Raw genomic sequence first — 72089 nt, 5'->3', positions numbered from 1 at the left:
ATTGTCTCCTCTGGCTGCCGTCATCAGTCTCTCACATATTTTTTTTCCTTTTTCTGAACATTTTCATAACATCATTGTGGATTTTTTTTTTGAGCAAATAAGATTGAGAATTATTTAAGCAAATAAGACTGTAAAAAAAAAAAATTTGTTGTACTCTCCCATTCACCAATATGAGGTCTATCAGACGTTAGATTGCCATACTTGACGAATGTCAGTCTTTGACGTCAATATGACGTTGGATTTTAATCACTTTCCAAAACAACCTAAAATAAAACAAAAAAGATTGTTGTATCAACCATCATTATTGAACGTCAAAATAACGTTGTTAGACACAGACTAGACAATGAATTTTGGTCAACTGATGTCACGACCTAAATCTCACCTAACATTAATGTCTTATGGCGTTGTGTTTAGGCACGGGCCGGTATAAGATTCTGACAGTATGATAACCTTGGATAAAAATATCACGGTTTCACAATATTGATTACTGCTCTGAAATATGTTATTTTAAATGTCTGTGTGAAAAACAAAAAACTTTTTTCACCTTTGAACATAATATATTTTATTTTGAGAAACATTTAAATATTTTGAAACGTTAAACACCCCAGCAGGCACAGGATGTCAACATGACATCAGATTGATGTTGTACCCCAACGTCAAGGGGACGCTGCATTCTGTTTGGAAATGAAAATCAGGTTGACGTCAGAACCCAACATCAGCCTGACATCAATGTCCAGCGTCCAACCTAAAATCAACCTAAAATCAACCAAATATCAATGTCTAATGATGTTACAGCTTAATGTTGTGTAGATGTAACTACCATGACATCTATCAGACTTTGGATTTTGGTTGCCATACCTGACAAACAAATGTCAGTATTTGACGTCAAAATGACGTTGATTTAATATGTTGGCTTGACGTTGGATTTTGGTCACTTTCCAACACAATCTAAAATTAACCAAAAAGATTATTGTAGCAAGCATCATTATTGGTTGTCAAATTAACGTCGTTAGATGCTGACTACACAATAAATTTTGGTCAACTGATGTCACAACCTAAATCTCACCTAACATTAATGTCTTATGGCGTTGTGTTTAGGCACGGGCCGGTATAAGATTCTGACAATATGATAACCTTGGATAAAAATATCACGGTTTCACAATATTGATTACTGCTCTGAAATATGTTCTTTTTAAATGTCTGTGTAAAAAACAAAAAACTTCTTTCCCCTTTGAACAATTTATTTTATTTTGAGAAACATTTAAATATTTTGGAACGTTAAACACCCCAGCAGGCACAGGATGTCAACATGACATCAGATTGATGTTGTACCCCAACGTCAAGGGGACGCTGCATTCTGTTTGGAAATGAAAATCAGGTTGACGTCAGAACCCAACATCAGGCCAACGTCAATGTCCAACTTTCAACCTAAAATTAACCTAAAATCAACCGAACATCAATGTCTAATGATGTTACAGCTTAATGTTGTTTAGATGTTACTACTATGACATCTATCAGACGTTGGATTTTGGTTGCCATACCTGACAAACAAATGTCAGTATTTGACATCAATATGACGTTGATTTAATATGTTGGCTCGACGTTGGATTTTAATCACTTTCCAACACAATCTAAAATCAACCAAAAAGATTTTTGTATCAAGCATCGTTATTGGATGTCAAAATAACGTTGTTAGACGCTGACTAGACAATAAATTTTGGTCACCTGATGTCACCTAACATTAATGTGTTATGGCGTTGTGTTTAGGCACGGGCCGGTATAAGATTCTGACGGTATGATAACCTTGGATAAAAATATCACGGTTTCACAATATTGATTACTGCTCTGAAATATGTTCTTTTAAATGTCTGTGTGAAAAACCAAAAACTTTTTTCACCTTTGAACATAATTTGTTATTTTGAGAAGCATTTAAATATTTTGGATCGGTAAACACCCCAGCAGGCACAGGATGTCAACATGACATCAGATTGATGTTGTACCCCAACGTCAAGGGGACGTTGTATTCTGTTTGGAAATGAAAATCAGGTTGACGTCAGAACCCAACATCAGGCCAACGTCAATGTCCAACTTTCAACCTAAAATTAACCTAAAATCAACCGAACATCAATGTCTAATGATGTTACAGCTTAATGTTGTTTAGATGTTACTACTATGACATCTATCAGACGTTGGATTTTGGTTGCCATATCTGACAAACAAATGTCAGTATTTGACGTCAAAATGACGTTGATTTAATATGTTGGCTAGACGTTGGATTTTGGTCATTTTGCAACACAATCTAAAATCAACCAAAAAGATTTTTGTATCAAGCATCGTTATTGGATGTCAAAATAACGTTGTTAGACGCAGACTAGACAATGAATTTTGGTCACCTGATGTCACGACCTAAATCTCACCTAACATTAATGTCTTATGGCGTTGTGTTTAGGCACGGGCCGGTATAAGATTCTGACGGTATGATAACCTTGGATAAAAATATCACGGTTTCACAATATTGATTACTGCTCTGAAATATGTTCTTTTAAATGTCTGTGTGAAAAACAAAAAACTTTTTTCACCTTTGAACATAATGTTATTTTGAGAAGCATTTAAATATTTTGGATCGGTAAACACCCCAGCAGGCACAGGATGTCAACATGACATCAGATTGATGTTGTACCCCAACGTCAAGGGGACGTTGTATTCTGTTTGGAAATGAAAATCAGGTTGACGTCAGAACCCAACATCAGGCCAACGTCAATGTCCAACTTTCAACCTAAAATTAACCTAAAATCAACCGAACATCAATGTCTAATGATGTTACAGCTTAATGTTGTGTAGATGTTACTACTATGACATCTATCAGACGTTGGATTTTGGTTGCCATACCTGACAAACAAATGTCAGTATTTGACATCAATATGACGTTGATTTAATATGTTGGCTCGACGTTGGATTTTAATCACTTTCCAACACAACCTAAAATCAACCAAAAAGATTTTTGTATCAAGCATCGTTATTGGATGTCAAAATAACGTTGTTAGACGCAGACTAGACAATGAATTTTGGTCACCTGATGTCACGACCTAAATCTCACCTAACATTAATGTCTTATGGCGTTGTGTTTAGGCACGGGCCGGTATAAGATTCTGACGGTATGATAACCTTGGATAAAAATATCACGGTTTCACAATATTGATTACTGCTCTGAAATATGTTCTTTTAAATGTCTGTGTGAAAAACAAAAAACTTTTTTCACCTTTGAACATAATGTTATTTTGAGAAGCATTTAAATATTTTGGATCGGTAAACACCCCAGCAGGCACAGGATGTCAACATGACATCAGATTGATGTTGTACCCCAATGTCAAGGGGACTGTAACGAGGAGACTGACACGGAGGGATCCATTATTCAGTATTTATTGCTCAAGCTCTTATTCACACACACAATATGCACTAATGTGCAAACACACAACAACAACAGTCTATGATGAATAAAGACTGGCGATGAACAGACATAGGGAGTATTACCAGGCATAGATTGAGAGCAGGCTGCAAGTATCAGAGTCCGTGAACCAGGCGTGGGTCGTGGGCAGGTAGCGAACATCAGAGTCCGTATAACAGGCGTGGTTCGTGGGCAGGCAGCGAGAATCAGAGTCCGTATACAATGCGTGGGTCGTGGGCTGGCAGAAGGCGAAGCAGAGTCAAGAAACAGGCTGGAGTAATACACGAGGAATCAGGCAGGAATAACACTCAGAAATGCTGGCCGGGGCTAAACAAGACTTTGCACTGAATGAGCGTTTGGTGCTGGCTTATAAAGGGTACGTGGGTCATTAGCGGGATTCAGTACAGGTGTGCATGATCAGAGTAAATGGATGATGTAATGCTTAGAAGTTCGGAGATGGTGGCCTCTGCTGGCCAGCGAGGGGAATGACTGGGACCAAGTCGGTGACAGGGACGTTGCATTTTGTTTGGAAAATGAAAATCAGGTTGACGTCAGAACCCAACATCAGGCCGATGTCAATGTCCAACATCCAACCTAAAATTTTGGCTGCCATACCGGAAAAATAAATGTCAGTGTTTGGCATCAATATGACGTTGGCTTAAGATGTTGGCTCGACATTGGATTTTGTTTTCTTTCCAACACAACCTAAAATCAACCAAATATCAACGTCATTTCAAGAGTTCACACTTAGCTGATGATTGGTAATAAAGCTAGTTTGGCATGCTGTCCCGGGAAAGAGCCCCGAGCTCAAAAGATCCTCCAGCCTGGAGCTCTCTCCCGTTGCAGGGCGAGAGGGGAGTTTGAACTTGGGTAGATCTCGAGATTTGGTTTGGTCAATTTATGCCGAGTTCAGACTGCATGATTTTCAAAGTAGTCGTGTCACAGATGTTTTCACACTGCATGACTATCTGGGCTAGCGTTTCGTCGCTGCTTTGTTTACACTGCAAGATGGATCGGGGACAGGGGCTTTCAGATTGCATGACTTTACTATAGGAAGAATCACCGACAACTTCATCCAAACTACGTCTCACAGCCAAAAACACGTAGCATATCTTTGTTATTAACGACATAATGAGAAAGAAGCCTTTAATGGGGTAGAACATGTACATGTTTGCTTACCTGGGTTTAAAGGGAATTAGCCATTTCTCCTCAACGTTGATGATAAACAAATTTTTTTCTGTATGAACCGTCAAACAGACACGGTTGCTCCTGAGTCCTGTCAAACCTCCACTAGTTTTTCCTCCATTTCGTGGGTCCAAATAAACCGAAAAAGAGCGCTTTTAACTTCTCTCTCAGCCTCCCGCTGGCCTGCAGCAGGTATATACACACACACACAAGTGAAAGCTGCTCTCTCATTGGCTGTAGGCGATCGCCGATGTTATTTTCAGTCAAAACTCAATTCACACGGCATGATTTGAATAGCCGACAGCTCCAGATATTTAGCACGCCAAATATCTCGCAGGCATCGGCGACTCATCGGCGATTCTCTCAGATCGCGTCTTTGATAGTTCATACTGTGTGATTGTCACTCACGTGCACGAGCAGCGATTTGCCTGTGATTTCAGGCATTTGTCGGCGATTTCTCAAAACCTGTCGGCGAGCCAAAATCGGGGCTAAAATCACGCAGTCTGAACTAGGCATTACTTAAGTCTCATGTTTTTGGGAGTGTGGGAGGAAACCGGAGCACCCGGGGAAAACCCACGAAAGCACGGGGAGAACATGAACTCCGCACGAAAATGCTGTCCGGTTGGGTTGATTCCCGAGTCGGAGGCATTTTTTGCTGTTAGGCCGCAGTGCTAGCCACTGGGCCGCCGTGCTGCCCTGTAGAAAAGAGGAGGAGAAGGGGTGGAAGGGGGGATTCTTCAAGACAAAGATGACTAAAGGTAAGATGTTTGGTTATTTATACTGGGTTAGGAATAGTCTGATTGGTGGTTTGTAAATTAGCTTGACTCAGGGCCAGCCGTGTCAATCATAAGCACGTGATCCTCTCGAAATTAGTTTACGAATAAACTTCACTTGACGTCATTATTGAATGTCAAATTAACGTTGTACTTAGATGCTGGCTAGACATTGAATTGTGGTCACCTGACATCATGACCTACATCTAACCTAACATTAGCGTCTTATGATGTTGTGTGCCCTCTGGGATGTCAGGCTAAATAATTCAAATAAATCATTGAATCAATCATTCTGCGGTCTTCACTTGCTTCAAAAACTGATATCTCTACAATTTAAAATGAAATCTTTGGAGATCTTTTCTGCTGGTGATACTGTTGTCTAAAAAAGTAAACAAAAAAAATAAAAAAAAAACACACACACCACAGGAGCGGTATAGCAGAAAAATTTGCTAACTTTAAAGCCTTGACTTTTCCAAACCACGGTATACCTTGAACACGGTTATCGTCCCATGTCTAGTTGAGTGCTTTCTGGGTAGTAACACTGTACGTAACACTGATGGTAGCTCAAAAAAAAAGATCCTAAATGCTTTGAGATGTGCTGTCTGCGGTTTTCAGATGTCACTGTGTTACAGTAACCCCGGCCGCTGCTGTGCTCTGGCTGAGAACCAGGAAGAGCCCTAGTCTCCAGGCAACAGCTGAGGTTTTTTGATGTCCAAATGTTTGTGGACTAAATGTCTCTTTAATTCAATTCTGTAATGCAGTGTTTGAAGATACGGATCAATGGCTACTGCCTTTGATGGTCCTCCTGGTACTCAGAGGCATGTCATTGTGACAATCCCACACTGCGGGGACGCAACAAATACAGCTATGATCATATTCGGCTGCTGATGTTTCTCAAAGAGAGGAAAAAGAGGGGGGTTTAATAGCCAATCCTTGCCAGAAAAGGATTAGCTACACATGCTATACCACAGACCAGCACGCTGAAAGGGGACCATCATATTGTTCTTTTGTGTTGTCCCTGTTTCTGAAAGCATGCTATTAGGTTAATGTAAGACGAGCAAAGTGAAGCATGGACGAGTGAGATTTCCACCTAATCAAGGGCCATTCATCACAGACTCACTTTAAATGTATTTAAACATTGAAAGTGTATTAACCCCTCCACGGTCACCCCACATTTGGATCCCATGCTTGCAAATTATAGGAGATATATACATATTACACTTCTTTTTTTTTTTTTTTTTTGATGTACTGAAAAATGTATTGATAACAGAATGGTGACAGAAATACAGGTAAAGTCTGAATTATTATCCCTTCCTGATTTATTCCCCCCCCCCTCCATATTTTTCCTCCTATATATATATATATATATATATATATATATATATATATATATATATATATATATACACACACACACACCCAGTTGAAGTCAGAATTATTAGCCCTTTCTTTTTTAAATATTAAAACAGAGCAAGGAAATTTTCACAGTATGTCTGATAATAATTTTTCTTCAGGAGAAAGACTTATTTGTTTTATTTTGGCTAGAATAAAAGCCAAAGCTTTAAGCTATTTTTTTCGATAGTCTACAAAACAAACCATTGTTATACAATAACTTGCCTAATTACCCTAACCTGCTTAGTTAACCCAATTAACCAAGTTAAGCCTTTAAATGTCACTTTATGCTGTTTAGAAGTATTTGAAAAATATCAAGTCAAATATTGTTTACTTTCATCATGACAAAGATAAAATAAATCAGTTATCAGAAATGAGTTATTAAACTATTATGATTATAAATGTGTTGAAAAAAAAACTTCTCTCTGTTAAACAGAAATTGGGGAAAAAATAAACAGGGGGGCTAATAATTCTGACCTCAACTGTGTGTGTGTGTGTGTGTGTGTGTGTATGCATGCATACAGGTTGAACAGTGGTGGTGATAGAATGCAGTCTTATCTTGTTCCTTTCCAGGCACCTGCACACATAGGGCTCAACCTGTGCAGTGCACATGCCCGTTTTAGACTTGGATAGAAAGTGCCCTTCCAAAATGATCAAAAGTGCCCCCGCGACCCCCACGCCCTTCAGTAGGCGCGCAACAACACCGCTCGTTAGTACGCGCGCCCCCCAACACCCACCCCTCCTTACAGTACGCGTGCGACAACACCGCTGATCAGAACGCGCGCGACAACACGGCTCTTCAGTACGCGCGTGGCGGCGGCAACGACGACAACAACAACCAACCCCCAAGCCCCTCTCCCCCCCCCCAAATTTTATTGAACACATAAATTAAATGAGATTTTTAGTGTTGATACATGATGAAAATTCTAAAAATTTTCGTTTTTTTTGTTATAAAAATGTCCTTAAGACAGTGAAAAAGTCTTCTAGGATCATTAAAAGCAGGACAGTCCAGTGAAATGTGTTTTACTGTGAGAGGAGTGCAGTACAAACATTGAGTGGGGTCTTCATCTTTAAGCAAAAAGGCATGGGTTAATCTTGTATGTTCAATACGAAATAAAAATCACTTGATCAAATATAGTCTTAAATGTCTTATCAGGTTGATTTCAGGTTGTATTTCATACAGTTTATTATTTTCCAATGCATCCCATTCCTCTTGAGTGGCTTATTCTAGCTGAAGTAAAACAAATAAGACTTTATTCACAAGAAAAGATATTATCAGACATACTGTGAAAAATCCCTTGCTCTGTTAAGCTTCATTTGGAAAATAATTTAAAAAAAAAAAGAAAATACTGGAGCAGGGCAAATAATTTTGACATCAACTGTAAATGTGGCAAGAAATGATTTAATTAAGCAACTTGTTTCTGTTTTGTTCAGGCCCTGAAAGGAGGGTTTTCACAAACAAACAGGATCCATCAAAGCTATCTTAAACTGAAAATAGCTTCTGGCAGAACTTATCCATTAAATATGATTATAACCAGATGTGAGCGCTGATTAGATAAGTGACACAGGGCTACAAAAAGGGGGTTTTAGTGACTATATTAACCAAAGCAATGACAAAAAAGATAACAAAAATGGATTCAGTATTGTGTGTTAATTACAAATATCTCCTTTTTTTTTTTTTAAAGGAACATATTTAGCATTTTAAGATATAACGAGGCTTTTACAATAACAAATAAAGGTGTTTTATTGGTTTCACAAAGAACCTCTAAAATCCTTTTCCTTTTTAAAAGGTTTTTGATATTCTATTTGATATACTTCACATAACTGAGAACAGATTTTTTAAGAACTGCTCACTAATGGGGACTTCGGGTTCTATATGGCCTTGCAGTAAAAATATATTTTCGAACCTTTTGTTTTTAAGACTGTATAAAGTAAATATATTTATCATTTTAGAGCTTACTTAATGATAAAACACAGTCACAAAATAATATTTTATCAAAGCAGTCATTCAGTTATGATGCCAAAAATCAAACTATTAGCAGTCAAACTAAAGGTTTTCAAATCTGACATCACAAATTCAAAAAAGCCAGCTTGATCTCATGAGGAAACGCAAGTATTTTACGTTTTGTCAGTTTACTGGTTCAGTTCAGTACGAGTTCATTTATTTTCATACGAGTTCAGTCTTATGAAAATAAAAAGGAGGCGTGGCACCCAACCCCACCCTTAACCCCAACCGTAATTGGGTGATGAGGAAATTGCACTAAATTGTACAAATTAGATTGTACGAATTCATACGAATTAGCCACTAAATCAAAAGGTTACAAATTGCTGTAAGATTGCATTGAAATAGCTGTCGCATAAAACATGGTAAAAAGAGATAGCAAAATTTGATAGTACTGAAGCTTTTTATGACAGAATAAAATGTGAAAAAATCTTGATCTTGTGTTTCAGGTCTGGCTTAAACAAAGAAACATTAAAGGTAGTACTTAGAAATTAGGGCTGCTCGATATTGAAAAAATTATACTCTAATATTTTTTCTGCAAATATTGTGATATTAATACAATTTCACAAGCAAGTGTGCCGCAAGCCTGCGTTTGAGTGAGGGTCTCGGCCGTTAGATCGCCCCCTGGGGGCTGGCTGCAGTACAAGTCATAAAGCCCGCCTCCTCCGTGTTAATGAAGGAGACTTGAGCCCAAATAAAAAAAATTATTACACCTGCAATAAAATGTCCCGAAAGATGGTTCTGGTCGATTAAGGCACTGGTTATTGTGCTGAAATAGGTGCAGATCTTCATTTTTGTAAACAGTTTGTTTTTAGCAGTAATTTAATGCTGGGCGTGTCATCGTGATTGACAGCTGTGATTGACAGTTTCTCAAAGGAGACCGTCTGAGCTTCGGCAGGAGACTGAAGTGTTATTATTCGATTTCTGTGTTATTTTACCATGACAAAATGAGTTCAGCAGTAAACTACAGTTTCTGACATACATGATCCTGGTGGAACACTGTTTATTCGCTAAGGTTAGGGCTTTTTTCGGGCTTATTAGTTTGCTGATACACACCTAGCCACCCAGATGGCAAAATACACTCGGACCAGTTCGGCTAGATTCTCGCCTGCCGGAGACTTACCCCTCAGAGCTCAGACTGACCTCAGACTGACTACCTCAGCTGGACCTTCTCCGGATGCCTGGACTCACTGCCCAATTCCAGCCCGAGTCAATCGAGCCAGATGCGGCGGCCGAGCGAGCCGGCGCTGCCGCATGCGAGCCGGAATCAGCCCGCGACGCCTCGAGTAAGTTATGCGCTGCAGCCCGGAGCTGGCGCGATTGAATATAAAAAACCCTCATATTTGCTAACGTTATTACATCCATTTGTGTTGATATGACAGCAAACGCATGCTGAGAAGTTCGGGGGGCGTGGTTGATTTTACATAAAGCGTTTGGTTGGAAGCTCGACTCCGCTCATTTTCGCGGCTCCTCTTCTGGCTCCATCAGACAGTCCTTCTGCGCATGTCAAGGCTCCAATTTCAGCAGTCTTTTGCGACAGTTTGTGCCCGTCAAGCAGGCGTTTTGCCCTCAAGGCGTTCAATAGGAAAGGGGGCTGTCGCGTCGTCCATATTTTTTACAGTCATTGTTCACAAGATGGTTTGAATAGCACTATTTGACGGTTTTCTGGGTGGCATGTGGCCCCATTTACACTGCCATTCAAATGTGACCCAATTCTGATTTTTTGCTCATATGTGATACAGATCGGATCTGTTTTCTGACCGTGTAAACCAGAAAAAAAAAGTATGCTCTCGAATATTCAGAGATCGGTTTCAGGCCTCCCTCATATGTGGCAATAAATCAGATATTTAATGTGACAATGCGACTTCATGTAATCAGGCAGATCGGATTGATTAAGACATTCCTTTTGTATGTCATTAAGCTTGTGACAATGTGGTTCTTCTCCGCGGATTAATGACGTAGAAGAAAGAGCGTGTGTGGAGACATCGACGTGGTAAACAACATCAACAGAGGGAACATGGAGGAGGAAAGCTGTCAGTCGCCACAATTTGCTTCCACCTCAAATTTTTCTGAATGGTGGAGGACACCTTAAAACCCTCTGAGACCCAAATATTTTTTTTTCTGGAATTTCCTACATCCTTTGGGTTAAAAAAAATATACAATTTAGAGATTTTACATTTTGTTTTTATTTTTAATTTTACAGCATGTCTACTGTAGAGGACAACAGGACCATTTTAGTTCGAAACGACCACTACTCAGACAACAAAACTGTACAGGATATGGCTGTAAAGGGATATTAATGCCATATTAATGTCACAAAAACTAAACAAAAGCCATTTTTTCCCTTTTGTATTGAAATTCCTGTAACAGTTTAGTCTAAAAGAGAGCCGAACTCAAAAAAAAAAAAAAAAAAGAGATGTTAATCCAAAACAATTTTAAAATAAAAGCGATTTAAAACTGGTTTTCATTCTCTAATTGTCTCTAATTCTCTAATTGTCAGAGTCTTCCTCAACTATCTTATAAAGAATTATCTCTGCTTCAGTTCTGCCTCCTACAACATGCAGTCATTAATTAAGATGGTCCTTGTGTCCACTATAGCTGACATTTTAAAAAAGGATGATATTTTGAAACACAAACAAGTTAACAGCTTGGAAAGCTAAATGTATTGTTCCTGACACTTTAATAAACAAATATATATATATATATATATATATATATATATATATATATATATATATATATATATATATATATATAATAGTAAAAAAAAACATTGAAGAAGCTAAATTTTACATGCCTCTCTCCTTCCCATAAAATGTGCTTGTTTGTATGCCGGCCATTTTGGATGCAGTGTAAGAACTGGTTCCTAGCATGCCAGCCAATCAAATGACATATCACTAGAAAGCCCAGGATGTCCTCTGAACAGTACAACAGGACTTGACAGAGTGGCTCAAAAAATTCAAAGAAAATTCATGAAAACAATGTCCACTACAGAGGACACAAGTCAATGGGTGGGTCTTAGGAGGATATATAAACCATAGGCGCAAGCTGCAATGAAGGCCTTTTTCCTCCTCCGCCTCAAAATCATTTTAAAGTTGGGCGATCTTCACATATTTCGCAGAGCTAAAAGCAAGACAATTTCTTCCTTCGTGGCAAGTGTGGCGCAGATGCTAGAACCCGCCTTGATGCATGCGCAACGTCATGAATTGTATGGCAAGTGTAAACACATGAATCAGACATGGGTCACATTTAAAAGAACGTGTAAACGGACGGGAAAAAAAATAAGATATAAGCAACAAATCAGAATTGGGCATCAAGACCTGACAGTGTAAACGGGGCTTAATAGTATTCAAGCACAGAAATTAAATAATGATTTGATGAGAAACTGAAGTATGAGGTGGACATGAATAAAACCATTGGTCCATTTAGGTGGAAGTGACAAACTACAAGCTTCACATGTTTATTTACCAAAATTATATCTTCGAACACAAATTCTGTCACTGTTTTGTAGCGCACTAGCTTATAGATATCCTAAAAATATTAATACTAAAACTTTTGGCCTCCAAAATCATGCCATTCCTACAGTACTCAAAAAAAGCAGGCCAAAATGGTTTTAAAGAACAAATCTCCATAAACCCTTACCTCCTCATGACTTCAGCTGAAATACTGTATTAACCAAACAGCCCTGCAATTCCAGCTCCTCCAACACAAGCCCCCTTGCTAATGAAATTTAGCATTGAAAAAAAGCTTCAAAAGCACTCTCTAGTGGGAATAAACGCCAGAGGCATTCTAATAATCCCCTAAAGACACTGCTTAGATGCTGGAATCAATTACTCATAATGACCCGGATCTTTAGTACAAATCAATAGAAGCTCAGATCTGCTGCTTGCCAACTGAGAGTCCAGCATTTAGCAGCTATTTGGTCCTCCTCGGCCCTTTGTGTTTGTGAGTAAACAGCGGTTCTGGAAGCTGAACCCAGCTCGTGGTTTTGTTTGATATTATGAAGGGAGGGGATCAGAAGGAAACTCAGGGGAAGGTAATTGCAGCGGGCCGCTAATGGTGGGGACAGCGCTATTCTGGACACCTTGGTGCAGGACGCTCGATTGCACAGGTGTTCTTCTCTGTTATTTCTGCTCTCAAAGGCGCTTCTCTGATGAAGACACACTCGCCACTTAATCCCCCTGCCTCTGGTGATAATGGGGCGGCAGAGGAGGCGTCAGAACAAAGGTTTATCGAAAGGCAATTGTCGCAGACTCTCCTAAACACACGTTTCATATTTAACACCAGCACTTAACACCAGACAAAGTATATGATAGGCAAGTGCATTATTTCTCAAAACACTTCATAGGCCGGACAGGCTAGAGTGAGAGTCTGCAATTTTGTTGCTTCACAAAAAAATAAAAAATAAATAAATAAATACACCAACCTGCAGAGTTACAACCTGCAATTTTTAAGACTGTTTCGATACTTCTGGGCTTTTCGGGCATCAGAGACTTTCTGTGGAATTACCTGAAAACAAATACAGATACAAACTGAAAGTTTCTTTTTGCTTTATCACTTACTAGAAAGTGTTTTTACTTTAAAGGTCTCATGAAGTGCTTTGAATTATGCATTTTTTAAATAATTATTTTGTATGGGTTTTTCACCTTTATTTGGTATAGGACAGTGGAGGTTACAGACAGGAAAGTATTGGGAGCAGAGAGAGGAGAAAGCAGGGTTTATGCGGGGTCTTAAAAATTCTAAAATTTAAAAATCGAAATTTTAGACCTTAAAAAGTCTTAAATTTGCTGTTCTAGGTCTTAAATATTTTTGCACAGGTCTTATTTTTCCGATGTCCATGTAACGCTACATCTAATGCTCATTTCAATTATTTTTTTGTTGTTGTTGCTTGGTTTTCGTGGTGTTGTAGTTCGTTATTTCCCTAGTTTAAATGTAATTTGCGGTATACAACTACAAATGAGACCAACATGCAATAGCTTTCAGTTATTGAACTCAGTGTGCGTGGGGAATGTGACGTCATCGCCGTCTTTGCAAAGGTTTGCTTTGGGTGAGTGTGACATGATTTCGGTGCCACGTTTGATTTGAGTTGAATATGAAACACTTTGAAGAGATGTTGTCCGTAACAGGTATGCCTGTACCGACATCTTTATGATCCGTCAATGCATGATCATAGGGAGAGCCAGATGACCAATAGTTCTTGGCTTGAAATTGCAACAGCCATGGAAAAGGAGGAAAGTTTTTGTAAAAGTTTAGTAAAACCTGAGAGATAAGTTTCAATAAACCAAAAAGAGAGGCCATGCAAAAGGTTTTAATATTACATTAATCTGTTTTTCACCAGTCATAGGTTTAACACTGATGTAAATATGACAATTTTGAATTTAAAGCAATTTAATAGCTGCAAACTAAAATCATTGTAGAGGAACTGTTTTGTGGTCATTAATATTTAACTTTAATAGGTAGAACTGTCTGAGGTGTGAATCAGCCTTAAGATGTTTTTTTTTTCCTGTGGTTCAATGATACATCTGTCTTCAGTACAGTTCAATTTGAATAAATTTATTTTATTTTGCGATTTTTGTATATTCTCAAAAAAGGCCATATAGCGTTTTGTTTATCACTGCATTGCCAGTGAGAGTGGTTGAGCTCAAGTGCATCAAATGAAAAGCAAATGAGAAGTGATTTGAAGGGGGTGGGGCATGTGCAACCCAGGCTTATACTGAAAACGTAGTCCCGTGGATGTTTCTGGAGACCGCAAAATATGTCCCGGAAGGTACGTATTTTTGCAGTTTTTGTTTTCATGAATCCACAAGAGGGCGCTGTGTGTGCTTTTTCATATCTAAAATGTCTCTAGCGAGAGCCGTTCGCACGCGCGATGTTCTCGCGTAAACCTACCAGAGGCCGCTTTTGAACGACTTTCTGTCTGACTGACTGAATGATTGACTGTACGACTGGACAATTGACTGACCCACCCTCTCCCTTCCCTAAGCCCAACCAATATTACCGATTAACCCGCCCACCTGCTTACTTCCCTAAACCCAATTAACGATTCACAAAAGCCGTCCAGAAAAAGAAAAGCCCTCGTCTGATTTTTACCACGTTTTCAGATTTTACCACATTCTCACCCTGTAATTTTCTTGTTCACTTTACTTTTTGGATTTTGTTTTTGTCTTACCTGATTTCTGGAACCGCTCTTCCCCAGACTCAAACCCGGTCTGCGTCGTCGTGGCCAGCTCCTCTCTGCATTACAAGTCCGCCGACGTACCAATGAGCTAACTGGACAAACTGATTGCAGCAGGGAAAGCCCTCCACACAGAGGTAAGCAATAAGCGCAAAAAGGATTACAAACACCTCCTCCTCTGTTTGGTGTCAAAACTGACAGCTGGAGGGGCGGGTAATGTATGTTAACCACAGCTAATACATAAAACAGACGAGAATTTAACTAAAAACAAACAGGAAGTACATTTTCAGATTTTAATTTATTACAAGAGCAAACTTTTTTTTCGTAAATGACATGCATAGATGAACTGTTTACCACAAAACTAGCAATGTGAGCTAACAAAATCAATATGGTTACACTGTAAAAAATGCCCGTAATTTTCATGGTAAAAGACTGTAAAAGAACGAATAAACTGAATAACATCTCTACCATAATTCTAAAGGTAGATTTCTGGCAACCACAGCTGCCAGTTTTTTTACCTTGAATTTCACAGTTCTCTTAATTATACTGTAAACTGAAAAACATCTCTACCATATTTTTACGGTAAGTTTCTGGCAACCACAGCTGCCAGTCTTTTACCATGAATTTTACAGTTCTCCTAATTATACTGTAAACTGAAAAACATCTCTACCATATTTTTTTACAGTAGATTTCTGGCAACCACAGCTGTCAGTTTTTTACTGTAAATTTTACTGTTCTTTTAATAATACAGTGAACTGAAAAACATCTCTACCATATTTTTTACGGTAGATTTCTGGCAACCACAGCTGTCAGTTTTTTACTGTAAATTTTACTGTTCTTTTAATAATACAGTGAACTGAAAAACATATCTAACATATTTTTAATGGTAGATTTCTGGCAACCACAGTTGTCAGTTTTTTTTTTTTTTTACCGTGAATTTTACAGTTCTCTTAATTATACCGTAAACTGAAAAACATCTCTAACATTTTTTTAACGGTAGATTTCTGGCAACCACAGCTGTCAGTTTTTTTTGTTTTTTTTTTACTGTGAATTTTACAGTTCTCTTAATTATACTGTAAACTGAAAAACATCTCTACCATATTTTTAACGGTAGATTTCTGGCAACCACAGCTGCCAGTTTTTTACCGTAAATTTTACTGTTCCTTTAATAATACAGTAAACTGAAAAACATATCTAACATATTTTTTTCCGGTAGATTTCTGGCAACCACAGCTGCCGGTTTTTTTTTTTTTTTTACCGTGAATTTTACAGTTCTCTTAATTATACCGTAAACTGAAAAACATCTCTAACATATTTTTAACGGTAGATTTCCGGCAACCACAGCTGCCTGTTTTTTATCGTAAATTTTATCTGATTTTTTTACAGTGTAGTTTTGATTTCTATTGTACTTTAAATCTTGTTTATTATTACTAATAAAGTGTTCATACAGACTTTGCTCTTGTTCAACTTGATCAAGCAAATTTGCAGCACTGATCAACAAAACATTTTTTGACTTCTGTCTAGTATTCAAATGTCACCATGCTCTTGACAGCAACATGTTTAGTCCTGAATATGAATGTGTGATTAAAAAATTGAGCCCTCAAATAGGCATTCATAAATCACCATTAAATAAAGTGCCCAGCTCTCTGAAATGGAAATTGGAGACATTCAGAGGTGATAATATTAGTGATATTCTCGTATAAAATATCTTTATCAACATCTTTAGGAATAGAAAAATAATAAATTAAAATTCAAATGAGTTATTGGGAGAAAAAAATGGCAAACTATGAAATTTCAACAAAATGTATTTATTTTTTTATGTTTCTATTGATATTTCCTGATTAGTTGTTCATTTATTTTCCTTCGGCTTAGTCCCTTTGTTCATCAGGGGTAGCCACAGTGGAATGAACCGCCAACTTATCCAGCATATGTCTTACACAGCGGATGCCCTTCCAGCAGCAACCCAGTACTGGCCATATACTTACATTCACACACATACACTACGGCCACTTTTGTTCATCCAATTTACCTACAGCGCATGTCTTTGGACTGTGGGGGAAACCAGAGCACCCACACGTAGGAAAACCCACATGAACACACGGAGAACATACAAACTCCACACAGAAATGCAAACCCAGCCGGGACATGAATCAGCGACCTTCTTGCTGTGAAACAACAGTACTAATCACTACTGTGTCGCCCTTTTTCCTGTTTATTACAATTTTATTTATTATTTTTCCACAACGTAATAATTTTGGTGTACTAATTTTTTACCTTTGATCTTAAGTTTTTTGTTAGATTAGTTAACCACTTCAAACAGAAAACATAACAAAAACATAAAGATATTGAAATATATTTAACATTAATGTTTAATATTAACCATGATTTTACTACATAACAACCAAAAACCATGGTAACCGCCTTTGGTTCCATATTTTAATCTAATGATGTGCGATACCACTGGTTTCCTATCCGATACCAATGACTGTAAAAAATATGGACGACGCGACAGCCCTTTTTCCCATTGAACGCCTTGAGGGCAAAACGCCTGCTTGACGGGCACAAACTGTCGCAAAAGACTGCTGAAATTGGAGCCTTGACATGCGCAGAAGGATTGTCTGATGGAGCCAGAGGAGGAGCCGCGAAAATGAGCAGAGTCGAGCTTCCAACCAAACGCTTTATGTAAAATCAACCACGCCCCCGAACTTCTCAGCATGCGTTTGCTGTCATATCAACACAAATGGATGTAATAACGTTAACAAATATGAGGGTTTTATATATTCAATCGCGCCAGCTCCAGGCCGCAGCGCATAACTTACTCGCGGCGTCGCCGGCTGATTCCGGCTCGCATGCGGCAGCGCCTGCTCGCTCGGCCGCCGCATCTGGCTCGATTGACTCGGGCTGGAATTGGGTAGTGAGTCCAGGCATCGGGAGAAGGTCCAGCTGAGGTAACATTAGTCAGTCTGAGCTCTAAGGGATAAGTCTCCGGCAGGCGAGAATCTAGCCGGAACTGTGTTTTGCTATCTGGGTGGTTAGGCGTGTATCAGCAAACTAATAAAGCCCGAAAAAAAGCCCTGAACTTAGTGAATAAACAGTGTTCCACCAGGATCATGTATGTCAGAAACTATAGTTTACTGCTGAACTCATTTTGTCATGGTAAAATAACACAGAAATCGAATAATAACATTTCAGTCTGCTTCAGTCTCCTGCCGAAGCTCAGACGCCGCGCTTTGAGAAACTGTCAATCACAGCTGTCAATCACGATGACACGCCCAGCATTAAATTACTGCTAAAAACAAACTGTTTACAAAAATGAAGATCTGCACCTATTTCAGCACAATAACCAGTGCCTTAATCGACCAGAACTATCTTTCGGGACATTTTATTGCAAGTGTAATATTTTTTTTTATTTGGGCTCAAGTCTCCTTCATTAACACGGAGGAGGCGGGCTTTATGACTTGTACTGCAGCCAGCCCCCAGGGGGCGATCTAACGGCCGAAACCTTCACTCAAACGTAGGCTTGCGGCACACTCCGATACCAAGTAAAATGAAGGTGAGTATCGGCGTATCTACCGATACTTTGCCCAAAAATCACTGTTTGGGAAATTAAGGGAACAAGTACTGTACTTAAAAGTGTCACTTTATACTGAATACGAGTCATATGAAGGGTTATTCTTGTTTATTGATTAAGAATTATCATACAAAAAAAGAGCCGACTTACATATTTATTGACAGCATCTGAGCTTGTATATCTTAAAATACCAGCCTGAACAATTTACACCTTTTAGTTTAGTGACATGTTAATCCGGTCCCCTTGAAGGTTTTTGACCTTCTTCTTTTGTTTTATCATTGTCACAAAAACCCAAGCCCCCAAAATAAAGCCACATTGCCACATTTTCTCCCTCTGTACCTGGATGGTGCCTGCCTGCTGCACCTCTGCAAGCGATGTCTCGCCCCAGCAGCACCTGTGCCTCTCCTTTCCTCCTCTTCTGACCGCCTAGTCATGACGTTGTCATATTCTGTCTTGTGATTTATATGTAGATGTTTGATTAGGTTTGTGGTTTTACCACAGTACCTCACTGTTTTGTAACACGTGTCACAAACAGCATCGTTTGAGATTATGGAAGTGAAGTAGCTCCACACAAAACTTTGATAATGGTCACCTATGTCCAGTGACAGCGTGACTAAACAACATGTGCCAGCGGACTGACTTAGTGGCTAACTTGCGTGCTCTGCAGTTAGCAGTGCCATAGTACGCACATGACTTGGCAGGCGGAAGAACAAGTAGTTCCGACTAATTTAGCATTATTCAAACTAGGGTGATTGTGGTTACTTTTCATTGTATTTCTATTTGCAATAAACTACATATTTGCTCCAAATTACTGAAATATCGATATTTTGATAAGATAATAAATTCTAGAACACACAAAGCTGGTAAAGGAGATCTGCACATCATTAGTTTAATCATGGCTTTTAAAAGAGCAATTCCAGCGTTATGGATGTGACAAGAACATTAAAATCTTAAAACATAAATGCACATAAAACGTATATGCTAACATTATATTGAAACATTCATTAATTAATTTTCCTTTGGCTCAGTCCCTTTATTAATCAGGGGTCGCCACAGCGGAATGAACCGCCAACCTATCCAGCGTATGTTTTACACAGTGAATGCCCTTCAAGTTGCAATACATCACTGGGAAACACCCATACACATTTCACACACATACACTATGGACAATTTAGCTTACCAAATTCACCTGTAACGGATGTCTTTGAACAGTGAAGGAGCACCCGTAGGAAACCCACACGAACACGAGGAGAACATGCAAACTCCACAGAGAAATGCCAACTGGCAGCTGAGGCTCAATACAGCGACCTTCTCGCTGTGAAGCAACAGCGCTACCCACTACGCCATCCATATTGAAACATCTGTTTATATTTTCCAAAACAACTAACCACAAAGTTATTATAATATCAATCTGTAAAAAAAAAAAATATTTTAAACAAGGAAAATAAAGATGCGTTATGGATTTTAGGAAGAAAGTTTACAGTCTACACAATACTTAGTAGAAATTCTGTGAATTTTAACTGCACAACCCAAAAGAAACGATGCTAATCAAGAGGATAAGAGTTGGCTCATTAAAGAACAAAAATGATGGATTTTTTTAACATTTTTGCTTTTATGAGGAAAAAGCTTTGTTACGGATGTGACTTGTGTGACTTTGGGATATCAAATATAATAGTTTAAAACCTTGACAGACATTTTCGAGTATTTTACAGCACTGTAAAATACAAGCCTACACAAAAAAACCTAGAAAGGTTTTCGCTATTTTGGTAAAAACTTAATTTTTTTTTCATGGGAAGGTTGACATGCATGAAATTGCTCAAAAGTTTGTTTATCAAACAATAACAGATATTCAAAACAATCATGGTTAACTTGATTTGATAATTTTTGTAAGGTTTTTATTTAACATTACTTACCAGGGCTTGACATTAACACCCGCCAACCTGCCAGAATGCGGGTAGATTTCAGAGGTGGCGGGTAAGACTCCCACTAGCGACTTTGGCTGGTTAAAAATAATTTACTATGATAATAATTCTTAAAAGCAGGGTTCGACAATAGGTATGGTCCAATGTAAATGCAAAGGCGATCTTAGAAGTGAAAAGCAACGCAATTGACAAAAATAATTGCATTCGCTCGAGCAATAGAAAGCAGGTGAATACCGAATGAGAGAATAATCACTCGGGTTAATAGCTAAGGTGATGCGCGCGGCTGGTTAAAACGCGTGTGCACTCCCGTTTCCTTGCGTGAAGCAACTGTGTCTAGAAACAGAACTGATGTAATCGGTTGTCTCTTTCACTTGTTTTCTGCTCCACATCATGAAATGAGTAAGTGAACAAATAGTGAACATAAAGAACGTGATTACCTTTTATTTGGTGATGTTTCTGAAATAATCAAAATATTTGTATTATTATAGCCCCCTTAAGCATTATTTAATTGATTGTCTACAGAACAAACCACTGCTATACAAGGACTTTTTAACAATTACCATAATATGCCTAATTAAGACTTTAAATGTCTCTTTAAAGGGCACCTATGATTAAAATCAACTTTTGGAAGCTTTTTGGACAGAACTGTGTGTAGGTATAGTGTGTCCACTGTCATATTGGAGTGATATAAACACAATAAGTCTCTTTTTAAAAATTTTTCTGATGTTAAAATAGGACCAAAATCCAAGTGATTTTGAGGCCCGCCGCAATGTGACATAGGAGTGCGGTTTTCCTACCCACCGAATTGATCGACAGACGGCATGTTTCTATAATAACATGAATACACATATCCACAGACCATTTTTTTTTGCAAATAAACTGGGATTAAATTATCTGTTCCAACTCTCTGTGATTTTTATGTTTTATAAGTTTAAAACGTTTTTAAAACAGAGCATATTTGTGATAACGTCAGTAAAATCTATGTAATTCTTGATCACGTGCATGTGTTCGTGTGTGTGTGTGTGCGTGTGCGTGTGTATTGCAAACAGCATTTGTGTGAGACTCATCATTTCAGAAAGGCTTGAACAGACTCCACCACAAATACATCAAATAAACTTACAGTACTTGTTTTTTCTTTACTAATAAGCTCTATTTCTGTCTATCACTGACTGCTGTTTATCTCACATAAAGCTTGAAAAGCAGGCACACAAGTGGCAGCTCATTTACATTTGCACTGCAGTCACATTTACATTTGCAGGGCAGTCACAGGCTACAAAAACAGCTACAATTTACTCAGACAACAAAACTCAGACAACAAAAAAGGAAGCTGGAAGCTAAACAATCTGATAGGAATTTTGAGTTGAAATTTTACAGAAAGATTCTGGAAACACCAAAGGCTTATCGTGCCTTAGGGGTAAAGGGGGTAAAATAGGTGCCTTTTTAAGTTGAATACAGGCATCTTGGAAAAAAACATCTAGTAAAATATTTTGTACTGTCATCATGGCAAAGATAAAAATAAATAAGTTATTAAAAATGAGTTATTAAAACTATGATGTTTAGAAATGTGTTGAAAAAATCATAGTTTACTCTCCATTAAACAGAAATTGAGGGAAAACAAATACAGGGGGATAAAAATTCAATGACTCCAACTGTATGTCTAAGTTTCCTATATTTCCAAGTACATTCTTTTCTAAAATAACAATTAAACAAATCAGAATTTTATAAAAAAAAAAAAATCATGTGAACTGAATAAATATACCTACTGTTTAGGCTCAATTTCAAACTTCAAAAAAATACAGAAAAGAATTCAACAGACAAATACTAATAATACTGATACAGCTGTGACTATGCGCTGGGCATTTTGGTTGAATAAATCGAGCCATTTTTGCATGTTGGAGCTTCTCTGTCACTCCACATTCCTGTACTTGGTGAAGAGATTGTAGAGGACCCTCAGTGTAGACTTGAGGTCGCAGTTGACAATGTCTGAAGAGACACATAAAAGAGACGAACATGATTCAGTTTAATGAGGTGACTGGATGCACTGTTAATTTCAGTACGAAACATTATCTTTTTTTCTCTCAACATTCCTGACATTACAACTGATAATGTCAAGAGCGGCTTCGAAAACACATTTAATGCTAGATGTTCCAGTCTAAAACTGGTTAAAAAGCACTGTTGTGCATACAGCTCTTTTTTACTATCGTTATTATTTATGATTACACACAATACAAGGCAATTTAAACTAGTTACAGCAAAAAAGGCAACCTGATTTAAAGTGTTGGATCAATGGACAAAAAAGTGGACAAAGAAAAAAAAAAACGGATTTTGTTCGCAATTTGGAAAACTTTAAGTTCAGGTTTCAGTTTTGTGCAATATAAAATGTGTTTAAAATGTCATGCTTAATATTTCTCCATCCATGACCATCTTGTTTATTATTCGATATAGTTTGGTATACATTTTTTGTATTTTTTGCATTATAATGTTACAAGTTTTGTACATGTAACCTCGATATTTTGACAGAAAAGAATCCCATATACAGTGCTCAGCATATATGAGAACACCCCCACAAATCTCTCATTTAATTTAATATTTTCTATAGGATGCTTTACAATATTATATTTGTGCATATACAGTTGAAGTCAGAATTATTAGCCCCCCTGAATTATTAGCGCCCCAGTTTATTTTTCCCCCAATTTCTGTTTAATGGAGGGAAGATTGTTTCAAAACATTTCTAAACATAATAGTTTAGTAACTCATTTCTAATAACTGATTTATTTTATCTTTGCCATGATGACAGTAAAAAATATTTGACTAGATATCTTTTAAGACACTTCTATAAAGCTTAAAGTGACATTTAAAGGCTTAACTAGGTTGATTAGGTCAACTAGGCAGCTTAAGGTAATTAGGCAAGTTATTGTATAACGATGCTTTGTTCTGTAGACTATCAAAAAAAAAAAAATAGCTTAAAGGGGCTAATAGTTTTGTCCCAAAAATATATATTTTTTAATTAAAAACAGCTTTTATTCTAGCAGAAATATAACAAATCAGACTTTCTCCAGAAGAAAAAAATATTATTAGACATACTGAAAAGTTCCTTTCTCTGTTAAACATATATTTAAAATACTTAAATATTTTAAAAAGAAAAAAAATTCAAAAGGGGGCTAATAATTCTGACTTTAACTGTACATTAGTTTAGTCAGTGCTGTATCAAACAAATCTAGGGGTAATCTAACAAAATGACTTACAACAATGGTTCTATATATATATAATTTTGCTGAAATGTAGTAGTTTGCAATGTTCTTACAATATTTTGCATGAACTTAAATGTATTATCTTTGCATTTCTACAGATGTTCTGTGACATAAATATTATTTAAAAAAAATGTATCTGTTTAATAAATCTTTTTTGTTTAAATGCACCAATATATATTATCCATATTCCCTGAGAAATGGAAAAAATGTACATTTTAAAAATGGGGTGTACTCATATGTGCTGAGCACTGCGATGTACCAACGCTATTTCACAGCAATTTGTAACTTTTTTGATTTGGTGGCTAATTCGTATGAATTTGTTCAATATCAATTTTGTACAATTTGCTCATCCCCCAGTGATGGCTGTGGTATATGGGTGGGGTTTGGTGCCATGTCTCCTTTTAAAAATCGCACATTTTCATACGACTGAACTCGTACAAATTCTGACAAAATGTAAAAAAGTTTCCTCGTGGGATAAGGTTGGATGTACCCCACCATGAGCAGACAATGGACAGATGTAAAATTTGATGCATGTCTCTATGGTGGTTAAACATATAATTCACATATCTAATGAAGAATCTAAAAGGTTGTTAAAATTATCAATAGAGGTTAAATTGACAACTTGATGTTTAAATCTGTAGTTTCAGAAGTAGTTAAACAGACAAAAGTAACTGAGACACTCAGTGGTTGTTTCATGTTCAGTGTTTTACACACTTCTGCTGTTTAACTATAGTATATAACTGTAGTATAACTAGTCAAATCATAGGTCTCAAACTCGAATCCTGGAGGGCTGCAGCTCTGCACAGTTTTGCTCCAACCCTGATCAAACACTGATCCAACTAATAAAGGTGTTCCTGACTTTGAACACCTCAATTATATGAATCAGCTGTGTTTGATAGTGTTTGTAAGAAATGAGTCTGCCTCGACCCAACTTCCACTCTAAATAGTGAATTGATGCTCATTTCCCAAAAGGGCTGACTTATGAGAGAAAAGAGAAGTCAACAAGGTCTTGTCTCTGCATTGTTTGAGGTGACTACATCTCAACCAAATGGTAACAATTGTAGAATGGGGATGGGTGTGGTGCACAAAGAACCATCTCATCAATGGTGTTGAAACTGCATTAACATGGAGAGATAGGGAGATCAGCTGGGTCAACAGCCAAGGAGCAACTTCATTAACATCTAAAGGCAACATCAAAAACAGTATAAAGGTTTGAGTTTAAGAATGTTCAGGGTTCATTCTGACTCCGGTGAACGCAAGGTACTGCCATGTATTTTGAGACTGCTATGCTGAATAAACATCTTCATTGAGATTTTCTTCGTCATCATCATTTTTTCTTACAGGTTGGAGCAAAACTTTGCAGAACTGCAGCCCTCCAGGAAATTGAGTTTGAGACCTATGGTTTGACTAGTTATGTTGATATGTTAAACTGTAGTATAATCACATTATCACATGAGTAGCAGTTTAGCCATTCTCCTCCAACCATTAGTTTAAAACCCCGAAACCCCAAAAATAAAACCCCGCCCCCTACTTAACATTTTATTTCAGTTGGAAACACGCAATCATACTGAAATACCAGCCTTATTTTACAAGAAAACATAACTACTTTACATTTTGTCAGTTTAGTGGCTGATTCGTACCAAGTACCGACCTCAAAAACCGAGCCGATGACAAAACTGTACTAAATTGCACAAATGAAATGAACAAATTCCTACAAATTGGCCACTAAATCCAAAAGTTACGAATGGTCATGAGAAAGTGGCGGAAATACTGAAAGCCTTTACAGCAACATCCGAATTATGCAGATTTTAAATAAATTTGTCATGTATATGCTGAGATATGTTTAAATATATATTATATTTGTTAAAATACAGTTTTAAAAAAAAAATATTTGAACACTTCTGTGCACAAAAGTGTTCTTGGCGCTCTGCATGATTACATTTGAACCACATGTCACATGGAATATTTTGACAATATTTCCTTTTCTGAATTTTAAACGACATTGCTGTCAATAGAGGATGAGGGAGCTCTCTGATTTCTCCTAAAATATCTTATTAGGAGTTGAGCAATTAATAACACAATTTTCTTTTTTGGGTTAACTATTCGTTTATTGTTATTATGAAATTTAGTGACAATATCATGAAAGTGAAATCTCATTAAGTGGCCTTTTATTTCATTTTATAACATTGATTCAACCCAAACTCATAATGGATACATACCCCTTCATGCATTTCTGGAGAGCGCCAAATACGTCCCAGGAGCTTTTTTTTTTTTTTTTTTTTTTTTGCAGTTTTTGTTTTCGTGAATCCACCAGAGGCTGCTGTGTATGCTTTTTGAGAACTCAATTTTTTCTCGCGAGTGCCATTTGTGCCTGCTGTTCTCCTGTAAATCCACCAGAAGCCGCTGTCGCCTGACTGACCAATCCCCCAGATTGACCCGCCCACATCCTTCCCTAAACAACAGTGTTTTCAAAAGCAATCTAAAAAAAGAAAGCCCTTGCAGCCGCCTAATTTTTACCACGTTTTTTAAATCTCACCACATGCTCACCCTGTTTTTACTTGTTTATTTTATTTTTTGCCTTTTTAGTTTTACCCACTTTCTTGAACCGTTCTTCGCCAGACTCAAACCCTGTCGTCGTAGTCAACTCCTATCTGTGTCCTAAATCCACCGAAGTACACGATGAGCCACTGGGCAAACTGGTAACAGCGGAATAGCCATCCACATAGACAAATTGTCCATACAAATAAACAAAAGCCATCGGCGATGTCATACCTCCTTGTAGCATTTGTTTTAAAGACTAAATGCAGCCATACATACCTCTGGCTACATAACTCACGCTCTCCAGAAATGTATACAGGGGTACATTTTCACAATGAGTTTTTAAAGAAGTACATTCACAATCTGTAGTGAAGTACAAGTGCTTGTTCAATACAATTAAGTGCTTTTTATACTCATAAGGGATTTTAAGTGGTTGTTAGGGTGTTGCTAAGTATGTGCTCAAATAAAACAAGCTCAAGCGCACATCGATCTCATGTTTAGTCTCTAACAGCATTTAAATCCTTTGCTCGGTTTCTCATTGAACAATCACTGCTCATAATTAACAGCAACACGTTCATGCTATCAATGTATTTTGCATTAAACCTCATTTAGTAACAACCGCCCATGAGGCTTATTCTCAGTTTGATGATCTGTGCCGCATTAACCAGATGTTGTTTAAGCCCCGTGATTACAGGGGAACTCTCTTGCAGCGAAACGAAAATGCAATTGTAAATGCAGCATGCAATCGGGACATTCAGCAGACCTTTTAAATAAAGTAAAGCGCAAGCCCCATCTGTTGATTATCTTCACATTCAAGTAGCTGAACAGCAACAGTAGAGGAGGCAATGAGGAGATCAATTCAGCTGATACTTCCTAACTACAATAAACTACTGCAATCAGGCAGCATGCCATGACTGTTCCTTGCTAAATCAAGCGGTGTGGCATCTGTTTCACACAACAGAAGCACATTATTCATTACAAGAACCTCTAGATTATCTCCAGCAGTCCTAGTACAGCAAGAACCTGAGAAAATATTGTGAAAATGTCACCGAACATACATTTACATCTACAAAATATAAAAAAAAAACCAAATGACTAAATAAAGAAATACATTTAAAAATCCATTAATGTTAATGTTTTTAAATTTCAAGGTTGTCTACAAAAACCTGCATACTGACTATATATGACTTTTCTTTATGAGATAACCTCAATCTAGACTCAAGAGTCTCAACACATCTGTTAGAAAGTTTCCTGGGTTTGATTTAAAGAGCCCATATTATGGGTTTTTGAAAATTCCCCTCCATGTAGTGTGTAACACAGCTCTAAGTGAAGTGAAGTATCCAGCTAAGGCTTTAAACCAGGGGTCTCAAACTCGCGGCCCGCGGGCCATTTGCGGCCCTCAGTGCAATATTTTGTGGCCCGCGCCGACTGCTGTACACTGACAGAATCAGCGGAGCGGGGAGAGAGAGCGCTCCCCGCTCCGCTGATTCTATCCGTACACAGCGGTCACTGGCATTCCCCGCCCGCCGTGTTGTCGCGCGCGTTCTCATCAGCTGTGTTGTCGCGCGTACTCAAGAGCGGTGTTATCGCGCGCCTACTGAAGGGCGGGACCGAGGGCGTGTCGCGTCGCGGGGGCACTTTTGATCATTTTGGAAGGGCACTTTCTATGCAAGACTACAAAGGGCATGTGCTCTGCACAGGTTGAGCCCTATGTGTGCACGTGCCTGCCCTGCATCTTATATATATATCATAGGTAGATACAGACTGGTACAGACTGATGTGACTGGAGTGGGGTGGGGGTGTTTTATTTATACATATATACACCTTTTTTTAGGTGAGGGAATGGAAGTTTTGAGTGAGTTCCCCCACTTTTTTCCCTAGGACTTCAATAAGTCAAAGTACAGGTCTAGACTTAATGATGATCATCTTCAAGCCATACTGAGGGTCTCAACTGCTTCCGCTCTAAAGCCAAATGTGGTTCAGATTTGTGAGAAGAAGCGCTGTCAAGTCTCTGGCAGCAAGAAATAGGCAAAAGATGCCATGTTCAGAAGAACTGTTCATAATCTTCACTCAATGTTCTGTTAATGTTCAGGACACTTCATGTTCAGAAGAAATAATTAAAACTGTTAATAATGACATTTGAGGACTTTTTTTTGTGAAATCCCTTATGCGGCCCAGCCTCACCCAGACTTTGCCTCCTGCGGCCCCCAGGTAAATTGAGTTTGAGACCCCTGCTTTAAACTGTAAGAGTACAGTGTTTAAAGCGGTTGATTCATCTATAAAAGAGTCGACTCATAGTGCTTCAAACGAGTCGCCTTAATACCGAGTCATTAGGTGTTTCGTCATGACGTAGGAACGAAACCAAGTTATTCACGTGCACGTGCAAACCCGGGAGATTTGAAAACTGCGGCCCCGCCCTCTGACATAGAAACCCAGACACACACACACACACCCACAAACACACACACAAACATGCCGGTCGATTGAAGTCACACTGCAGATGGATATCATCGAGTCTCTACCCAAAGATGAAACCTCAGCATTATAACCAAGCAGTTGGAAACTACAGGAAACTTCTGCAAACTACATGCTACAAAGAATACTTCATCTGCGTTTGTTAAAGGAAGGATCAGTAAAAAGTAACTTACTGATGGACGTCAGGATGGGTTTCTTCCTCCATTTCTCAAGTGTAAGTACATGCGATTAAAGTTGTTGCCTCGTTGACTCTAGCTTGCAAATGTATTTAGTTGTGATTTGTTACTTGTAACCGCGTGTACTGTATCAGGTTAACTGGCTATATTCTCTTATCGCGTGCAAAGTCACGTTAAAAACGCGACGCGTGCTGCTTTGTTTACGGAGCTCCGTGGACGAGGGTAGTGTGTGCGTGCGCTGTCGTCCGGAGGTATGTGTGTGTGTTTGTGTGTGTGTGTGCGCGCGCGTTGTTGTCCGGAGGTGTGTGTGTGTTTTAGTGTGTGTGTGTGCGCGGGCGCAAGGACGAGGGCAATATGTGTGTTTGTGGTTGTGTCTGTGAAAAGAGCAGAGTGAGACAAGCTAGGAGATCTCCTTGACAGTTTTTGGATTTTTTGCTCAATAAAATAGTCAGTCGTCTGTATTTTCAAGTCCATCGACTGTATTTACATTGACCCACTGGCAGCTAAAATCCACGCCTACACTATCAAGCGTGTATGAACTGTGATTACTTTTATATTGCTGATTAGCTGTTGGGCATTTCACTCTCTGACTGAAGGCAGTCGACCAATCGCAACAGACTGTCATCGGTCCAATCAGCGCAGATTAGCTTCGCGCTAAGGAGGGGTTTGGGAACAAATGAATCACTGGACGATTCATACGGGAGTCGCTGGGATAATTAGGTAAAAATAAATGCAGATTATAAGACCATGAAAGTGTTTTCTTGCATGCTTATTAGACTGTTGTTGGAGACCCTTACAACCAAGATATGACCTTATTTCATGTATAATATGGGCTCTTTAAAGATACGCTCCACAGTTTTGGAAACATTGGCAACTTAAAGGAAATGCTTATACTCTGATCTAGTAGACAAATATGATATTGGATCCCAAGGGGACTTCTGGAAATACCTGCAAATTAGACATTGCATCAAGAACAAATTTAATGTGAAGGACAATCCTGTATATGCTTATTTACAGTCACCATAGAATGCTAGGACTGCTTTTATGTGCTTAAATTCAGAAGAATGTAATAATCTGAGAATAATCTGCCAGAAGGAGCTGGGGAATTATATTGAGAAGAATGAGTGGCTGGACATAGTTTCCAATGTAGGTAAAAATATAAGGGAAGTTAGAGGAAAGTTCATTCAGTACAAAATAATACATAGATACTACTACACACCATCTAGACCAGGGATGGGCAAACTTGATCCTCGAGGGCCGGTGTCCCTGCAGAGTTTTGTTCCAACACTAGTCAAACACACCTGAACAAACTAATCAGTGTCTTCAAGATCACTTGAACTCTATAGGGAGGTCTGTTTGAATAGGGTTGGAGCTAAACTGTGCAGGACACCGGCCCTCCAGGACCGAGATTGCCCACCCCTGATCTAAACTCTAGGATGGGACTAGCTGGAAATTATCCATGATGGAAATGAAATACACAATAGGGTACTTGTCTACACATCATCTGGGATTGTTGCTTATTTACCCATTCTGGTGTACAATTTTAAGAAAAATGTGACCAGGCTGGGTGTGAGTTACCTGTAGAGCTACGGCTATACCTTCTAGGTGACAAACTAGTAATATGCTCATTTTACATCTCGCCTACAGTTATACAGTTGGGTTTAACACTTTTAAAACCCACTCAGCCAATCTCCAGGGGCCTCATGTACGAAGACTTGCGTGGAAATCTTACTAAAACATTGCGTACGCACAAAGCTGTAAATGTGCGTACGCAGAAAAAATTTCAGATGTATGAAACACTGCGTACGCCGAATCTCACGCATATTCTTTTGTACATCTGAATGAACGTGAAACTGAGCGCAACATGCACGAGCACAAAACCCCTCCCTGCCTCCTCCCCCGTATGAATATGCTAATGACTATGCTAATGGAAAAACCCAACGAAAAAGCAAAGGCAAAAGCAAGCAAAAAGAGAAACTTTGAACAGAATGTGAATTGGAGGTGCTGCTTTCGGAGGGAGACCGGAGAAAAGCGGTGTTATTTGCAAGTTTGTTCACCGGAATTAACAACATAAGAAAAAAATAGAGTGGGAGAGTTTAGCTGATGCGGTCAACACAGTCGGGTCTGAACATCGCACTGAGTGCATTAACAAAAGAAATAGTGTGGTTTGTATCTGTCAAATGTTGCGGGACGCTTAACAGTCTCAGTGGCGCACCTCGTAAGACGCATGTGATCATGAATTGATAAGTTCGAGCATGAACTCGTCTCGAATCCAGCGTCTGACGAACTCTTTCTTTTTTTTTGCCCCGCTACATATCAGATTTTGCCAACTATTTATCACGAGAAAGACAAGTAGGAATCATCAATAAGTTCATATCAATAAGCATCATATTTTATTTGCACATTTATTGAATGGAAATGTTTCTGATTAACTCATGCAAATTCATCTTCAGATAGTGTCTTTATAGCAATGTGCGTGCAGTAGATCGCTCAGATTACTTTGGGAAAACAGGCGACTGCTGCAATTTGCGCTTTAATGTTTAGCTGGTCAAATGTATGGTATGGAAACCTTATATACCTGCTGAACCCGTCTCATACAGCTGCCATTGCAAGGCTCAGACACTTTGTAGAGAGGAATTTAACACAACTGCCTCTAGGAGTCGCCAATGGAAATAAAACAGACACGCACAAAAAATGTGCGTACGCCTGCCAGAAAGCTGCCGTGGAGCTGCGCATATTCCCACGTTCAGTTCATTGTTAGTAAATCCAAACGTGAGCGATTCTGAGCGTGAAACCTGGCGTACGCAAAGTTTTTGTGCGTACGCAGCGTTGATACATGAGGCCCCAGGACTGGCAGAAGCACTTTTAGCTTAGCTTAGCACAAATCATTGAATTGGATTAGACCATTAGCATCTCACTCAAATTCAAAAATTTTCATCTAAACATCGCTCTAGCAGCGTAGACAACATCTGGTTCAGCATTAGGTGTGTGTGTGTTCACTGAAGCATTTTGAGCAGCTGAAAATGCCATTGCTCTTCCAAAAGTGGTCAACCATTACCACTTGTTCAACTGCTGCAGTTTAGAGTGTTTCGTGTACAAACAATGCTTAGTGCCTTGCTAAGGAAAAAACACTGCATCCTTAAGGCTCTGGCATACTTCAAATAAAATCAAAGAATGAACTGAAAAAAGTTTTGCCTTCTCCACGTCGGAGGAAATTCCTTACATCTGGTGAAGGAGATAAAGTGTCTTGGGCATAGGTCTCAAACAACCCTAATCAAACACAGCTGATCTAGTAGTGTCTAGTAGTCTTGAACATCTTGATTAGTTGGATCAGCTATATTTGATTAGGGTTGGAGCAAAACTGCAGAGCTGCAGCCCTCCAGGAATCTTGGGGTTTTGTTCACGAGTATGAGGGATGATTGAACGTGAGATTGACAGGCAGATCGGTGCAGCGGCAGCAGTAATGGGGTCGATGTACAAGTTTGTTGTGGTAAAGAAGAAGCTGAGCTGAAAAGCAAAGCTCTCAATTTACCAGTCAATCTATGTTCCTAATCTTAACCTATGGTCATGAGCTTTGGGTCATGACCGAAAGAACAAGATTTCGGATACAAGAGGCCGAAATGATGGGTGGCAGAGCGCACTCATAAGGAGAGGGTGAGGAGCTCTGTCACCCGAGAGAAGCTCAGAGTAAAGCCGCTGCTCCTCCACATCCAGAGAAGTCAGTTGAGGTGGCTTGGGCATCTGTTTTGGATGCCTCCTGGACATCTACCCAGGGAGGTGTTCCAGGTGTGGCCCACTGGGGAGGAGGCCTTGGGGAAGACCCATGACACGCTGGAGGAACTATGTCTCTCGGCTGGCCTGGGAATGCCTTGTGATTCTGCCCCAAAGGAGCTGGAGGTGTCTGGGGAGAGGGAAGTCTGGGGTTCTCTCCTTAGACTGCTGCCCCTGCGACCTGGCCCCGGAAAAGCGGATGTAAATGAACTAACAAACGAACAAATGAAAAAACGAATGAATGAACAAACAAATTATTAAATTAATTGAATTTATGTGGTTTTACTTTTTTTCAAAGTTCCTTTTTGTAGTTCGTTTGGGCACTCAGCTTTTTCAAATTTCTTTTTTCTCTCAAACATTCATTCATTTTCTTGTCGGCTTAGTCCCTTTTTCGCCACAGCGGAATGAACCGCCAACTTATCCAGCAAGTTTTTACACAGCGGATGCCCTTCCAGCCGCAACCCATCTCTGGGAAACATCCACACACACATTCACACACATACTCATACACTACGGACAATTTAGCCTACCACATTTGCCTGTTCCGCATGTCTTTGGACTGTGGGGGAAACCGGAGCACCCGGAGGAAACCCACGCAAAGGTAGGGAGAACATGCAAACTCCACACAGGAACGACAACTGAGCCAAGGTTCGAACCAGCGACCCAGCGATCTTCTTGCTGTGAGGCAAGCACTATCAGCACTATCTACTGCGCCACTGCCTCGCCCTTCCCTCAAACAATGAATGAAAAAAACGTTCTTTGAGGTATAGGGCCTTCGGTGTATCGCTGAAAAGACATTTTAAACTTCATTTTAGTTCTATTGAAAGAATTCAAATAAACTTTGCCGCAAGCATACAGGTGTGCATTCTGTGTGTGAAAATTACTGGCTGCACTTAAATTAATGGCCACCGATGTCGCTAATAAGAAGGGATTTAGAACTCTGTGTAGAACATAGGTTTAAAACTGAAATCCAGGAGGGCCATAGCTCTGCACAGTTTTAGTCCAACCCTTTCAAACAGAACTGATTCAAATAATCAAGGTGTTCAAAAGAGTCATGAACACCTTCATTAGTTGGATCAGCTTTGTCAGGGTTGGAGCAAAACTGTGCAGAGCTGCAGCACTCCAGGAATAGAGTTTAAGACCTATGGTATAGAGGTTCTTCAAGATAAAGCTTAATATTACCTTCTGGTCTGGGCTTTGGCTTCTCCAAGTCACCATCTTGCATCAGTTCAAAAGAAAAAGCAACATTATGGACCTACATTGAAACATATGATGAAAACCAAAAATGTGATTAAGTGACAAAGAAGAATCAGGAACGATTTTAAAACAGACAGAGGTGCCAATATGGACCATGGATAAGCAGAATTTACAAAGATCCTCTGTGGACTAATACATACAGCCCAGCGGTATTGAAAATCGCCTTTTGCGAAACGTAAAATGTGTTGCTATAGGTACATTTTGTTGCATTAATTGTCGATATAGTCAGCATCGCAACACACAAGCATAATACTGGATTTATGAACTAAAAAGGGGTCTTGGAGTTCTTGGAGCTTCATGGGCTTTAACTTGAACCCCTGTAGTCACACTGGATATTTTGACCAGGTTTTGGTTCCTATTTTTTTACTTTTATAGAATTTTCGTATTAATTATTAACCATACTTTCACAGTAAATAGTAATACCTTGTGATCAAAATGTTCAGGGATGAGGAAGAAGTTATAGAGGGGCACGAAGTATCCTTCCAGGAGCCCCATCAGCAGGACTAAGTACACACCATCAGCAAACTGCAGGAGATTGCAGAACATTGAGATGTCCATATCTACAAGACTGTGGTGAAATATTTTGTTATACCTGAGTTTCCAGCTCCGACACTTCCAAATTTAACTTGTTCAAGTGCTTGTTCACGAATGTTATTAGAGTCTGAAAAAAAAACACAAAAAATATATATAGCAATTTATAGTAAACACTATTGCTTTTATACCATACTATAGTATCATACCCTGTTCATATTAAAGTATTTAAAACACTTTATAATAATGGTACATCATGATATAGTAATAACTTTAGTGAACTGGTCAGCTGAGGTAAATAAATACTGTAATATACACTCCACTTGTTCGGCCACTTTATTAGCTACACCTGTCCAAATGCTCGTTAACCCAAATATCTAATCACATGGCAGCAACTCAATTTAGACATGTAGACATAGTCAAGACGATATGTTGCAGTTCAAACAGAGCATCAGAATGGGGAAGAAAAGTGATTTAAGCGACTTTGATTGTGGCATGATTGTTGGTGCGAAAACAAGCTGGACTGAGTATTTTGGAAACTGCTGATCTACTGGGATTTTCACGCACAACCATGTCTAGGGTTTATAGAGAGTATGCAAAAGAACATCTTTGAGTGCACAACACGTCGAACCTTGAGATGGATGGGCTACAGCAACAGAAGACCACACCAGTGCCAGTCTTGTCAGCTAAGAACAGGAAACTGAGGTTACAATTGGCACCAAGCTCACCAAATTGAAACAATAGAAGACTGGAAAAACATTGCCTGGTCTGATGAGTCTCGATTTCTGATGGTAAGGTCAGAATTTGGCATCAACAACATGAAAGCATGGATCCTACCTGTCTTTTATCAATGGTTTATGCTGGTGGAGGTAGTGTAATGATGTGGGGGATAATTTCTTGGCACACTTTGGTCCCATCAGTACATTCTGAGCATTGTGTTAATGCCACAGCCTACCTGAGTATTGTTGCTAACCATGTCCATCCCTTTATGACCACAGTGTACCCATCTGCGGATGGCTACTTCCAGCAGGATAACGCACCACGTCATAAACCGCAAATCATCTCAGACTGGTTTCTTGAACATGACAATGAGTTCGCTGTACTCAAATGGCCTCCACAGTCACCAGAACTCAATCCAATAGACCACCTTTGTGATGTGGTGGAACAAGAGATTTGCATCATGGATGTGCAGCCGACAAATCTGCAGGAACTGCGTGATGCTATCATGTTAACATGGACCAAAATCTCTGAGGAATATTTACAGTACCTTGTTGAATCTATGCCATGAAGGATTAATGCAGTTCTGAAGGCAAAAGGGGGTCCAACACCGTTACTAGCAAGGTATACCTAATAAAGTGGCCGGTGAGTGCATGCTTCCACTATAGTTATCTGTGATGCATAAAAATATACCCGATATTTGTAGAAAACCCTACTGGTTAATTTATTTATATATATCATTTCTAATATATTTAAATTACTTTTCTAATTAATTTCTCTGACAAGTTCCTCACAAAGTAATTTAATCATTTTAAATTGACTTAAATTGACTAAATTCTATTTTTTTTAAGTATATGCAATTGTATTGATAAATTATATGGGTGTTCTTTTAATTTACTTAAATTTACTATATATATATTAATATATATATATATATATATATATATATATATATATATATATATATATATATATATATATATATATATATATATATAGTTTCTCTGAACTAAATTACATAGATCTGTTGAGTAAGACAAGCATATTATAAGAACTGTAATTAATTTACTTACAAATTAAAGTAATCCTTTATTTTTTCAGCAAAAACCGAATCCTTTGTTACCAATTACACCTAACAGTTTATATTACTAGAGTTGTTGTATTGAAACTAAAGAATTAAAACAACAGAATAATACAAGCACATTACATAGTTCAAAAACCATATATTTACTACAAGTTACTATAGTGCATTTTCATGTGAGAGACTTCAAGAGATCAGAGGGGGAAAAAAAAAATCAAAGCTCTCGAAGTGTAAAGCCTTTCCCAAATAGTGTGTAATCTGCACTTGCCTTTTTCACCACATTCAGTTTATCTGGCGCGTGGTCAAAGAGAGTGTCAAAGGCGTCTCGCTCTGTTAGAGTACAAAAAAAAAAGAGACGAATGCTTAAATGCACCAGAAGATTTAAAGAAGAAGATGTCATTTGTATCACCTAAAAAAGCATGTTAAAATGTACAGTAATCCTGAAGAGTATTTGGACACTAAATAAGCAGTAGATACAAAACATTAAACCAAGCTGCTCCTGCAAACAAATGATTCAATCCCTTTCTCAGAAATGAATACAACATTTTATTTTTTTTTGCTTTCAATAAGTTTCAAGGTGACTGCAGATAATAAAAAATCTGTCCACTGATGAACACGATTCATTGAGGTTTGACAACAATTAAGTGCTCATACACTGATAAAATGATTCTGTGATCAAGTATATCCAACATTCATGCATTCATTCATTCATTTTCCTTTTGCTTATTCTCTGTTTCAGATGTCGTCACAGTGGAATGATCCGCCAACTTATCCATCATATGTTTTACGCAGCGAATGCCCTTCCATTTTCTGGGAAACACACACACTTATTCACACTCAAACACTGCAGTCAATTTCATTCATTCATTTTCCTTTTGACTAAGTCCCTTTGTTAATCTGGGGTCGCCACAGCGGAATGAACCGCCAACTTATCCAGCACATGTTTTACACAGCGGATGCCCTTCCAGCTGCAACCCATCTCTGGGAAATACCCACACACTCTCATACACTACGGACAATTTAGACGACCCAATTCACCTGTACCGCATGTCTTTGGACTGTGGGGGAAACTGGAGCACCCGGAGGAAACCCACGCAAAGGCAGGGAGAACATGCAAACTCCACACAGAAACGCTATCTGACCTAGCCGAGGCTCGAACCAGCCACTGTGGTAATTCAGTTCATTTTAAATACGTTGTTTGAACAAGCAGCAAAAATCATTTTTGGGTGTATTTAATATTAATTAAATGTGCATATTTTGTATAAAATTCATGTATGAAAGTAATTGTTTTAAATTAATTGCTATAAAAATAATTGCATCAAAGTAATCTGTTTATATTATAAATTACTTTACATTCTTTATATTAAAATGAAATTTAAAATCAATCTTTAAATATCTATAATCTAATTAAAATAACATTCATATAAATTACATTGATAGCATATGCAAAATGAAATAAAAAAAACATATTTTACTATATTTCAAAATTACAAATACAAAGCAACACATTAAATGAATCCCGAAATGTTCAAGTAGAAAGACTAAAATTGTGTTTTCTTTTCTGAAATTGTTTTAAAGTGCAACTTTATCAGTAAATACAGTATAAGTAAAGTTTCACAAACTCATTTCGAGAGGAGCACGTGATATGATTGACTGCAGCTGGCCACTCATCTACACTCATTAGCTAGCCAATCAGATTGTTCCAAACTCACTATAAGTAGCCTAGTTAGAACTCCTCCCTTATCTTCGTTTTTCTGAAGAAACCCCCCCATCCACTCATTCTCCTCCTTTCCTCCTTTACCAGGGGAGCTCTCGAGAACCTCCTGATCTCGTACTCCCCTCACATGCTCTATAGACCAGGCGGGAGCCCTGGGCTCAACTACCTCCGAGCTCAGGGTTCTCTCCTGGGACAGCATGCCAAACCTGCTAACAAGTTGTCAAACAATATCTAAGTGTGAACTCTTGAAAGTATATTTATTCATTCATTTTTCTTCGGCTTAGTCCCTTATTTATCAGGGATCGCCACAGCAGAACGAACCACCAGCTATTCCGCATATGTTTTATGCAGCGGATGCCCTTCCAGCTGCAACACAATACTGGGAAACACTCATACACTCTCTCATTGCACACTTTAGTCCATCCAATTCACCTATAGAGCATGACTGTGGGTGAAACAGGAGCACCTGGAGGAAACCCACACAAACATGAGGAGAACATGCAAGCTCTACACAGAAATGCTAATTGACCTAGCCAGGACTTGAATCAGCAACCTTCTTGTTGTGAGGTGGCAGTGCTAACCACTGAGCCACCGTGCCACCCTACAGTATATTTAATATTAATACCTTTTTGAACTGAAAATTTGTATCTAACAATGTAGTGATCTAATATAGTGACATTCGTAACATATGCTAAATAAATACAACACTCACCATATCTTCCAGACAGTGCCCTGTGGGCAATTAAAAAAAAAACATCATTATTTCAGTATCAATTTAAGCAACAATAGAAATCAACAATCTATTTACATCTGAATGAAAGGGTTTTTGCAAGCAGCCGCTAAATGGCAAAATAACAACCAAATTCAGAGGGACGTATCAAGAGTGCCAGGATGAAAGGCAAACAAAGAGATTATGAGGGAAGGGGAAGCTTGGGTCCCAGGAGCGGCCGATCAAACAGAACCGGGCTCCAGGATTTGGCCTGGTGGACGTTTGCCTGCGCAGAGGCTCCAATCAGCAGCTGCTGCCCGAGTCCACATCCGCAGCCAAAGAGAGCGGCTCTCTGCCTTCTCTCCCCAAGCTGATCTGAGGCCGCTGGAGCGCAGTTAATGCTGGCAGAGCATCAGCCTCAATGCTCAACCTCCAGAAACACAGACTTACAGCACGGATAGACCACTGACCTGTCCCTGCATGATCCACTCACTGAACCCCTTATATCCGAGCATTTTAACCACATATGCACATACTTGAAAGAGTTTACAGTAAGGTTTAATTTGCTAACATGAATTTTACTGCCAAAAATGCTTCTCTTACTTTTTAAAAGTTGTCGCCTTGTTTCTAGTCCAAATTATTAAATCAAGAAGCATTATCTAGACAAGTAGAAAATATTGTTCAAACAGTTTTTGCAACAAATACTTGATAATGCTTGACTATTGTATTCAGTGTGTTATAAACGTGATTTTGTTTTCATTGTAATAATTTATCATAAAAAAAATTACAGTGCATTATTTAATTTGATTTTAAGTAATGTTTTCTGTTTATTTTTAAATATTAAGAAATAAATTAGGAAATTGCCCACGGCAACTTTAATGTAAAATAGTTCAGTATATTTTCCTTCGGGCCACAGCTCTCCATGATATTTGTTTTTTGGCCCTTCATACAAAAAAGTTTGGGCACCCTTGGTCTATAATAAAAAATGTTTAAACAATAAAAAAGAAGAAAATATTGCTATGTTTTCATAAATAATAAGTCAAAATAAAGTGATTTTTTCCATAAAACAAGGTAAATAATCTGCAGGTGGAGCAAGTTAAATAAACTAATTGTGAACTGAAAACGGGATCATTTGTATTGTTTAATAGTTTTAAGACAACTTTGATAAAAGGTTTTGATCCAGTTGAAATGTTGCCTACTGTACGAGTTGACCATGACTAATTTCTCACTAAATTAGTTTAAAAATAGAGACATATTCTGAGAAATAAATTTGTATCACAAAAAATACAGTTTTAGTCAGCTTTTCTGAACTGATTCACACAGAACTGTTGTATTTATGTATGAGGTAAATTACCTGATAAAAGTCTTATCGCCTATCAATTTTTTAGGAACAACAAATATCAATTTGACTTCTAGTGGATCATTTAGTATCATAAGTGATTTATATGAAAAGCAAAGGCCTCTAGATTATGCTTATTATACCAAAATAAAATATGATCATGCCTTGATTTTTTTATTATTTAATTAGGGCAGTAAGGTCTGACTGTGCTTAGACAAAAGTCTTGTCACTTAAAAGAAATAATGTACAGTATAGAATATAAAGTCATGCTGGAGTGGAAAAAAAATGAATATTGTGTCTGACTCTCATGAGCTTGGAGGACTGCATTCATACATCTCTGCAGTGACTCAAATAACTTATTAATAAAGTCATCTGGAATGGCAAAGAAAAATCCACCTTCTGCCACTTTTCCAAATGTTCAACCAGAAGTCAAGTTATTATGTGTTGCTCTTACAACTATGATCAACAACAAGGTTTTTTTAGGTAGTGTATGCTGTACATAATTATAAAATTAAGTCAACTTAACAGTTGCCACAGGTTTGATCACTTTTTTTAAAGTGATTAACTGAAAATTTACTTTTTAAAATGTTTTGGTTTCTTTTTCTGCGCAAAATTAATTTAATTACTGTGTAACGCTTCCTGATTTTATATTGTTATATATGCTGGGGTGGAAGACTTTTCTGTCATTAATTCAAACTAGGAAGTCAAAAAAACTAGTTACTTTGTGCCTATTTACATTACAACCAAGACTACATATTAGGTGTGTTCACAGCATATCACAATTGATTTAGCTACAATATTCTGGCAAGTAAAAAGTGTTCACATCCTCATATGTTTACAAAAGATATATTCAGACCCATATTTATCTGCTTGTCTGTCATGCCATTACGTTTGTCTGTTCAGTGCAATCTTGTGACTGAATAATGCGCAGGTTAATGTTTGCTCCGTTTCATTTCTATCAGCTTTGCCTTCAATTTAAGATTTAATAAACTTGTATGGCTTAGAACAATGTTTTGTGTCTAATTTTACATTTTGCATCAAGTACCAAAGTACCAAAAAAGGGGTAAAGTACATCCAGTTATTTTCGACTTTCAGCCGTCCACTTTATTCAGTGATAACAACCCCCTGGATAAACTTTAACCCTTACTTAACAACTATGCTAATTTGAATCTTTGTGGAATTTTGATAGCAATATTTATATTATTTATTATGAAAAATAAAAGAAACACATACTCAAAGTTGCCTGTAATTTCCTCCTGTATCTGCCGAGACTGAAGTATTCCCTCTCGTTTCTGTTAGGATAAAGAAATACAAATTTACCATAACTGTAAAATAAATATACAGTTATGGCCAAAATTATTATCCCTTTTCTTGTTTAAATATATGATGTTTACCAGAGCAAGAACTTTTTTACAGTATTTCCTGTAATATTTTTTTTCTTCTGGAGGATTTTTTTTTTGTTTTATCTCGGCTAGAATAAAAGCAGTTTTTTTTAAAAACAACAAAAAAGGTTAAGGTCAACATTATTTGCCCCCTAAAGCCTAGTTCACACTACAGGATTTTAAACATTAGCAGATCGCTGTGCTGTTCACACTACATGACTTGACTTTGTGTCTTTTAATCTCTGTGGTGTTCACACTACGCAACACTCCGTGGACGATCCACAAGAGGGGGGTCACACTCTACATGATCTGACAACAACTCATTCCCCAACAGCTCATTCAAGCTAACAAACCACAGCCAATGAAAATTTGAGGGAGGAGTCGTCAGAAAAAGCTGAACACTATTGGCTGCTTGTGTGCTGATTACATCACTGACAGCGTTTCAAGCTTTGGAGAAAGCATTTAAAAACATCGTCAAATCAGCTGATTTATGAGCGGAGTAATCACTCATCTGCAGGTTCCAGTGGATAGATACACAGAGAGTTTTTAATTCTGGTAATTTTATAACTCTTTGAAATAAAACTAACATATTTATAACACCCTGCCGTTTTCTAACTATCAGTGTATTTCTTTCTGACATTGTTATTTTTTTATTACAAAACAGTAAAGAACTGAGCATTTCTGCCTTAAATTACCATATTGGTCAACATGACTGCATGCATGTCTGATACTTTTCACTGTGACTTTAAATATGTGTGCATTTTCCTGCCTGGCAACTTCCTGCTAACATAAACAAAACTTTCTGATGGCAAAAATATCAATTTACTTCAGATATCTTTCAAAACAGCATATTCTGTGTTGTTAAATAGCTCCTGTTTGAAAGTGAAAATGAAAACCAAGACCTTTGCATGTTCTAGTATCTTAGCTACATATTTATAGGCTGTATTACCAAAGAAATATTACATTTTTAGGGTAATGGTGTCATTAAATATGATGCCAGACATTCAAAGCTTAATTTTAATATCTCAATAATAGCTTTGAATGTAAATATGTTGTGACAGTATGGCGTTTTATATGAGAACGGTCAGAATAAAAGTAATTCTAAAAGTAATTCTAAAAAGTTACAGAATTCTAGTTCCACTGTTAATATATCCTACTCTCATGTCTGTGTTAACGCAGAATGAAGCGAGTGCGTTGATGCCCATTCTGACCAATCACAGATGTTTCTGCTGAGCTCCTGAGCACACAGGCATTCAGCTCATGCTGATATGCTCTCTCATTGGCTGCAGCTCGTCACTACATCTGACCACACGTGGGGTTGAGTCGGCCGACTGCTCTGGAATATTTAGCATGCTGAATGTTGGATTTCCGTCTGCGAGGTGTCGGCGACGCGTCGGCGAGCCTCGTTGATGCGTTGCTCAGTAGTTCACACATAAAGAGCGGCGAGCGCCGAGTACCCGCAGATTTCTTCCCGATCACAGCCCGATCTGTCGGCGAGCTCGTTAACTTCCAAATCGGGCTCAAATCAGGCTTAAAATCCTCTAGTGTGAACTAGGCATAACTGGCCTAATTAAAGTAATTAACCCTTTAAATGTCACTTTAAGCTGAATACTAGCATCTTCAAAAATATCTAGTCAAATATTATGTACTGTCATTATGGCAAAGATAAAGAAATTAGTTATTAGAAATTAGTTATCAAAACTATTATGATTAGAAATGTGTTGAAGAAATCTGCTCTTCATTAAACAGAAATTGAGGGGAAAATATAATTCAGGAGGGATAATAATTCTGACTTCAACTATATGTATTATTGCAAAATCATTCTTGTTACCTTTTTAAATTGTTTCATAAAACAGCCAATTATATCATCAACAACATTAAGTGTCTGTAACACAATATAATAACTGAGAGCAAAGTAAACGAAAAAAAGATCAATTATGAATGGAAAACAATACCTGGACCACAACCACTTGGATGGACACATGTTCGGGGAGTCTGATAGGGGCCCGGAAATGCTGAGAAATAGCCACCAGCAGGTGAAGAATGGCCACAATATTCTTAGCATGAACAGCTGAGAAACACAGCAAAGAATAAACAGCAGGCTTACATGTTTTTTTAATCTCAGTGTGATGCTAAATATATTGAACATCCATCTTAATGCAAAGAATTACAATATGTCAGCAGTTAAGCATCCTTAACTCTGTTATATATTTATCATTAGTTCTAACTTACAGAATTATGGCCAACAGAAAAAACTACATTTAATTTATTCAAAGAAATATATATAAAAATGTACTAATAACTGCATGAATAAAGCAATATTCATGAGAGGATAATGTTGTTTATGCATTTTTAAAAATGCAATGCCGATTCCAATTTCAAATGGCGGATTTCAGGCAATTCATAAAATCTGAATTCATTCGTTCATTTTCTTTTCGGCTTAGTCCTTGGAACAAATAGGTTATTTTTAAATTTTTGTTGCGCTCAACAAACAACCAAATGAACAGAGAATGGTCTCATGACCTTTAGGGTTAACTTCACACCTTTCTTCAAATTTCAGGAGGTAAAATATTGACCCTTAAGCATGACCAAATAACCAGAGATGGGTCTCTGGACCTTAAGGTTAAATTTCTCTAAATTTCAGGAGGTAGAATATTGACTAGATAATCATGCTGACACTACAAACCTCAAATGTGTGCTTTGCAATCAGAAATAATGTGCAACTAGCTGAGAGAGAAGGTGGACCTGATCAACTCTTACCTAATAGGCCGACCTTTGACCAGCACCCAAATTTTGACTATAAAAATTAGGGTTTCTTGCTGAAACATTGGAAGCTCAGCCGTGGGATAAGCGCGCATTGCCCGGCATTCTCAGACACACGTGTTGGTTTTCCAATGTGACTGCAACGGGCTCCCCAGTCTTTGAAGAGGAAAATGATGGCACGTCTCTGAGGTGGTATATTTACATTTACATTTTTTACATTTAGTCATTTAGCTGACGGTTTTATCCAAAGCAACTTACAAATGAGGACAAGGAAGCAACTTACACAACTATAAGAGCAACAATGAATAAGTGCTATAGGCAAGTTTCAGGTCTGTAAAGTCTTAGAAGGAAAGTATTAGTAATATTTTAGTAATTTAGTAAATTTTTTTTTTTGTAATTTTTTAGTATTTTTTTTTTTTTTTTGGGTACAGTTAGTGGTATATTCAGAGAGGCAATTGCAGATTAGGACGTGAAGTGGAGACTAAATAGTTGAGTTTTTAGTCGTTTCTTAAAAACAGCGAGTGACTCTGCCGTTCTGATGCAGTTAGGGAGTTCATTCCACCAACTGGGCAGATTGAACGTGAGCGTTCGCGAAAGTGATTTCTTCCCTTTTTGGGATGGAACCACGAGACGACGTTCATTCACAGAACGCAAGTTTCTGGAGGGCACATAGATCTGCAGAAGTGAGAGCAGATAAGAAGAAGCAAAGCCAGAAGTCGCTTTGTAGGCAAACATTAGAGCTTTGAATTTGATGCGAGCAGCAACTGGCAGCCAGTGCAAACGGATGAGCAGCGGAGTGACATGTGCTCTTTTAGGTTCATTAAAGACCACTCGTGCTGCTGCGTTCTGGAGCAGCCGAAGAGGTTTGATAGAGATAGCTGGGAGCCTGGCTAGTAGAGAGTAGCCGTAATCCAGTTTGGAGATATACAAATACACAGTATATACTTGTATCAAATTGCTTGGGGTTTCATTATCTGTCTTTTATTCATGTAATCTCATCTTTATTTCGCGTTATAAGCCTTTTATGCAATTTTGTTTGTATTTTGATTAAAGATGTTTACGAGTATGGTTCATGATTATTGAATATTATTGTGATAATTGATATCAGCTGTGTATACCAGCAATAAACAGTTCTATTGCTTGATTAGTATGGTGTATGGACCGTTATTGGTGCCTTCTCTTGTCGATTAGCACCACACTTGTCTCACTTGCATATACACAAACCATACTAAAACCTTTTTGGTGTGCTGAAACATTTTACATACTAAAATTTGGGGCATACTAAAACGGTTCCTTTATTAATCTTGGGTCACCACAGTGGAGTGAACCGCCAAGTTATCCAGCATATGTTTTACGCAGTGGATGCCCTTCCAGCTGCAACCCCTTCACTGGGAAACACCCATACACTCATACTCACAGGCATACACTACGAACAACTTAGTTTATTCAATTCACCTATAGCACATGTCTTTGGACTGTGAGGAAAACCGGATCACCCGGAGGAAACCAACGCAAACACGGGAAGAACTTGCAAACTCCACACAGAAACGCCAACTGACCCAGCCGGGACTAGAACTAGCGACCTTCTTACTGTGAGGTGACAGTGCTAATCACTGAGCCACCGTGTTACCCATGCACAAATTTATCATACAAATAAAAAAACAGAAAAAAGCATCCCAAAGCTACATACATTCAACATTCCATCTAATGTTCCTGGAGGAAACTTTGAGAGTGTCATTGATCTTCTCCAGAACAGTCTGCAGCTTCTGTTTCTGAGCGATCTCACACTGAGTCACCTCAGCCACGTTCAGCTTCTCTCCCTCCAGTTTCTCTGTGGACAAATACACAGATTATTAGTGACACAAACAACTACTGGCACAACAACACAGAAGAGAATCCTCACCGAAGAGCTTTTGAAGAACCTGCCCATCATAGAGGTCTTCAGCCAGATCCTTTACGATGATTCTTTCTCCCACCAATACATCATTGATCCAGTCAATGAGCACCTGCCAAAAAACACCAGAGAGAACATTGCGGCTTCTAGCCTTTAATCTTGATACTAATAAATAAATGGCTATGCAACTGGCAACCCAGGCTCATTGTGGATCCTTACCCCTGTATTTATTTCTGAAGAGCACAAAATACGTACCAGGAGCTATGTTTTTTTTGCAGTTTTTGTTTTGGCCGCTGTGTACACTTTTTGAGATCTCAAATGTATCTCACAAGTGCCATTCGCGCCTTCTCTTCTTGCATAAATCCACCAAAGGCCGCTGTCGACTGACTGACTGATGTTTAATTAATTCCTTACATTTATATAGCGCTTTTCTGGGCACTCAAAGCACTTTACACACAATGGGGGGAATCTCCTCATCCACCATCAGTGTGCAGCATCCACCTGGATGATGCGACGGCAGCCATTTTGCGCCAGACCGCACACCACACACCAGCTGATTGGTGGAGAGGAGACAGCGATGAAGCCAATTGGAATATGGGGATGGTTAGGAGGCCATGACGGACAAAGGCCAGTGGGCAGATTTGGCCAGGATGCCGGGGTTAAACCCCTACTCTTTTCGAAGGACATCCTGGGATTTTTTGTTAACGACCACAGTGAGTCGGGACCTCGGTTTAACGTCTCATCCGAAAGACGACGCTCACTGAGCAGTATAGCGTCCCCGTCACTATACTGGGGCATTAGGACCTACACAGACCGCAGGTTGGACGCCCCCTGCTGGCCTCACTAACACCACTTCCGGCAGCAACCTAGCTTTCCCATGTGGTCTCCCATCCAGGTACTGACCGGGCGCAGCCCTGCTTAGCTTCAGTGGGCGACCATGTGAGAGTTGCAGAGAGCTAGCTGCCGACCAACCGATCGATATTGTTTTCAAAAGCATCGGTTGACCTGTCCACTACCTTCCCTAAACCCAACCGACAGAGCAATTCAGAAACAGAAAAGCCCTCGCAGCCGCATGATTTATACTACGTTTTTAGATCTTACCATGTTCTCACCCCTGGGCTTAATTTGTGCAGGAATACGCAGAATCAGCATTTTACTGATCCTCCTCCTCAACTGCCCCACTCTGCCATCCGCTGTTCACTTCCGAGACTCTACAACCATCTTCACTTTCGTCTGCGACAAATGCCTCCAAATCATGTAACGTACGTATCTGTTATAGATCAGTGCTTGTAATAGTGTATCTCTCAGTTTAAATCTGTATGGGCTATTTCACATATCAAGTCTGAAAACCATGTTGAAAATGTGATGCGCGCTTCTTCCTTTACCGATTTAACGCAGTCGACCAATCATAGCAGATTAGCCTCACGCAAAGGAGGGGTTTGGGAACAAATGAATTTCTGAACCAATAATATGGGAGTCATTGGGATAATTAGGTAAAAATAAATGCATGTTATAAGACAATGAAAGTGTTTTTTGACCCTGCATGCATATCAGCCTGTTGTTGGTGACCCCCCAAAACCAAAACATGACCTTTATAGGGGTTCTTCAACTAATATGTATTTACACTGAAATTAATAATTTATTACAATCTACTTCAATCTACAATCTAAATGTTTCACATTGTTTGATTAAATGTCTGCGTGTAACTGCATCTGTAATTAATTTATGCAATCCCTTTCACTATAACACACTCTTAAACCGACACATACCACCCAGCATGTCCCTAACCCTAACCATGGTACCAGTGTCAGGGTCCTTCCGCAAATGTGAGATATGACCGATCTAAACAATATAATCCTGACATTTCAAAACATATGTACGACTCAAATATTTGTCATGGAAGATGTCAAAGGATTCAAGGAAAAAATGTAGTTCTACATTCAGATTGGAGTTGGAGTTACCTTCATTAGCTCTTGTAGTTTGGGATCATTCCTTGAGTGGGGATCAACCATGGTTCGGACTTCATTCTCATCTTTTAAGTAGAAAAAACAACATCAGAGTTCACCTCTGAATGATAATGTTAAGATAATGCTTAGAAACTTTACCAAGCATGGTGTCTTCAGGGTCCAGCTCAAAGGGTGTGGGACTCAGAGGCAGGTTGATCGCATTCATACCCTCCTCCTGAAGCTCAGACACTACAATAATAATAATAATAATAATGAATCACTGCATCATTAACATAAACAATTATGCACATACAGTTGAAGTCAGAATTACTGTATTAGCCCCCTGTTTATTTTTTCCCCCAATTTCTGTTTAACGGAGAGAAGATTTGTCAACACATTTCTAAACACATAAGTTTTAATAACTCATCTTTAATAACTGATTTATTTATCTTTGCCATGATGACAGTAAATAATAATTTACTAAGATATTTTTCAAGACCCTTCTAAACAGCTTAAAGTGACATTTAAAGGCAGGATAAAGTAATTAGGTTAGTTATTGTATAACAATGGTTTGTTATGTAGACAATCGCAAAAAAAAATAGATAGCTTAAAGGGGCTAATAATTTCGACCCTAAAATTATTTTTTAAAAATTAAAAACTGCTTTTATTCTAGCCAAAATAAAACAAATATGACTTTCTCCAGAAGAAAAAATATTATCAGACATACTGTGGAAATTTCCTTGCTCTGTTAAACATCATTTGGGAAATATTTAAATAAAAAAAAATTCAAAGGGGGGCTAATAATTCTGACTTCAGCTGTATAACTACATTGACATTTCTATTACATTTACATTATTGATGTTTAATGTTATGAAAAATCATGCAGCATCAAATGCAGAATCATCTAGGAATACTGGATCAGCTGTAAGAGCTATTTTTAGGTTGTTCATCTCATCTGGAGGTCAGTTATTCAGTATTGGTTTTACCGTGGAGGGGGCTATTCAGAGGGTCTCATTTAATGGTATGCATTCATCCCTGAACACGTTCAGGTTAACAAAAGAACTACAACTTGGACCTTCAGTCAATATCTTTCCTTTTTTTTTGTTCTTACATCTCTAAATTGAATGTATTTTTACACTATGCATTTTAAAACGTTTATATATGTACTTTTTTTCATTTCTATACTTTAAAAGAAAACTTAAAAGAATAGTTCACTTAAAAACTAAAAATCTGTCATCATTTCCCCATCATTCACTTTTTCCAATTTTTTTTCTTCCTTTGAACACAACAGATTATATTTTGAAGAATGCTGATTGATTCTTTTTTTCCTACTATGTAAGTCAATGGTTCACAGCATCCAGCATTTGTCAAAATATCCTCTTTTGTATTTAGACAACTATAAAGTAGAGAGTAACAAACAAGGTCATTTTCATTTTTGGGTGAACAGCCCCTTTAAGTATAAATTGTAATATTTTGCACCTAATTGTGTGATTAACAATCCTATGAGAATGTATGAAATTAAATATGTGTGTTAATTTCGATAAAATAAACTTTGTTAATTAATTCATACACAAATTATTAACTTTCCTTTTTGGCCCATCTTCGTACTATTACTGTCTTTAAAATATGGCCTGCAAAATGCAGATAAAACTTATTTTCTGTGTTGAATTTGCATGTTCTTCCCGTGTTTGTGTGTGTTTCCTCCGAGCGCTCCGGTTTCCCCCGCAGTCTAAAGACACACGCTATAGGTGAACTGGATAAAATAAATTGGCCGAAGTGCATGAGTGTGAATGAGAGTTTTATGGGTGTTTCCCAGTACTGGGCTGCAGTTGGAAGGGCATCTGCTGTGTAAAACATTTGCTGGCTAATTTGGCGGTTCATTTCACTGTCGCGACCCCTAATGAATAAAGGGACTAAACCTGAATGAATGAATGAAGTATAAGTCTTACAGATGTTGCACAGGTTTGTTTGTGGGAATAGCCACATAGTTCAAATTATTTTTATTATTATTTATGTTTTTATGTTTTTATTTATGTTTTCATAAAAAAATTGAATGTTTTTCTTTTGTTTGAAAAGTCATTAGAATATTAATTAAAGATCATGTTCCATAAAGATATATTTGTAAATTACCTTCTATAAATATCAAAACTTAATAATTTGGACAACTTTAAAGGGAATTTCCTCAATATTTAGATTCGTTTAACCCTCAGATTACAGGTCGTCTAATAGTTCTATCTAAACAGATATTATCTAGCAATAGAAAGATTATTCTTTCAGCTTTCACTTGAGGTGTAGATCTCAATTTCCAACACTGATACCAATATGAATGGTTTTGTGGTCCAGGGTCACACATTATCTTAAAATACAGTTTAAATATATTTATTATTTAGGATTTGAAGTGCATGAAACTGCACTTGTACGGCTAAGCATACTTCTTTTCCAAAAGAGCACATGAATATGCTGTCAGTGGTAAATGGTAACATTGGCCAGTTTGCTACTGCTAGACACTGGATGTGTAACTGTCAAACCCATTAACCAGATATGTAATGGTTAGTGCTCATTTTTGTCCTACTTGAGTACTTGTCTTTAATATATAATCTGCAAAAATGTAACAAGTGAAATTTAAATGCTACAGTATATGTATTTTCGATTGAAACTTGCAAAATTTTTAACCAAATAGTTTTGTAATTACTCATTTCTAATGGTAAACTACACAAATCATTAACAGGAAATCCAATATTAAAAACCAAGTAGAAGTCTTGTTGCACAGGTATAATTTTGGAAATAGCCAAAACACAGTGTTTGAGTCAAAATTATCGATTATTAGTTGTTGTTTTTTGCCAAAAAAATCATTCAAATATTAATTAAAGATCATATTCCATGAAGAATTTCCTTCTGTGAATATCAAAACTTAATAACAGTTTGGACAGTTTAAAGGGGATTACTTCAATATATTAATTGTTTTAACCCTCAGATTCCAGATTTTCTGTCAATGGTAAATAGTAACATTGGCTGGTTTGCTACTGCTAGACACCGGACGTATAACAGTCAAACCTATTTACCAGATTAGTGCTGGTTAGTACTTATGGATTAGGTCTCTAAAATCTCGCTGTTTCATTGAATCTCTCATTTAATTGACCCTGTGAATCAGTACATGTGGTTTCTGGACTGGCCCTCATGCAGTGGATCTTCTGAACACGCTTCTCAGTCTCCGTCTGTCCGGTCAATACTGGCCAATCACTAAAGCAATGCTGCAGAGAGGCAGTCCAAAAGAAGAATCGGTACAGATCCCTAGAGATATTGACATCCTGTTTTTAATCAGCTCTGAATCCTGCCATAGCGGCTTGTAACATGCTTTAAATGCGGTCAGTCGAGGGCAACGGGAAGCAACTCCTCGGTTTCCCGATGAACTCACATGCGCATAACAACTGATTTACAGGATTTTTCCTCTCTCTAGCCAGATTGAACTTCCTGTTGTGGCTTGTGGTTGTTTCTGTTTTAAACCCAAAAATAAACACAATAAACTTTTTTTCCACATTGTGCATCATTGGGTACACAGCTTTTAAGACCGTTTCCTCCTCAAAAAAAATTAATAAAAATTGAAAAATGACTTTTAATTACGTTTTAAAGTTAAGGTCTTTGTACACTTTAGTGCAAACATTTCAACCCAGGCTCATTCTGATTATATACCTCATATACTTTTCTGGAGACAGTAAAATACGTCCCAGGAGCTATGTTTTATTTTTTTTCCACAAATGCACCAGAGGCCGCTGTGTATGCTTTTTCAGTTCTCACATTTCTCTCACAAGTGCCATTAGTGCCTACAGTTCTCGCCTTAATCCACCAGAGGCGCTGTCGACTGACTGACTGATCAACCGACCGATACCCCCACCCTTCCCTAAACCCAACCAATAGTGTTTTAAAAAGCACCGATTGACCCGCCTTCCCCCTTCCTTCAGTGTTTTCAAAAGCAATTCAGAAAAAGAAAAGCACTTGCCTGATTTTTACTACGTTTTCAGATTTACATTCTCACGCTGTTATGTACTTGCTAGTTTTATACTTTGGCTTTTGTCATACCCTCTTTCTGGAACCAATCTTCACCGAACTCCAACCCTGTTGTCACGGTCAACTTCCTCTGCATCTCAAGTGCGCAGACCTACATGCCGAGCTACCGGAAAAACTGGTAACAGCGGAAAAGCCGTCATCATAGAGGTAAATGGTAAGCTGGTAAGCGATAAAAGAAACGGCTTCATACTACCCTGTAGCGTTCATTTTAAAGGTGAAATACGCTCCTCTGGCTACATAATTCTCAATCTCCAGAAACTTATATAGGGCTATGTTTTCAGAATGAGCCTATTTTAGAAAATTTCGCATGCGATTTTTCCGTATTCATATAGTGATATTTGCTGAAGTCTCAACTGATACACTGTAGAAAACATTTTAGGGTTTATTTCCAGCAGCTGGGGTGCTGAAACAAAACGTGAAATAACGGCCGTAAATAACATAAATATTCTCTAAAATAACGGATGTTAAATTACAGAAATTTCCTTAAATTTAATTTTCTGGTAAATTTCTGTAATTTAATATCCGTTGTTTTACGGTAAATTTCTGTAATTTAACAGCTGTTATTTTACGTTTTTTTTCCCAGCTGAAGGAAATAACCCTAATATTACAGAATTTTTTTTACAGTGAAGCATTCGTTATTTTGCCTTTCACGTGTGCAGATTACATCTTTTCGAAAGCAAAAAATGTAAAAAAAATCAAACCTAATTAAATCTTTTGTATAAAGGATGAAATTTTCGGAGGCAGCGTGTTATTTTGATTGATATAGGGAGGTCGAATTTATTTTTTAATGTGCGAAAATTACGGACAAAATTTTGGACTGCATTAACCGGAAGATGCAACTTTTTTATTTTTTTATTTTTTGTCATATTGTGACAGTTTCTAGAGAAATGAAATATTAAATGAGAAAACAGTGGTGTTGGCTTGTTTTTTCTGCTGTGAGCTGATTGGATGTAGTAAAGAAGCCTAACAGACACCTTCTCCTCAACATTTCTGTTTGTTGTCAAAATTGACAGTTGGAGGGGCGTGGTTAAGTATGTTAGCCACGCCCAATACCTCAGACAGTCGTAGTCTGACAATTTAACTGAAAACAAACATGAAGAGCATTTTTTCAAGGGCAAACTATTTTACAGGGGGAAACTTTGCTTAATGACATGTCATTCATTCATTCATTCATTTTCTTGCCGGCTTAGTCCCTTTATTAATCCAGGGTCACCACAATGAACCGCCAACCCATCTCTGGGAAACATCCACACACACATACACTCATACACTACAGACAATTTAGCCTACCCAACCTGCCGCGGTTTGAACCAGCGACCTTCTTGCTGTGAGGCGACAGCACTACCTACTGCGCCACTGCCTCGCCACCCTATAGTCAATGTAAGAATAATAACAGTGTTCTGTGTGTTGTCCTGAAATGCCATACAAAAATGTGTTTGAGGATAAATTACTATGCTCTCTTGAATCAATTTCAATTTACTGCAAATTCCTATTAAACCTAAAATAATCATTAATTAAGTTAGGAAAAGTTTAAATGAACTACAAGCGTATTTAAAATCTGTATTTACAGTATGTTACATGACACACAAGTGCTCTTCCCTGTGAGCATTTAAGTTTATTATAGCCAACAGTGCCATAATTTGTTCATGGAGTAAAATAAATAAATAATATTTAGTAAAATTATTGGGATTCATATGAATAATTTAATTATTTGGAGTCAAGATACATGGAATCAAAACAAAGCTGCTGTTATCAAAGAATGATGAAATATTTGAGATATGTGTAATGTTTTCTCCTGCATATCACCACATACATAAACATCTCACAATGAGTATTTAACAACCACTTCTCTTCCTTATATGGACACATCAGAGGCATGCAGCCTTTGTAAACACTCACATAGCTAAACACAAACGTACTGTATAACTGTATACAGCACGATAAAACCTATTGTTGAAAGAAAGAAAGAAAGAAAGAAAGAAAGATAGATAGATAGATAGATAGATAGATAGATAAATAGATAATAGATAGATTAATTATTAATTAATAGATTATTTTAAATAATAAGAAACCTAAATAAACTATAAAAAGGTGACATTCGTACAGTATTCAGAATGTTATTATAAGACCGTAAATGAATCAAATGAAATAAATTGTTCTAACAGGTTACCGACTGAAACATTGATCTATAAGCAGATATTACATGCATAGTCAAATACTTGTGGAGTTAAGCTTAATTCACACCTTCTTTCGCCTTTTTTCTTCTTGCCAAAGTTCCTCCAAGTTTTCCCAGAAAGGAGTCATCTTTTTTCCTGGAGGAAGGCGATTTCGGGGAGGATGGTATTTTCTGCGGTGAAGAAGCCATTTGATCTGAAAAACAGCGGCTTTAATTCAGACGTGCAGTGTAAATAGCGGACTTTAAGTCGTGGGGAGTTCTTGAATTCTGCTAAACGGAAGTGGAATTCCAAACATTTCAGTGATGACTGGCTCTTGCTTCCCTTCTGCACGCGCGTTTCCCATTCCCGCCCTGACTGAAAAAACTGACTGACTGACTGGACTCTACTTTCGCTTTAGGGACTTGAGTCCAGCTCTCATCTTTATATTTCGTATTATATTTAGGAAAACACTAATCGCTTAGCTTGGTTTTCATTATTTATTTGCATAATTAGCACATTTAATCAAAATTGACAGGTGTCAGGTTTTGTTATTTTCGCTAACTAAATCAAAACAAATCAATCTAAAGGGACAGTTCACCCCAAGTTCGAGGTTAAAGGGTTCACAAATGACAAATCTGTGATCATTTACTCATCATGTAGGCTACTTGTTTCAAACCTTTCTGAGTTTCTTTCTTTTAAAAGTAGATAATTTTTAACGCTTGAAGAAAGCTGGAAACCTGTAACTATTGACTTCGACAGTTAGATTTTCCTACAATTGAAGTCAATGGTTAGTTTTTCAGCTTTTTCCATAATTGCTTCTTTTGTGCCTAATATCAATATGACTATGACTTCTTGGTAATTCCCTGTGATGGTAAAACTTAGCTAGCTGTCTATCATTGATGAAACAAAGTATTTTGATTACATAACTGTCAACATTGGGACGTGAAAAAAAAAACTGTGGTCTTGAATTGGAATTTAACTTTGCTGGTTGATGATGAGGGTGACGCAGTGGCACGGTAGGTAATGTTGTCGCCTCACAGCAAGATGGGCATCCGCTGTGTAAAAAACGGGCTGGATAAGTTGGCGGTTCATACCGTTGTGGCGAAGCCGGAAAAAATACATGAATGAATGGTTGATGATGGCATTACACAAGGACACTTAGCTGCATCCGAAATTGCATACTTCCACTATAGCCTATAGTACACTAAAAACAATATGTGAGCCGAGTAGTACACTGAAAAAAATTCATTCATTCATTTATTTTCTTGTCGGCTTAGTCCCTTCCAGTCGCAACCCATCTCTGGGAAAAATTCACACATACATTTACACACACACTCATACACTACTTCTCCCTGAAAAAAAATTATGTGTGCAAATGTTGCAAACTATATGTGTTGAATTTAAACATGGGCTGCATGGTGCTGCAGTGGGTAGCACACATTTCATTTGAGTTGAATATGAAGCACTTTAAAGAGATTTTGTCTGAAACAGGTACAACGGTACAAACAACTTTATAATCTGTCCATGTGTGATCATAGGGAGAATCAGATGGCCAATGATTATTAGCTAGAAATTGCAACAGTGGGAAAGGAGGAAAGTTTTTGTTAAAATGTTTGGAAAACATTACTTGTTAACTTTGAGGGATAAGTATGTACTGGCCCGTTATTGTGAAGAAGGACCTAAGTCAAAAGGCAAAGTTCTCCTTGTACTACATACAGAAAAACTGTATGTTTTCCCACTATTTATAGGTTTGACACGGATGTATATATTACAATTTAGAATTTAAACCAACTTAATAGTTACAACACTATTCAACTTAAATCAAACACGGCGCGCAGAAACTGTTCTCACGAGTTTCTTGAACAATTAGTTTCACTTAAGTGTCCCTAGCTGGGTTAGGGTTAGGGTTAGGGTTATTTGACCATAGCCTCACTCTTTTTATTCATTATTTTGCCGCAGCGCCGCTCATCTTATTTATTTTCTCGCAGCCCCGTGAGCAAAATGCAGCCTGCAGGTTAACTAACGTTAATGATGATGTAACGTTAGCTATAATCATTCGACCCCAAACAGCGAATTCGAATTATTAATATTATTGTATAATAAACCTGCTCAATGAAAATCAGATGATTCACTACATTAATAAATATAAAATAAATCTAAAAAGGGGAGAAAAAGATTAAGCCATCAATAAAAAGTAATACCGTGTCTTGAAGGTCACAGTCCAATACTTTTTTTTCATTGTCGTTGCATTAGCGCTATAGTGGACCAGTGTCAAACACGTTGCGTAGCTATGCCGTCTGACACGTGTTCGAATCTCACCGGGAAAATTATTATTATTATTTTTTTTTCATTTTTATTGATAAGACATATAATACTGTTAGGGCTTTTGAACATTTGAATTTCTAAAGCAGCTGTTGAGCTTCTTGAAAAAGACGTGATAGTGTCACTAAAAGCAGAATTGGAAATGACCTTATTTTAATATAGACAGTCGTGAACTGAGGTGGGCCGGTCTGGCTTCAAACTCCAGGACTGAAAATGAGTCCCACTCCGGCCCTGCAAACCAGGCTTCAAACAGCTGCCCCGGGACCCGGCCGCGGAAAAGCAGATGAAAATGAATGAATGAATATGCTACTCATCAGATTTTACTAATAGTGTAAATTTTTATGTGGTATTTATGAGTAGTGGGATGTAATATCGCCCTAACCTCCTAACTAATCCCTAACCCCAACCTCAGAACAATTCCAATAGTGTTGTTAGCATAATCTGATGGGTAGAATAAAATGTCTAAAATAAAATAAAATAAGAATAAAATGACACCGCCACTCTAAACGTAAAGTAAATGGTCACACTTTGATTGAAGATTACCACAAACTTAACGTGCACAGATGAATTTTGTCACCAAAAGAATAGCACACACTACCAAAATAAACATTGCAAATTTGGATTTCACACATCACACAATGTATCAATAGCTGTGTTCAGCTACTGTCCGTGACCTGCATTACCTCCTAAAGACACTCAATAATTAATCACACTGATAAACCGCCAGACATGTTATTTATTAATGTACACTGTTACACACGTTGCTGTTCCTTTTTTGTATCAAACCATTTGTTTCTTAATAAACGTGGCTCTGTGACACTTTAGAGGAAGTAATCACTATGCTTTTCACTCATCATTTAGCCGCGACTGGCTACTTACTCGTCTAAAACTCATTTAGTACAATGAGAAGCTTGGCCTAACAAAGACCCCATTCAGTTCGTAAGCCTTTTTCTCCCTCCCTCTGATACAATTATCTCCACAAAGCCATGTAAACAAGAAGCACAATGGACACAGCCTTGCCCTGGGCTGTCATTAGAGCAGATTTTCCATGCAGTTATGCTCGAAAATCTTATGCATGGTCCTTTTTGGAGACTGGGAGGAGCCCACGAGGGGTAAAACTCTATCATTGCAAAACAAGGCCAGCGCTCTGCCTTGACACATAGCCTGACCTTTCTTCCTAGGACACAGCTTTTTTTAATCACCAAGCCGTGCTGAGTCATGGACACGGACGTGAATCCGAATAGATAATAAATTCTGATATGAATGCATAATGAAATAATTGTGCACAGTTGTGTTAAGTTGCCCAAGGATTTCTCGGATGAGAGAACGCCGTGTTTCCATTCCAAAATAAAAGTGTTTTCTGTGCCGACCTTTGCTAAAATCATGGTGCTGTTTTAAAGCCTTTCAGAGGATGAAGACAGAAAAAAAAAAGTTAAATGATGATTGTGAGCTTTTTCTGGCCCATCTTTAAGTCATTATGTCCGCCTCATCATACGATGCAATTTTCACTTCATTTCTGAATGCTAATAGCTGTGTTGTGCGCGTTTCTGTATATATATATTCACCTATTCAAATGAAAACATGGCCCATCTTCAGTTGTAATCTACTATTACAGGAGAGGACAAAAGCAAGGAAACAAGCAAGGACTATTGACCTCTGGAACAGCTTCTAGTTTACGCTACACAACAAGCCCCCCTCGATATTTTCAATTCAGGGGGAAAGACAGCGTGGGGTCAGGCTGTGAGCTCTTGACACCTTCACTGTGAGGTCAATACGGCACCGTTGCCATTTTCTGCCACACTGAAAGAAGACTTATGAACATTTCATTTCATACATACTTCATATGTCAGGTGTTGTCTGTGAGGATATGATTAAGAAATTCATTCATTTTCTTTTCAGCTTAGTTCTTTTATTAATCTGGGGTCGCCACAGTGGAATGAACCGCCAACTTATCCAGCATATGTTTTACGCAGCGGGTGCCCTTCCAGCAGCAACACATCACAGGGAAACACCCATACACACTCATTCACACACATACACTACGGACAATTTAGCTTACCCAGTTCACCTATACCATGTCTTTGGACTTGTAGGGGAAACCGGAGCACCAGGAGGAAACCCACGCGAACACGGGGAGAACATGCAAACTCCACACAGAAACTCCAACTGACCTTCTTGCTGTGACGATAACCGATAATCCTACTGTTTATGTTAGGTTTTTTTCAATGACTATTTTATTTAATTTTTAGGACCACAGTATCTCCAGCAGAAAAGGATCCTCCACTTTAAAAGCTACTGATCAGCCAAATATTCAAGAAACATTTTAAAAACATGTAAAAAATCTGTGCTTTTGAATTTAATGAAGACAGCAGAAGCCAATGATTTATTTTAACTATTTAGCCTGACATGTTTACTGCTCCAAAATATTTGAAATGTTTCTTAAAATAAAATGTATCGCTGTTTTTTTTACACTGTAAATGGGGTCTAGCGACGTCCCTGGGTGTAACGCCAGTGTCTTGGCCAAATTCCGTCCATCGGCCCTTACCCATCATGGCCTCCCAATCATCCCCATCCACTGAATTAGCTCTATCATTGTCTCTCCACTCCACCTATAGCTGGTGTGTGATGCGCGGCAGGCCAGAGTCCCAGTGGCAGGCCAGATTGCCCGTCAGGCCACCGGGATATGTTCCGGAGCTCCCTATAACCAGTCCACCCCTGCACATTTCATTACAACATGCAAACTCCACACAGAAATGCCAACTGGCCCAGCCAGAACTCAAACCAGCGATCTTCTTGCTGTGAGGCAACAGTGCTAACAACTAAGCCACCGTGTTGCCCTCTTAAAGGGATTGTTTACCCCCCAAAAAATCGACTATCTCATTTATTCTCCCTATTAAATTTTTCTTCTGTTGAACACAAACACTATTTTAAAGACTGCTGGTACCCACCGACTTCCACATTATTTTTTTTTCCTACCATAAAAGCCAATGAGTCCCATAGATATATACATTATATATATATATATACATATACATGTCGCCTGGCCTTTTGTTGTCTATTGGATGGAATGCGTCAATAGCGCCGCCATCTTGGTACAGGGTAGCGCTCCTTTGAAATGAATGTGGGACCAAGGTACAGTGGAGGACTGTGGCCAAGCAAAGCCAGAGATATACACATATACACATATATCTGTGATCGGGAGTTTTCCTGGGTGTTTGTATGTAATTTATTTTTCTAATTACGAAAATTATAATTTTACATCACTTTTCTACATTTATGGATCAGTGACCGCATGGGCATTCCTGACAAAAAGCTTGTGTTTGTGTGTATGGAAATGTACTATCCTCCCTCCCTGTTAAATTTAATCTAATCATGTCCTGAAACACACCTCCTCTCCTGCTTTCACTTCTCATACTGATGGAGGGAGCGATTCGTTTGTGAATGAATCTCCGTTATGAACGACTCTTTCACTAGCCGACAATAATACAAGTTTCTGGCAGCGCAGCATCTCGTTGTCATATTTATTTTGCATTGTTTGCTGAGTTTATTCAACAAAACTAGCATAAGCCGAGTGTTTAGTGCGAGTTGGAGCTGCTTTGCCTTATGGTGAATGCAGTAAGTGACTGTTATCATCAATAACGTAACCTGATTTGCACAAAAGTTCAGAACATACAAAAACAGAAAAAAACTTAATATTACCAATGAAATGTTCTGCCTTTGTGCTTTGTTTTCTTTGTTTGCTCGTTCCTACACTCGTAGACAGCGCTAAATAGGGGTGTTAAAAATCGAAATCGATCGAAATTTATGCTCAATTTCGATTATCGAATCAAAAAATAGAATCATCGATGCTGCCACGCCCACATGTCACGTCAGCTTGGCTTGCCAAGCGGGAAAAAAACAGGCTTGTTGAAGTGCTTGTTAAACTGCAGAAGCAGGAGACCCGTCGACAGAACTTAAACCCTCTCCTCTTTCAATGAAGTCGCCGGTGTGTAAGCATTTTGGATTTCCAGTGAGTTATGTTGACAACGTTCGTGTTGTCGACAAAAAAAAACACAGTTTTGCAAGCTCTGCTATGTACGTTTTACGTACGTACACCGGCATCGCGATCCTCCGCCCGCCCCCGTTGCAAATCTGCTCGCAAAAAGTACACACTCAGGCCCTGTTTACACGGTCTTTGTTTTTAAATGGCATTTTAGAACGACAACGATTTGACATCCACAGTGGCGTGTAGCATTTCTGAGCAGCCCTCCTTCCTCACTACCACTGAAAATGCACATCACGTGACACAGCCATGCGCTCGAGACAGCAGGTCCAGGCAGTCAGAGGACTGCTTCAATCTTTCACTCACTTGTACTTAGTCATTTTAGCGAACACCTCAGATACTGTTGGCTGGTTCCTGTTGGTTGTGCGTCTTTTTTACCGACGCCATTATAACGACACAGATCATTGCCTATTCACGAGTACCACAGAAAAAGTGATTGACAGGTGGTAATTATGCGTGTATCTTGCCTTTATTCAGTTACTGTATGATTTGTTTATGGGTAAAACAAAGACCATACAGGTCAGGTAGTTTAAACGGTAGGCTACAAATAATTAATTGGTCATTAATTAATTAGTTATTCATAATCGAAAATCGAATCGAATCATGCCTTCAGAATCGAAAATGTAATCGAATCGAGAATTTGGAGGATCGTGACACCCTTAGCGCTAAAGTCCAGCATCTTCACGTAATAACACTGTCTTGACTAGTGTGGCTGAATGACACTTGTCCTGGGAGCCCTGTACCAATGTGACGGTGCTATTGACGCATGCTCAGGGTCCCTATGCGATATCTAGTGTATATATCTATAGATGAGTCCCAGCAATCAGCATTCTTCGAAATATCTTCTTTTGTGTTCAATAGAAGAAACTCAAATAGGTTTTGAATGGGTAAACGAAAGGTGAACTATCCCTTTAAGTCTTAAGATAAATAAACAAAATCTGTAATACTCCAAAGGGAAAGTAAAGGGATTACAAATTAAGAGTTCATAAAAAAACAAACTGAACGTGGCGAATATATTTACAAAAAGTCCAACGCCTTCATCGCAAATTGTTGTTTATCGCTCGATAAGAGGCAAGAACGAGGTTAGCCCGTTGAAAGCGCAGTGTTCGAGAGTGCTGTAGGATATGATTGGTATGTTTGAAACACTGTATTTTTGTTCCTCCAGAGGCCTTTGTAGATGCGTTTGATCTGTTATTTTCTCCCTGCACTTCAGTGGGACCCTGCAGAGGCACACAGTCAGAGCCGTGCACCGCAGAGAGCAGGGTTACTCTCTCCCTTTCTGCTCACATCCTGGCTTATGGCTTCCGGAGCCGCTCATAGCATCCCTGCTGAGGTCACTCTGGCCCAGGTCAGGAACAGAAAAACACCCCCCCCCCCCCTCCTTTACCTCCTGACACTACAGTCTCTCTTGCTCTCTCTCTCTCCCTCTTTGGGTCTGTGCCACGAGCCCCTGCTGTGGAAAAGCACTACACGGAAATATCCGCTGGGCCTCAAGGTCAACTCCGGAGATCCAAGACAAAGTCCCTGAACGCTGCGCTCGAGCTGAACTAACAGCATGTTCCTGTGCAGAACATGAACAGAGACCACGGTGTTCAGATCATTTTGACAACCTATTAAAAAAAATTGTGTCAAAAGGAGAAATTTTGTCATCTTTTGTATTGCTCGCCAAGATAACAGGCAGATAACAGTTATAAAGATAACAGGAGATATTTGGAAGAATGTTCATGCTGCTCCTTTACATGCAATTAAATAGTAAGCAATGCTGTAAAACATTGGATCAACGTTCTGTAATATATTTAAAGATCCTTTCATTATTATGTGAATGATAACAGTAGATATTTAGAAATATGTTCATGCTGCTCTTTTACATGTAATTAAATAGGAATCAATACTGTAAAAAACATTGGAGAAACCTTCTGTAATACAGTCCATTTATAGACACTTTATCAATCTGTTAAAAATAACAGGAGATATTAGGAAAAATGTTAATGCTGCTCTTTAACATGCAATGAAATAGGAAATAATGCTGTAAAAAACACTGGAGAAACGTTCTATAATATATTCCATTTATAGACGCTTTCATTATTATGCACTCTAAGAAATGCTGGGTTATTTAAATCTAAATAGGGCAAAATATGGACTAACCCAAACATTGGGTTAAATTTGATCCTAATAATTTATTAAGAAAAAAAATCCTAAACCCAGCAGTTGGTTTAGTCTGTTTAACACCCAGAGTTGGGCTGAAATATCCCAGAATTTTTTAGAGTGTGTGAAAGATAACAGTAGATATTTGGAAATATGTTCATGCTGGTCTTTTACATGGAATTAAATAGGAATCAATATTGTAAATAAATAAAATAAAAAAAAAACATTGGAGAAACATTCTGTAATATATAGTGCATTTATAGACCCTTTATTATTCTGTGAAAAATAACAGGAGATATTAGGAAAAATGTTCATGCTGCTCTTTTACATGCAATGAAATAGGAATCAATGCTGTAAAAACTTTGGAGAAAACTTCTATAATATATTCCATTTATAGACCCTTTCATTGTTATGAGAAAGATAACAGGAGATATTATGAAAAATGTTCATGCTTACCTTTTACATGCAACGAAATATAAATCAATGCTGTAAAAAGACATTGGAGAAGCGCTTGTAATATAGTCCATTTATAGAGCCTTTCATTATTATGTGAATAATAACAGGAGATATTACGAAATATGTTTCTGCTGCTCTTTTACATGCAATGAAATAGGAATTAATTCTGTAAAAAACACTGAAGAAATGTTCTGTAAACTATAGTCCATTTATAGACTCTTTCATTATTATGTGAATGATAACAGGAGATATTAGGAAAAAATGTTCATGCTGCTCTTTTACATGCAATGAAATAGTAATCAATGCTGTACAAACTCCGGAGAAACCTTCTATAATATATTCCATTTATAGACCCTTTCATTGTTATGAGAAAGATAACAGGAGATATTATGAAAAATGTTAATGCTTACCTTTTACATGCAATGAAATAGAAATGAATGCTGTAAAAAGACATTGGTAAAAGCGTTTGTAATATAGTCAATTTATAGACCCTGTCATATGTAAATGATAACAGGAGATATTACAAAATATGTTATGCGGCTCTTTTACATGCAATGAAATAGCAATCAATGCTGTAAAAAACACTGAAGAAATGTTCTGTAAACTATAGTCCATTTATAAACCCTTTTATTATTATGCACTCTAAGAAAAGCAAGGTTATTTAAATCCAAATTGGGTAAAGTATGGACTAACCCAAACATTGGGTTAAATTTGGTCCTAATAATTTAATAAAAAAAAAATCCTAAACCCAGCAGTTGGTTTAGTCTGTTTAACACCCAGAATTGGGCTGAAATATCCCAGCATTACTGTTATCTTTCATTGTGTGTGAAAATAGATATTAGGAAATATGTTCATGTTGCTCCTGTACATGCGACGAAAAGAAAAAGGAATCAATACTGTAAAAAACATGTTCTGTAATATAAAAACATTGGAGAAATGTTCCGTAATATAGTCCATTTGTAGGCCTTTTTATTATTATGTGAATGATAACAGAAGATATTAGAAACTATGTTCATGCTGCTCTTATACAATGGAAAATGAATAAAAGCTGTAAAAAACATTGGAGAAATGTTCTGTAATATATTCCATTCAAAGACCCTTTCATTATTATGAGAAAGATAACAGGAGATATTATGAAAAATGTTCATGCTTCCCTTTTACATGCAATCATATAGTAATCAATGTTGTAAAAACATTGGAGAAACTTTCTATAATATAGTGCATTTATAGGCTCTTTATTGTTATGAGAAAGATAAAAGGAGATATTGGGAAGAATGTTCATGCTGCTCTTTTACATGCAATGCATTAGGAATCAATGCTGTAAAAAACATTGGAGAAACGTTCTGAAATATACAATAGTCCATTTATAGACCCTTTCATTATTATGCACTCTTATTAAGAAGTGCTGGGTTGTTTAAAGCCAAAATGGGTAAAATACGAAATAACCTTGACATGCACTCTAAAAAATGCTGGGTTATTAAAAACAAAATTGGGTAAAATATGGACTAACAAAAACATTGGGTTGAATTTCATCCTAATAATTTAATAATAAAAAAATTACCCAGCAGTTGGTTTAGTCCGTTTAACACCTGGAATGGGGCTGAAATATCGCAGCATTTTTTAAGAGTGTGTGAAAGATAAGAGTAGATATTCGGAAATATGTCAATGCTGCTCTTTTCATGGAATAAAATAGGAATCAATGCAGCAAAAAAACATTGTAGAAATGTTATGTAATAAAGTCTATTTACAGACTTGCAGATTTATTTTTTCTGAAAGTATATTATAACTTTGTGTTAGGAAAAGATGCAACTTTCTATTGAAATTATTCAGTGAAATCCCTTACATTAGGATGTTTATGAAATTTGAAAGCCACTGACAAGATTTTCAATAAATGTTTAATTTTTGACTGTTTAAAAGTTAATAAAGTTTCTAAAAAACTAAATGACTTAAAATAAAATGTTAACTTTATTTAGTTTAACCTGATGATGTACTAAAACATTTCTAAAATTAAATAATAAATAACATGATCAAAGCTAAAACATTCATTAATTAAGGATCACAACAATTAAAGAGTACAACAATATACAAATAAAATGAAGCTTATTTATTTACAATGAATATTTTAATCCTCAAGTTTTATATGAGAACTGTGTCCTCAATCAGGTGGATAGGATTGTAAAGGATCCAACTCATTTTTTGTTTCCCAGGTACGAACTTCTTCCCTCTGGTAGAAGATATAGAGTCCCAAAGTGTAGGTTAAACCGTTATAAGAAATCCTTTGTACCTGTGTCAGTGGGTTTACTTAATAAGAGTATATCTTAATTGGCACCATAAATTTTGTAATTGTTGTATTTTCTACTGTTTTTTATTGCTTGTTTTAGTGAGTGTCTGCAGCAATATGGCGTTGCCAAAAACAAATCTCCTGTCAAGGACAATAAAGTTTTACTATTACTACTACTACTACTACTATCTCATCTTCATTTAGTTTACCTTGTTGTAAAATTAGTAAAACAAAGGGTAATAAATAAAATATGTAGACCTTTTAAAAATGATTATTAGTAGTAGTATTTAGGGATGTAACAATATTGTAAATACCGTCATACCGCAATAGTAATTTTTTTCAATATTACCGTAGGCGCATGACTCAATAAAACTATTTTTCTGAGAAAAGTTTGGCGAATAAAGCGAACGGGAGGTAGCGGGAACTACAATTCCCATCAGCCTAGGCGTGGCCATCATCCTTTGCGTCTGTTGTCACTACAGATCTAGTAATGCGGAAATGGAGTGTGTTGCTAGTAGCGGGGAAAGAAAAAGAGCTGGAAATGATCGAACCTAAAGCGGGTTTTAAATTGGATGTGTGGAAGCGTTTCGGTTTCTTTCTAAAAAGATACGAAAAAGGAGAAAAGGTGACAGACAAAGAAAAAAAACAGCATGCAGGCACTGCCAGACTGGTGAAGTATAAGTCGGGGAATACGACTAAAAACAGTCATGGGGACTGCAGAACACAGCACTCTTGTTAGATTGATGCAGACATTGAGTTGTACCGCAAAAGAGACCTCTATCTCACTCATGGTTTGTCCTCTCAAGTGGTGGAAAGACAATGCACAACGTTACCCACTGCTGTCACCTTGGCTAAATCATATCTCTCTATCCCATAAACCTCAGTCCCAAATGAGAGGGTTTTTTTCCTGTTGCAGGGGACATGCCCAGAGATCCCAGCTTTTACCAGATTATAGTTATATGATAATTTTCCTTAAAAACCCATCTCTATCTAAGTGAGTGAGTGATTAAATGTTGAATGTGATGAGTTTTCAACAATACTAAATTGAAACTTTATTTTTTTATATGGTTTAATAGTTTTTTGTTATTAAAATTAAAAAATTGAAGTTCCTGTTTCAAAATTTGTATGTCATTGATATGTTCATTGCTAAGGTAAATAAACACTTTTGGCACTTTTTTTCGAGTCTTTTCATTAGTTTTGTTTTTCCTGTAAATTATTCAATAAATACCTTACCGTGCCATTCATACTGAGATACCGTACCGTGAAATTCTGATACCGTTACATCCCTAGTAGTATTACTACAGCATTACCTTTACTATTAAAGTTCTGCTTCATCCATAAACATTCACTTTCACTGTGAAAAAAGGAAACAAAAATATCGAATTGTTTCTATCACTAAAGAAAATGAGAGAAGTGCATCTTTATATTCACAGAAATTACTAAATGTTTAATTTAAGTGCAATGTGTGTATGTAGAGGACAGCAAATGGTCTTTACTTAGAGGAAACACACGCTTACACACTCCATTCACAAACATACACACAATTATAAATTTCACCAAGCTTGTATAATTCTATATAGCTGACCTTTTTTTCTCCAGGCATGTAATGCTGCACGACTCACACACCACTTATCCGAAGCAAAAGCGATCATCTGCCCGACATTATTGAGCTAAATGCTTTTCAACTGGATATCTATTTTCAGGAATTGCGTAAGCAACGAGTGTTCTGTTTTAAATGGTTCTGTATGCCCCTATATAACATAATTGAATTGACTAGCACATGTTGGTGGAAAGACATGAAACCTATACGCAGCATATACACAATCTGCTGAAGAGAACCAAAGCCAGGCAAGATCACATTAGAAATGGAGGCGTCATAGAGTGAAAGAATGAATATGACAGAGTAAAGAATAAAAATAGGAGACAACAATTTTGGTTTTGACATTTTGACACATTGTTGACAAAGGAGCATCAGTGGTGAGGTGTTCATGAACACAACTAACCTTTTCATTCAGGATGGCACGAAGAGATAACCTTCTGCTTTGGAACGTCTGCTTCTCTGTTTTATCTTCCCAGAGGAGATAGTAGTCTGCTCAACTGGTATACACCTTCATTTGGTTCACTTTTATTAGCTTTCTGACAGGATACTAGAGCACAAATTGTATATATTTGTTATTTGTATAAATACTTTAGACTTAGGTTGACAAAAAATATTGTTATTTAAAAAATGTTACCAGCTTGCTGAGACAAAAAGAAATTTACTACTTAGCAAACATAAAAGGTTCCCATGTGGTTCATCTCATTTTTTTATTTATTTTTTATTTTTTGGTGTGTGTGTCGGGGTGGCGGGGTAGGGGGTGAATGCTTTAGAAACGTAAGGCAAGGCAAGTTTATTCATTTAGCACATTTCATATACAGTGGCAATTCAATGAGCTTTACATAAACAGGAATAAAAAAGATAAGTATAAGAAAATAAAAACAAACAAACAATAAAATGATTAAAAACAGACTAAAATGTGTTAAAATAATAATAATAAAAAAAGAATGACATAACAGATCTGTCGGATGTAGCACAGTGCTCATTCAGTAAAGGCACAGCTAAACAGATGTGTTTTCAGTCTTGATTTGAATGAGCCTAATGTTGGAGCACATCTGATCATTTCTGGAAGCTGATTCCAGCAGCGAGGGGCGTAGTAGCTAAAATGTCACCCTGCTTTGACTGAACTCATTTCTAGTTGATGCTAAATATCTGAGTGATCTGTTGGGTTTGTATTCAGTGAGCATATCTGTAATGTATTAAGCTTCTTGACTTTTTAGAGATTTATAGACAAGTAATAATCCTTTAAAATATATTCTGAATATAACTGGGTGCCAGTGTAGAGACCTGAGGACAGGTGCGATGTGCTCTGACTTTCTGGTTCTGGTCAGAACCCTGGCTGCAGCGTTCTGGATGAGCTGCAGCTTTCTGACTGTCTTTTTGGGAAGGCCAGTGAGGAGTCCATTACAGTGATCCACCCTGCTGCTGATAAAAGCATGATGAAGTTTCTCTAAGTCTTCACTGGAAACGAAGCATGTAATTCTTGCAATGTTATAGTATGCTGATTTACTAACTGCTTTGACATGACTGTTGAAACTCAGATCTGACTCCAGAGTCACATCAAGATTCTTGACCTTATTTTTTGTTGTTTGACCCTTAGAGGCAAGGTACGCATTCACCTTGAGAACCTCATGTCTGTTCCCAAACGCAATGACTTCAGTTTTCTCTTTGTTTAACTGAAGAAAGTTTTGGCTCATCCAATTGTTAATAATAATAATAATAATAATAATAATAATAATAATAATACATTTTATTTATAATGCACTTTTCTAAAACCCAAAGCGCTACAACATACAGAGAAATCAAGCATGCAGTAAAATACAAGTACACATTAAAAAAAAAAAGTTATAAAATATGAACACAGAATAATCAAGAATCTAAAAATGCTGCCTTAAAAAGATGAGTTTTTAGCATCTTCATAAAACTAGCTAGTGTGGAAGCATTTCTTACAGAGTAAAGGAGAGCATTCCATAACCTAGGTGCAGCAACAGAAAAAGCTCTCTCCCCCATAGATTTTAGTCTACAGGGTGGTTGTTGAAGGGTAAGATTATCAGCAGACCGCAGTCCCTCTGCCAATGCATTTCATCAATGCAGTGGCAGAGGGTGTCAACGTGGCTGTAGTCATTAGGCAGTAAGGCTAATGTATTGTGGGTTCTTTGTGTGTGTAACCAGATACAAACTCTCCCAGAAACCAATTTCTATATTTTTGAAACATTTTGAATGTTTTATTAAAGTAAAGAAAACCTTTCTTCTAATCAATGTTTCTTGTACCCAGAAATTTCCCAGAAAATTCTACAAATTCTACATATCCATTGTACATCTAGTAACACAAATGATACAAGGGATAAGGAAATAAAACAATACATAAAAGAAAAACAAATATTTAAAGAAAAAAAAAAGAAAAAATATGGGGCGAGGCGGTGGCGCAGTAGGTAGTGCTGTCACCTCACAGCAAAAAGGTTGCTGGGTCGAACCTCGGCTCAGTTGGATATGTACATAGTCTCATGTAACATACTGTAAATACAGCTTTTAAATATGCTTGTAGTTCACTTAAACATTTCCTAACTTAATTCATGATTATTTTAGGTTTGATTGGAATTTGCAGGGAATTGAAATTGATTTAAGAGAGCATAGTAATTTATCCTCAAACACATTTTTTTATGCCATTTCAGGACAACACACAGAACACAGTTATTATTCTTACATTGACTATAGGGTGGCGAGGCAGTGGCGCAGTAGGTAGTGCTGTCGCCTCACAGCATGAAGGTCGCTGGTTCGAACATCGGCTCAGTTGGCGTTTCTGTGTGGAGTTTGCATGTTCTCCCTGCCTTCGTGTGGGTTTCCTCCACAGTCCAAAGACATGCGGTACAGGTGAATTGGGTAGGCTTAATTGTCTGTAGTGTGTGTGTGTGTGTGTGTGTGTGTGTATATGTTTCCCAGAGATGGGTTGTGGCTGTAAAAACTTGCTGGATAAGTTGGCGGTTCATTCCGCTGTGGCGGCCCCGGATTAATAAAGGGACTAAGCCAACAAGATAATTAATGAATGAAAGAAAAATATATATAAATATATTAAAAGAAATAAAAAAAGAAATATCTTAAACTATACTTAGATTATTAGAAATGTACATAGGTGTACCAAAATAGATCTGATAATTAAAGGTAATTAAGGTAATGATAATATAATTTTTTTCATCAGTTCAGTTGTTTTAGCAGCTTTCTTATTTTGTGATGAGAGAGATTCATAATAAAGTCAATACAAAATGTTCTAAAATTAGGCTAACACTGGCTAATAACTCTATAATTTGTGAAGATGGAAAAGGCCACAAAGAGTTAAAATGTTAACATATTGTCCATTTCCTTACAATCTGACTCCCAAACCAAAAACAATTAATTGTCTTAAAATCAAAAAGTTTTTTTGTAAGCTGAGAAGACAAGCCAAGACATTTCTGTCCAAAATGTTTCTACAAAATTCCATTCTGAAAATAAATGTGCTAATGTTTCCAGGTTAGAATTACAGAATGTGTACCGCAAATAATTCTTTATATTACATTTATACAGTAAAGAATTACAAGGATAGTAAATATGAAGGGTTTTAAAATAAAGTTCTTTCATCTTATTAAGCACTAAAAACTTATTGATATCAGGCCAAATTTTAATGGTGGACAGAACCGGTACAAGCTAGACTTAACTAGCAGCATAACATGTCATGCTAGCATTCTAAAACGTGTACAACATAAAAACTGTCTGATAGACTCTACGACAATCACATCTTATTCAGACTCAACTTCAAACAGGCTTTTAAAACTCAAGCAGGCCAGATTTTTCTAGCTATAACGTTTGTGGTGAACTGCATGGCCTCACGTTTCATTTAAGCTCAGCTGTGGAGAAACAAAAATGGCTCATATGTAATTTAAAGAAAGAGGAAAAAACACAAGAAACAATCTTTGAAGCAGACTTGCTTAATATTTTTTCAGTTTACGTTGAAAAACGCACTCCGGTGGTCAATAACTGCTACACACTCGCACAGTTCACTTATTAATGTTTTTACATAAAGTACTGATTTTATAAATGTATTGCGATTATTTGAGAGATTTTACTGTTTCTTTTTTAGCTTATAGTTCTACTCATTAGCAAATTAGTGAGCTAGCTATCTGTCCCTTCATAACTATTCCTTTTAGCATAGGCTATAATTACACAAATGCGTATTTGCAAAACATAGCAAAAGTTTTAGCCTAAAATACAATATTGGATGTTAGGGACTCAAAAATAAATTTTCTGCGTGTCGTTGATCAAACGATTCCAATATACGACCTGAAAGATGGGAGAGCATCAAACACAACAGGCGTGGAAGTCCACGCATTCCTAACAGTCACATTTTAGGGGTAGGGTCGCCATCTGGTGGTCAGAGAGGTGTCTACCAACACTTGTGTCTACAGCAGGGCTCACCAACCTTTTGAAAACTGAGAGCTACCAGTTTGATACACACTTCCTAATAACAAATTTGCTCAATTATTATTAATAATTAATGATATTCATCTATGTGAAGACTGATCATGTTAATGATTTCTCACAATAGTTGTCAACATTGATTGGAAACAGATAAATATAAATATGCAACACTTCATTTGTCTGAAATTGTTTTTAAAGTTTTTTTAAATATATAACTTAACGTCATTTTAAAATTTACACCAAATGCAAGTGTGATTTAAAAAGAATATCTACAAAAAATATTAGATGCAGCTTACTGGTATGTGGTGCTATGGTAAGCTAATATTTTTATAACAGGCCCACGGGCAACTCATGTGATCCTTGCGGGCTACCTGGTCACCATGTTGGTGACCCCTGGTCTACAGATACTAAACGTCCATTACGCTCATTTTAGAACTCCACTGTGATGTCTTGAAAATTTGCATCACTTGCTGTTGACAGGGGCGTTGCTAGGGTCGAAATAGATAAGGGGCTAAGTGTAGCACTTTAAATGCATAATGCCTGTTTCATTCATACTTGAGCAGA

The 72089-nt window shown here is 37.6% G+C and overlaps 1 protein-coding gene across 1 annotated transcript; it reads right to left on the bottom strand.

Annotated features, from left to right (window-relative positions):
- Positions 1-21586: 21586 nt before the first annotated feature.
- Positions 21587-54524, bottom strand: parvab (parvin, alpha b). Its single transcript, NM_001110471.1, is given in 13 exon segments — positions 21587-22448; positions 33859-33931; positions 34357-34458; positions 34526-34594; positions 36531-36592; positions 38692-38711; positions 41261-41319; positions 43365-43480; positions 45863-46003; positions 46076-46178; positions 48028-48098; positions 48172-48261; positions 54322-54524. Coding segments are annotated over 13 exon segments (1104 nt in total). The 5' UTR covers positions 54443-54524; the 3' UTR covers positions 21587-22371.
- Between the last annotated feature and the right edge of the window lie 17565 nt (positions 54525-72089).

The sequence above is a fragment of the Danio rerio genome, chromosome 7 (genome assembly GCF_052040795.2).
Source record: "Danio rerio strain M-AB ecotype USA chromosome 7, GRCz13ab, whole genome shotgun sequence".
Classification (NCBI taxonomy): domain Eukaryota; kingdom Metazoa; phylum Chordata; class Actinopteri; order Cypriniformes; family Danionidae; genus Danio; species Danio rerio.
Note: the sequence above shows the minus strand (reverse complement) of the source record. Positions and strands in the feature narration are given on the sequence as shown.